The 72,089-nt window shown below is 37.8% G+C and overlaps 3 protein-coding genes across 3 annotated transcripts; 1 reads left to right on the top strand and 2 right to left on the bottom strand.

Moving 5' to 3' along the window:
* Positions 1-43,774: 43,774 nt before the first annotated feature.
* LOC129809376 (uncharacterized) lies at positions 43,775-45,148 on the top strand. The gene has a single exon (XM_055859186.1). It carries the CDS (start codon positions 43,775-43,777, stop codon positions 45,146-45,148), a length of 1,374 nt encoding a protein of 457 aa, XP_055715161.1.
* Positions 45,149-55,193: 10,045 nt separating this feature from the next.
* Positions 55,194-55,838, bottom strand: LOC129809375 (uncharacterized). Its single transcript, XM_055859184.1, has one exon. It carries the CDS (start codon positions 55,836-55,838, stop codon positions 55,194-55,196), a length of 645 nt encoding a protein of 214 aa, XP_055715159.1.
* A 641-nt stretch (positions 55,839-56,479) lies between these two features.
* On the bottom strand, positions 56,480-68,975 carry LOC129809374 (uncharacterized). Its single transcript, XM_055859183.1, has 2 exons — positions 67,423-68,975; positions 56,480-56,657 (listed from the first exon to the last, which is right to left on the bottom strand). The coding sequence occupies exons 1-2, from the start codon at positions 68,973-68,975 to the stop codon at positions 56,480-56,482; spliced, it is 1,731 nt and encodes a 576-aa protein (XP_055715158.1).
* Between the last annotated feature and the right edge of the window lie 3,114 nt (positions 68,976-72,089).

The raw sequence follows: 72,089 nt of genomic DNA, 5'->3' as shown, positions 1-72,089 counted from the left end.
ATTTCACAGTATTATAACAATATTGAATTCAAATAAAGTGTGATATAAAATCGAGTAGACCCAATGAAGTTTTACTCTACAAACTACTGCAGGATCTTTTCATTTAGCGAGTAATTCTAGCAATAAAAATTAAAATAATTTCTCAGTTATTTTTCTTAATGAAATTTCGTTACCCATTATGAGAATTTTATAACGTTATAATTTAAAAAAAAAATTGTAAGCTTACGAAAATTAATGAATTTTAAAAGCTTTTCAAAATTTTCCTTTAATTTTTAATATTTCATATAAAAATACGAATATTAAAAGTTGCATATAAATTTCAAAAGCCTAATGCATCATAACTGAATAATTCTATATTGTATCATAAAGAACAAAAAATAAAAATTACTCATACAATGAGTTGAAAATATATCTGACACAGAATTATTTTGCACTAAGGTTGCTCAGCCGGGTGACCAACGGTGTTTGTTAGTGTACGTGAAAATTGTGCACAGCCAGTCTTGGATCTGTAGGTCTCGTTGCTTTGTGCATTCCTCAATAAGCTGCTCGAGTTTCATTTCAATGTTGAATGCCTCGAAAGCAGATCCCACAATTGGATTGTCCATTGCAGAATTATGATTATAAGCATTTTTCACCAAGCAGAGAAGACTTCTTAGAGGTGTTTGTGGTGTGTAAATGGGAATTGTTATCGGCTTTCTCGCTCTCTGATTATTTATTATGGTGATGGTTTTTGGCTTTACAGCTTTAGGTTTTTCCCTATCACCAGATGATTCTGCCACATAAAATGATATTTCAGCAAGTCCAACAATCCATTCACCGGGCAAGAATATTTTTGTTGGCAATTTGGTGTAAAAATTTGCCAGTGTGTTATGAGGAAAAGGGACAGATAATCCTAACCGGCTTATGTAGGTGAGATTCTTAACGTGAGCTAACTCGGAGTGCATGCAAATTCGATTTAGAGCTGAAGTTGGGAGACGCCATTCAGTTATCTTGAATAAAATTCGTGAAATTATACAAATTTTGTATTTAAACCAAAATATCAAGGATTTGGATGAACTGACAGAAAAGTCTTATATGGGTGAAATGTAGACCAGAATGTTCTCTATAATTTTTCCATAGAACTTGATCTCATCGATTACTCAGAAGCCAAGATAATCGAGGTTTTTTGTTTCTTAACTCGTTTTTTCATCCATCAGAGTGCCCCAAGTAGTCATTTGTTGAACTTCAACTATATCAAAGAATTGTTGTATTCTGTGGGACTTTCCATTTAAAACCCTATTTTAAGTGTCTTGGTGGAGTAGAGGCAGTCAAATTGTCATCTGAGTGATTTCAAAGCGTTATTATGGGAAAAATCAATTTTTTCACACTTAAACGGCAAAATCGGAGTGATAGCGTAGTCTGACCGGAAAATGATGTATGGACGAAATGTAGAGACAAATGTGCTCTACAATTATGTTGAAGTAATCATCAAAATCGGTTCAGCGACAGTCGAGATAATTGAGGTTATGTGATATTGAAATTCGTTTTTTGACTGTGGCGCCCCTGGTGTTGGTCCCACGAAGTTCAAATGTTCTAGAAAGTTGTAGTATTTGGTGAGATCTTTCGTTTAAGCCCTCATTCATCAAAATCGGTCACATAGAACCGGAGATATGATTTTTTAAATTTTGTGAATTTTGACCCCTCATATCTCCGGTTCTGTTTTAACCACAGCGCACATACGCACCATTTTGGAAACGTCCTAGACTGGACTACAACATACTAAAATTTCATTAACTTGCACAATGCCGTTTTTGAGAAAAGTGACTTTGAATTTCGATGAATTTTGACGCTATCACAGCGCCACCTGTAGTGACTTTTTGAACTTCCATCTGAAAGTGCTCATCGAGACGAAACCAAAATGGTGAAATTTATGTCGATATGTTAATTAGAACCGGAGATAGAGGCCGGTCAATGTTCGAACTTTGACCCCTTATAGCTCGGGTCAGGGGTTATGGATCGACTTAAGGTTTTTTTTGTTTGATAGGTATAACCAGCGGCTACAACATACTAAAATTTCAGCCCGATTGCATAATGGAATTTTTGAGTTATTTATCTTTTAAGATTTAAAAATTTTCTTTTTAATAATAGCGCCCCTAGCGGTGGTTTTATGAACTTGCGATGTTATAAGGGGAAGTGGCATTTCACGAGAGCTTTCCAAAAAGCCCTCATTTTTTAAATTCTGACAATTAGAACCGGAGTTATGGTAATTTTAAGAAAAATTTTTTGGACCCTTATAGCTCGGGTCAGGGGGGTCGGGGGACCTTAAGTTTGGTATTGATGGAAAGCTCTAAAGCCCAGCTATAACATACTAAAATTTGAGCCCGCTCGATGCCATAGGGCCGGAGCTATTGAGAAAACAAAAAAAGGGGGGTCTTCAAAATGGCGGATGGAGGGGTGGGGGGTGGGGGGTCAATGCACCATGTTGCAATTTTCATACGATATTTAACCTTTGCCGAAAACCGCAAGTCGATATCTTTTTTAGTTTAGGAGCTATTAAGCTCCAAAGAGCGGCCGGACGGCCGGCCGGCCGGCCGGGAACGTAACTTAGCCCCCCATATATTCGTGATCAGGAAGTGGCGAAACACATTTTGGCCAAGTTTGAGCGCGATCGGAGGACATGAAATTTTGTTAGGATTATAGTAGGTGAGATTGTTAAGAATCTCACCTAATATCTCTGACTGAGAGGAATTGCTCAACAGAGTCAAGTAAAAATCATTTTTCATGTCGCTCGATGCCATATTGATTTAAAATATCGACCTGATTTATCCAATGAGATGTATCATCTCCTTTGAATTTTACATAAAACTGAAGATTTTTCCCCAATCCTCGCGTTTTTATAATCTTTTCAATGGGAGGATGGCCATCTTTAATCTGCACCTTTTGCAATTGTTGTTTATAAAATCTTCCAGAAATCGGAGTATTTTTGTAGTCACGTAAAATGTATATGGGGAAGGGTTTTTTATCAATAATTTTATCTACGTGAAATTTTTCGACTGTCCAATGTTGCTGAAAAACTCTGTCAAATGATGGTTTAGATTTTGCAACTCTCACCAAATCATCTACTTGAAGATTATTCGCATTCTTTGAATACTTTGATAAAAAATCCAAATGTTGATCTCTATATCTTTTATTTAAATTTGCAACATCATCATCTGTTACATTGTTAGGTGTCATTCCTATAGTTCTATGATGAGAATTATTATAGACAAAAATCAATTGATTCAGAACATCGATATATCTCTCTGTCTTTTTATGAGTAAAATATCTAAACATTTTCTGTTTAAACGTTCTGTTGAATCTTTCCACGACGGCACATTTAATTGATGGGTTATAAGAAAAATTTTGCTGAATATTTTTGCTTTTTAGGTAACTTTTGAAAATTGAGTTTTTAAATTCTTTCCCATGGTCAGACTGTACTTTTCAGGAATTTTCCCACTCTTTTTAATAATATCGGCAAAAGCTTTAGTAACCTCTTCTGCAGATTTATTCTTAAGTGGGCGCACAAATGCAAATTTATGCAAATATTTTTCAAATTTTCAAACAGTTTCTGTGTTCTGGCATACAAGTTTTTACTGTTTAAATTCAAATATTCCTCATCTAAGGTACTGGAGTCCATGATAATTTCTTTTGCACAGGAAAATTGATTTCAGATTGACCAGAGCCTTGTGGCATCTTCCTTATATAGCTTCGAGTTTGTTTCGGCGAACGTGGTGTAATTTTTCTGGCCCTCTTTGGTTTAGCAGGTGTTTCCTCAGGCTCCCCGGCTAACACAAGGTAAGCTGTTACTAGCACAATGCTATAATTAAAGGCATTGTCGATGCTCTTAAATAATAACTTAAGCCGAGTTCATAAATTAAGTTGTTAATAAGTACTTATTAAGTACTTAATTAAGGATTTTTTTGAACGAAAGTAGTGACATCTGGTGGCAAAAAGTGGAAACTGGGATAGAGAATGCGATAGGTACATGTTAACCATTTGTTAGAAAGAGATAAGAAAAATGACATTTCAGAAAACATAACCACAAAATGTTAGTAAGCACGTGAAGTGTCTCAAAAGTTTTCTTTCTTTTAGTCGTAAATTTATAAATAGTGAATTTCAGTGAAATTAAATAACTTAACATCCTTCTTTGCATTTTCATGTGGTAAGTACATATAACTCAAAGTTCTCCCCGTAGTCCCTATACTTTGTAATCCTGAAATGTTACTAAGTTCACAAGTATCCCAAAATCTATTAAATTTTTCCTTTTATGCTTTCAACTTGCGATACGGTAGCTTAAATTTCCAGTAACTGGCCCATTTTTTATTAAATCCTCTCTTCAGTGCGTGATCCGGGAGTGTAAATTACCCACAAAATTACCAAATGTTGACGAATCCTCTCTCCAGTCCCACTCGCGTAATCCGAGAGCCGGAAGTGCATAACTTCACGGAGTCCCATAAATTCACGTTTCGGGAGTCTACTTTTTAAAAAGTCTTGAATATTATTAATTTTTTATTTGATCGTTCCTTTGATTCTTTGTTCCAGATGCACCTTAAACATTTCTCAGGAGAAATTTGAGGACAACAAGAGTTCCATCCAGCAATAGTTGCAACTGGGGAAAGAGTGTTATGCCGGACAACATAACAAAGCTTCGGTAGCAACATGTTCATCTTGCCAATTAGGCCAACTAAGCAAAAGTGTAATTTTGACTTTTATTTCAGAAATAAACAATATGAAGAATTAAAAATACATGTTTTATATGCATTAGGGTAACTCCTTGAAAAGCGCTTAGTTGAAAGTACTTAATTAAGTACTTAGTTAAAATACTTTTCGTGTCCTTAATACAAACTACTTAATTAAGGACCTCAACAAAGGCCTTAATTAAGTACATAGGCTTAAGGCTGAGTCATGCCATATTAGTTTCACTACTCGTCACAAAGCGCTGACGTTTGTCTCATTTTCATATATTTTTTAAGTAGTTGATTGTTCTACAACTCTCTAAAATTAAGTTATTGAATTAAGAACTTATTAAGTACTTAATAAGTAATTAATGTGTTAGCCGGGTCATCTTTATTTGTAGGTACACTGTATACATTTCCCTCATTATCCTCAATTGTTATACATGCTGGAATGCTAGATCTTTGAGATGGATCTCGCTCATATTTCGACAATTTTTTAAGAGCTTTTGTTGAGCGCTTCTGGGGAGTCCATCAAAATGTTCATCATCAACAAGATTAGTGGTTTCGAAAGTATCCTCCTCTCCTAAATTGATCAGGGAATCTTCCTTTTGAGAAAGTTCATTTTCTTGAACAATATCTTGAATTTCATCATCAATGAACATATCATCATTTTCAAACGCAGTTGTAGTAGATTTATCCAACGTTGGTGGTCCATTGTATCTTGTTTGGGTACCCACTGAATATGTTGGTAAAATTTTTCTCTGCTTTTCACGATGCAAATTGATAGATCGAGGAAAATTTTGCTTTTTGCGTTTCAATTCTGATTGCTTTGCAAGAGAATGTCTGTATCTGTACCATTTCTCAACATTGTTCATTTTTTTGTTAGAGAGAATTTTATATATCTCTCGATCCAGAGATGTCAAATTTTTCTCAAAATTTATGAAAGGCTTTAATTCATCAAACAACTCGGGTGTGACTACTACATATCGTTGTAGAGAATTTTTTTTCCTATCCATTAAGATCCCAAAAATTTTCCAATCGCTCCTGATAATAAAGTATATGTTGTATAGACAATATGATATATAGACAAGTTTGGACAGAAACAGGAAAACGAAGATTTAAGGAAAACGTTAAATCGAGAATGCAGGAGATCACAGCGAGTGAAGATATAGTAAATCTGGAGGAAACATTAGGAAAATGTGTCATTACACGGGAAGATAAACGAAGATCAATGTTTCAATGTATATGGTGGGACAAGGAATGTTGGGAAAGAAGAGTACAAGTTGCGTCTATGTTGAGAAAATGGAAAAGAGGAGAAGTTCAGGCTGACGAATATCTTAAAATAAGGAGAGAGTACAAAAGAATATGTAAAAGGAAAAAGAGGGAAGCAGAGGAGAAACTAAAACTTAAACTGAAGAAAATGAGAAATATAAATAGTGCGTGGGATCATATAAACAGATATAGAAAAACTAACAGGGTCAGAAAAGACGAAAATATTTCACCGGAAAAGTGGGAAGCTCACTTCAGAGGACTTTTGAATGTGCAAAGGGATGAGGAAACGTACGTGGATGTTGAAATAGTAAGCTCTGAAGATATAGAGAGAATATCAGAACGGGAAATTGAAAAGGCTATTGAAAAACTAAAAAACAGGAAAGCACCTGGTGAAGACGGAATAAGACCAGAAATATGGAAGAATGTAGATAAAGCGGTTAGAGACAAGATGAGAGATCACTTAAATGAAATTCTGGACAGCGGTGAAATACCCGAAAAGTGGACAAAAGCAATAATCTGGCCTATTCTCAAGAAAGCAGACAAAACTAGAGTTGAAAATTATAGAGGAATATCGCTGCTGAACACTAGTTACAAAATCTTTACCACAATCCTGGCAGAAAGACTTCAGAATGAAGTAGATAGGCTAGGAATTTTGCCGGAGACACAGTCAGGATTCAGACCAGGAAGATCAACTATGGATAATATATTTATTTTGAACTATGTCGCCCAGCGAACATTAGCACTGAACAAAAAGTTGTACGTGGTTTTTGTTGATATCAAGGCGGCCTTTGACAATATAATCAGGGAAAAATTATGGGAAAAAATGAATAAATGTGGTATTAACTCGCAGCTGATAAATGCTATAAGAAAACTTTATAAAAGAACATATATGAATATAGAGGGAAGAGTATTTGCAACGAATAGAGGGGTTCGTCAAGGATGTCCATTAAGCCCTCTTCTATTCGCAATTTATATAGGAGAGGTAGAGGAAATTTTTAAAAAAGGAATTTTTGGAGGAATTCAGATTGGAGGTATAATAATTTTTACCATGGCATATGCTGGTGATCTTATATTAATGGCAAATACAGCAAGAGAGTTGAAGCAGATGTTAAAATTGTTTGAGACTTACTTGAAAGATATAGGGTTGAAGTTAAGCGTAGAGAAAACTAAAACCATGGTTTTTAGCAGAGGAGGAAGGATTAGCAAAGAGCGATGGACATGGGAAAAGCAAGAACTCGAAGAAGTTAAAGCATATAAGTATCTAGGATACATTATCAAGAATAATGGTAAAAACAACGATCACTTAAAAGAGCAAGCAAAAAAAGCACGACAGAAACTAGGCCAAATCTGGAATATAGGAGAGAAACATTTCAAAGACAACTTTTGTATAAGGAAGGAGATGTTTAATACTTTGATAAGAAGCGGTATGCTCTACGGTTGTGAAATCTGGGGATATGAAAGCTGCGGAGAACTCGAAGTGATTCAGAGAAAATACTTCAAGTGGGTGTTAGGGCTTAAACAGAGTACAAAAAGTGCAATCTTAGAAACTGAGACCAAAATAGAGAGAATATCCACGGTAGCAGCCAGCAGAGCAATAAAGTTCGAGGAGAATATCAGATTGAGCCCGAATCAGGTATTGAAAGCGTGTGCGAACGAGATGAGGAGGAGAATTCAATCGGAATCAACATGGATGAAAAGCAGAAGAAAGTTCTTCGAAAGAGTTGGTTATTCTGAGAGGATAATTAACACGAGGCTGGAGGAAGGTATGTCGCTGTGGTGCGAGTTACATAAAAAAGATCAAGAATGGGTCGATCAAAAAAGATGTAACGCACTGTCAGATGAATACAAAATCCTATGGACGCCTTGGATGCCGAGGTATTTGAAAAGAGGAATGGCAACAAAAATACTTGCAAAATACAGATGTGAAAATGGGGAAAGGGCATTAGAGAGATGGAGGAGTGAGAGGGAGAAAAAATGCGTATTTTGTAACATAGGCCTTGACGATCTAAGACACATCTTAGTAGGGTGCTGTAGAGATATAAAAGGTAGGGAAGATAGGAGTGAAATTTTGTGTGAGGATGGAAGAGGAATAGATTATCTGAAAAGATTAGAGATTGCCAGAAATACCAATGTTGACAATAATGTATAAACAATGTATTTACAAAGGTCCAAAATGGACGCAAATAAAGAATTATTATTAATAAAGTTGAAATTAGGATTGGTAAAAATCCTGATCCTCTCTGCACTAGTAGTTTCCTCCTGGAGCACTGTGATGTTTTTGAGCATGCAATTTTGCGGATCTCATTTTTATACTTTTTCAGAGGTCCAATACGCTTAGGCTGAATTTAAAGATTTCCATTTAAAGTATTTTGCACGATTTCTTGCAAAGCTTTGATAGTTGATTGGGAACAATTTTGGATAATAGATTTCCTCAATGCTGGAGATGCATCTTTAAGCACATACAAAATATGCCTGTTTTCCTTCAATCTCTTGAAACAATTCCTGTGATTTACCTTCTTCTTCTTCTGTTTCATTTTTGGATAGATATTCGGGATTAGCAAAACACTCGCAAAAAGATTTATTGAAAATATTGGATCGATATCTAAAAATATCTGGTGTCTCCTGGTTTAGATCAATCATAAGATAGCCAAAAGGTTGTTCAGTGCACTCCTTATATACGTTCAACAAATGTCCAGGATTTTCTGGATGTAGTTGACGAGCGAGAGGAAAAAATTGTGATTTATCACGCACATTTTTGAAGATCACAAGATATTTTGCATTAAGAGAAATGGTTCGCGAGAATCTCGATTGATAGAAAATGTTTTGACAAATAAAAATTATTGAAATGTTTCGATGATGTGATTCTTTGATAAACATGTCACAAATTCTTTGCTCATATCTTTTATCAGTCATCATATCATCAATAATCACCAATTTAGCATTTTTATCATTGGCACCTATTTTATCGGGAATGCCTTGACAAATTTTAAGATTTTGAATTTTCGGTAAATTGCCAACACTCCCTTGTTCAGAGAAACACCAATAAATGTTCTCAAAGTCCGTATCAGTGTACTCTCTCAAGTTTCTCAAGAGATCGAGAGCAAAAGTTGTTTTCCCACACCCCGATGGGCCAGCCAGAATTATCGAGAAAGGCAAACGAAATTTAAACATTTTCTTTTCAAGAGTATAATCAAATGATGAAAGTTCGGATAGAGGCTGAAGTATTTATACTTTTTCCCATCATGATCTTTGAAGAAAATTGAAAGTGAAAACGGAAAATGCGACCAAAAAGGGAAAACAACCCCATAGAAGATTCCCAAGAAAAGAAGTTGAGTACATTTTACAAAATCTTTTATTTGTCAAACCACAAAAAGATTAAATCAATTACTCTTCTTTCTTACATCCAAATTAACGAAATTTCCTCCTGCATCTTTGCCAAGGTAGGCCAGCTCCCACATATCGTCTGGTGCAACTTTTATCAGTTCGTCTCCGTTCATCCGCTTTGTCCATGATTTCGGGAGCCAAATACTGATATTTTCCTCCAACTCTGCAATGTAGGTTTTCCCGAACTTCGTATTCACCATCCTTATTCCATGGATATGGTAATATCTTCTTTCTGTCAAACCGCTTGGAGTAACTGCCTTTTGCATTTTAACCTCCTTCCTGGCTTGATCGAACATTTTCTGAAGATCCTGTAACAAAAATAAAGCGCAATATAAGTTTTGATCATCTTTTAAAAAAAAATCAATTAATAAAATCTTACCATTTTGGTTGAGATTGATTCTGTAGATGTTAGTAAACGTAAATGTTGACACTCTGACTTCTGAATGTAGAATAATTAAAATTTTAAAAGTTCGATTGCATTATATACTGCCAAGAAGTACACCGGTTAAAAAATTATCCCACTGGAAAATGAAATATGATTTTTCATCATAAGAAAATGCAAAATTGTGAAATGAATTCCTGGAAAAACATCACTCCAGATAAAAAAAATGAAATTTGAGATTTTTCCTCTTTGTCTGCACTAGGACATGTTTCGAACATGTCTGGATGACGCTATCAAAATGCATTTTCGCGATCGCAACTTTTCTTGGAAAAAATCCATTCCCAGTTGAAATATGATTCTTTGCACACGTGCAATAAAAAATCTCATAGAAAATGCAAAATTGTGAAATAATTTCCTGGAAAAGCATCATTTTGCGAAGAATGAAATTGGACACTTTTCCCTGCACGGACTAAGTTTATCGCGAAGACACTGCTGAATTTTTCGCGATCGCGACTTTTTCTTGGAAAAAGTGAATTTCATTCCCAGTTGAAATATGATCCTTTGCACACGTGCAATAAAAGTCTAATATAAAATGCAAAATTGCGAAATAATTTCTTGGAAAAGCATCATTTTGCGGAGAATGAAATTGGACATTTTCCCTCTGCATGGACTAAGCGTTAAAGACACCACTGAATTTTCGCGATCGCGACTTTTTTCTTGGAATAGGAAATTCTAATCCCACGTGCAATTGAAATTAGAGATTTTTGTCTGGACAAAGTTTGTCCATTCTGTGGGAAAATGCATTTTCGCGATAGATGAATGGGAGTATAAAAACCCATCGGGGAATGCAATTCTGTCACAGTCGCTGCAATTACGCTATCTCGTGATTACACTATCTCCTGTTTTGTGAAAAAGTGAAAACAACTCTTAAGAAATGAGTGGTAAAGTGCCGATGGAGATTCTTGGACAAGAGGGGAGATTTGTGAACTTTCTTCAGAAAGTTAAATCTTTTAACAAGCGCTTCAATACCACGCAAGTTGAGCTGACTTTCCAGCTTAAATGTCCGGACTCGAACATCTGTTTGGATTGGCTGGATAGGTCTTTCAACGAGGTTATTGAGACTATTCAACAGGTGGGAGATCAGCATGATAAAGTTATCCTCGAGATATTTCTTGAGGATAACTCGATCAACAAGCCAATATTTTTGGGGATTCGCCCTCTTGTCTCTTTAACAACTGATGCCATATTTTCCGCTCTGGAAAAAGTGCATCAAAGCACAACAGCTTTTAATACAGCCGATGTCCTGGGTGTTAGAGCTTATGAGATTCATCAAATGGAAGGTAATAAATCATTTGATTATTTATAAATTATTTTTTCTTATATTCATGTAAATCATCATATACTAAAATGTCAGAAAATAATTCTGTTTGTTGTAGATTACTCCATAGGACGGGGAAAGCGCCATAATCCCGGAAGGATGAATCTGACGGAAATGAGAAGGTACAAACATAAAAGCATCATAGATATCTCTGGACCATCTAATTGTCTGCCAACATCACTTTATGTTGGTAAGTGTCTTTTAATTAACGATTAGGAAGAACGCAGAAAACAATTTCGTCGTATTAGACGTTATCCCATCGCTCTTAAGAAAGAAGTTTTACAGTTAATCAGAAAAGTAGGGGGTCCTGTTAGTGAAGAGGGTTCATACGGCCTTGATTTTGTCAATAGATTTGAGAAAAAATTTGGGGATCAATACAGGATTAATATTTACGATGATGTAGGAAATTTTGAAAGTATGGCCTACAAATTGCGGAGGACCATGGAAAATCATAATAACGTAATTAGTTTATTTTATGATAAAGCAGAACGCCATTATTTTTGTATTAAATCAGTTAAAGGCTTTTTTGGTCTCAACCATCAATGTGATATATGCGATACTTTATATAATAACAGTCACATTTGCCCCGAAACGTGTAAATATTGTACAAACAGTCCTCCATGCCCCTCTGTCAGAGATATGATTCTCTGTTCCTCATGTAACAGATCATTTAGGGGGAGTGTTTGTTTTCAACAGCATCTTGTTAACGGGGTGTGTAATCGTTTGAAAATGTGTGATCAATGCTTTATCATGCACGATCCCTCTACCCCTCACGATTGTAATTCACGAACTTGTGATATTTGTTTTAAAGTTTGTCCACTTCCTCATTATTGCTATATGCAAGAGTATAAGAAAAAAGTTTGAAAGGAATATACTCTGATTTTTTACGATTTTGAGTCAGAGTTTGTAGACATTGGGAATGGATTTTCAAAACATGTTCCGAATCTTTGTATGTCATACACAGTATGTCACCTATGTAGCAATTCTTTATATTCTAATTGCCCTAATTGCTCCCCGGTGGAACATGTTTTTGAGAGCGACAGCAACAGGTCAGCGGTAGCAAAATTTGTAGATTATGTACTGACCTTTAGGCCTATGCCCACTGTTGCTATCGCTCACAATGCCAAAGGCTACGATGGGCAGTTCATACTTGAAGAACTATGTCAGAGGGAAGAGAAGATCGAGCCCATATTACAAGGTTGCAAAATACTGTTTGCAAAAGTTAAAGGAGTTACATTTCTCGATTCACTTTCTTTTATCCCCTTCCCTCTATCACAATTCTCAAAAAGTTTTGGACTGCCCGAATGTGATAAGGGATATTATCCCTATAAATTCAACACCACGGAAAATCGCTCTTATATTGGATCTTATCCTCCAATTGAAATGTATCCAATTGATTCCATGACCTCTCAGCAATATGTCGAGTTCCTAGAATGGTATGAGCAAGTCAAAGAACTCCCCTTTGACAATCGTAAAGAGCTCATTCATTATTGCCGCCAGGATGTTAAAATCCTGACAATGGGATGCCTCAACTTTATGCATTCCTTCATAGAAACTACATCCTTAAATCCCTTCTTGCAGGCTATCACCCTAGCTGACGCTGTGATGAAAGCCTACAGGAAAAAATACCTTACCCCCAATACCCTTGCTATTACTCCCAAAAACAATTATAATTCCAATTTCCTTCAAATGCAGAGCAAAATTTCTTTGAAATGGCTCGTGTATATGAAGGAAACTTCCAATCCTAACATAAAGTATGAGGTCAAACTGCGCGGCTCTCGATATGTTGCTGATGGGTATGATGAGGCCTCCAACACTGTGTATAGTTTTGAGGGCTGTTTCTTCCATGGACATACATGCTTTCTAAATAGAGGGCATGCATTCTCAAAGAAGCCCAATGATAACATGCAGAGTCGTTATGAGAGCACTCTAAAACGGTTGGATCACATTCGTCAATTGGGGTATAATCTTGTTTCAATATGGGAGTGTAAATTCCGTCGGATGTTGGATGCTGACCCTGTGCTTGCGAAGAGATTGAACAATCACCCTGAAGTCGTAGACTCAGGGTTTGATTTGCGATCAGCGGTTTACGGGGGCCGCACTGAAGTTTTCCGCACATACTACAAATGTCGCCCCGGAGATAAAATTTATTACTATGACTTCACGTCACTCTACCCGTGGGCGAACAAATATTCGAAGTATTTTGTCGGGCACCCAAAAATTATCAAAGACATCCCAAGTCAGGAGGAAGTATTGAAGCATGACGGTGTGGTGAAATGCACTATTCTCCCACCAAAAGGCCTTTATATCCCCTGTCTTCCTTTCAGGTGCAATAACCGGCTCTTCTTTCCTCTGTGTCGAAAATGTGCGGAAGATCTTAGTACTGATCGATGTCTACATTCAGATGATGAGAGATCCCTCACAGGAATATGGTCCATTGATGAACTCCGTCTCGCTGTTGATCATGGCTACGTGATCAGGGAGTGTAAATTCCGTCGGATGTTGGATGCTGACCCTGTGCTTGCGAAGAGATTGAACAATCACCCTGAAGTCGTAGACTCAGGGTTTGATTTGCGATCAGCGGTTTACGGGGGCCGCACTGAAGTTTTCCGCACATACTACAAATGTCGCCCCGGAGATAAAATTTATTACTATGACTTCACGTCACTCTACCCGTGGGCGAACAAATATTCGAAGTATTTTGTCGGGCACCCAAAAATTATCAAAGACATCCCAACCAAATGCTTTGAGGTCTGGTCATACAGAACTTCACAATACAAACGCGAGACAGGCGAACGTGGGCTTTTTGCTGATTACGTCGATAATTTTCTCAAAATTAAGCAGGAGGCTAGTGGATGGCCCTCGGGAGTTGAGTCCGATTCCGATAAAGATAATTATATCCGAGAATTCTTTGAAAATGAGGGAATACAACTTGATAAAGAAAACATACGAGTTAACAAAGGTATGCGTTCACTTGCGAAAATTATGTTGAACAGTTTGTGGGGCAGATTCATAATGCGAGAAAATTTTACGAAAACTACAATCTGCAATACTTCTGAGGAGTTGAATGATCTTCTCTCATCAGAAGCTATTGAAGTTGTACATTTTTATCCCGTAAGTGATAGCCAAATTTTTGTTTCATGGAAGCACATTCATGATTCTGAGCAACCATCGAAATATATAAACATGGGTGTCGGAATCTGCACCACAACCAATGCAAGGATCAAGTTGTATTCTATCTTATCAAAGATAGGGCAAAATATCTTTTATTGTGATACGAATTCAGTCATTTACGTAGTCCCTGCAGGGGAAGAGAATCCTCTTTCCACTGGTAAATTTTTGGGAGAGTTAACTGATGCATTGGCTGATTTCGGTGAGGGAGCCTTCATCGAAGAATTTGTAAGCACAGGGCCAAAAGCTTACGGCTTGAAAATCTACTCCCCTTCTACAAACTCTTACAAATACAAAGTTGCGTGCAAGGGGATAACACTAAACAAAACTGTCGATAGAGATATAAATTTTGAATCTTTAAAATCCATGGTCCTCTGCGACGATAGAGAAATTAAAGTCACTTACCCTAACAAAATTCAACGACAGAAACATTTTAAAATTATATCTGGACCCTCTTCAAAAACAGCCCGATTTACTTTAATTAAAAGACGTTGTGTTGACAATAATGACACTTTACCATTTGGATTTTAGGTTTAGATTTAGAACCAGTCTTAGTTTTATTATTTTGTAAATAGATTAAATCGATTGTGTTATATTTTTCTGTATGGTTATGTAGAATAAGTCATAGTCTTTTAAATCTTGATTAATAAATAATTTTATATGGAACTAAATATTTTTCAATTTCCACTGTATTGCAATGTTGATTTTTCTACTTTGAGAAGTTGAAGTAGTGAAGAAAAGACAGTAAGTATTTGAAAATATTTTTCTTTATTTATGAAATCATAAAATTACATTTCTTCCTTATTTTATTTCGTAGATGTATTTATTTTATCAATATAAAAACTTATTTCGGTAAATAATCTGAAATAGTTTATTGGTGAGCGACCTTCTACAGGAGGTGTAAATGAAGTAGCTTCAAGTTTATTTACTCCTGCTATTTTACATGTTTGAATATATAATTCTCAAAATACTGTTGAATATAATTTTGAATGGAATGATTATAAATCAAAGTAACATTTATGAAATACTTTAAATTCATGAGACAATCAAATTCTTTTTCGTTTAAGAAAATTGTATTTCCATTTTGAGACAACATTATTGGCTTCATATTTTCAACTTGAATAAAATTAAATTCCAAATTTTCAAATCTTGAATTAATATATCCAGCATTCATGAGGTCTGTTTCTCCATTCTTCAGAACATCTCTGATATTTGCCTCGCTGAAACAGCATATTCCATGACTTTTGGGTAAAGTAAACAGTGTCAGATCCAAGCCAATAGTTTGTTGCAGAAATTTTCACGATCGGTGTAAATTCATGTATCCAGAATCCAACAGTGACAAAAGTAGTATTCAGTTCATTTAGAAAGTACGTGTATCCATTTAGAACAGTCATCTCAGTTAGTAGTTTAGGTTCCTTTTCCATAAATGGTCGTATGTCCATGGAAGCGGGCTCTGCATCCAAATTCTGCTTCAAAGATCCTTCTTCTACATATCCATCAGATTTTTTATGTGAAGATAGTTATTTTGGTGGGATCTTTTTCTCACTTTGCTTTTTAGTAGCTCTTTTATTTTTCTTTTGAACAATTTTTCCCATCTTGGATTGTGTATTACCTATTACTTCACTCTTTGAATTATCATGACAAACTGAAAAAAGTCCTTATTTGATTTTATAGATATACGTTTTTGAAGAGCTTCTGTATTTTCCGATCCATTGCATATGTATTTGTACCAAACATTCGAAGAAATTCGGACATAGATTTTCCCTTTGATCGAAAATATGCATACATACAACAATATTGTCCACACACTGATGAAAACGCAGCCAGAAGTGGTTTCTTATTGTAAATAATTAGTCTATGCCGAACATGCTGTTTAATAAATCTTGCTAAATATTTATTTCTCAAAAAACGTCCATATGAATCAAAAATTTCAATTGGATTATCATTTACAGGTAGAAAAATTGCAATCCAATGTTTACCAGGATGATGCGAAGGGGCTGTGTTGACGATTATTATTGAAGGAAATTTCACATGTTTGGGAAGTCTGTCTATAGGATAAACTCCACCAAAAATATTTCTAGTATGGTTGTTTCCAAGCAATTTGGCCCTAATTTGAAGGGTATTCATAATTAAATAATTTATTTCGCCAACAGTAACACCTATTTATACTCATTGTGAAGTTCTCGAAATAATATTTTCATAATATTGTGAAATTGCACTGATCAATTAAATTGCATCGCACACCCAAGACATTTTTCCCGTGTTGCTTCCTCCGTCTGAAGGAATCAAATTCTCGCGCTCAGCAAATTCTTTCCCATATGATAGCGAGCGCCCGAAAAGGTCTCATATTGCATTTGCATTTTTCCACACTTGGACACTGCAGAGGAAAAATTGTTATGAAGAATCTCATCTAAAATTTCATTCACTAACTGCTTAGGAAAGACCTCTGACAAATCTTCTATCATGCCACGAGTGGTATAATGGATAAGGTATTGGACTCGCAACCGAGAGGCCCCGTGATCAATTCCCATGGATGGCATATCTTTTCTCATATAAATTATATAAGCAAAAAAAAATTACATGAGAAAAAGTCCACCAAAGTAATTTCCGTTAATTTAAAATATTCAAACTGTCCATCAAAAAGCGCAATATCAAAAAGTTTTAAAGTTCTAAAAAGTTCAAGATGGCCGTCTAAAGCTTACAGTTTAAAAGTCCAATATGGCGACTGAAACGATTCACATTCAAACAACAGTATCGTATTCCATAGCCAATGAGAATGTTCTCCGCAATAGGACCGTGCTTCATAACCAATCAAAACGCTTGCCCCCCTCAACAGTATCATGCTACATAAGCAAGCCACGCCCACAAAACAGGATCGTGCTTCATATTCAGTTAAAATAATTAACCAAATCTCCGCCCACAAAACAGTATCGTGCTTCATAACCAATCAAAATTCTTCCCGCAAAAGTATTGTGTTCCATATCCACAAACAAGCCACGTCCACAAAACAGGATCGTGCTTCATATTCAGTTAAAATAATTAACCAAAATGCAGAAGCGGAGGAGGGGGGAGGAGCGCGGAGTGGGGAAACCGACCTGCACGTAGACCACCCACCAGAGTTATCGATGTGGCGTCACAAAACAGTCTCGTGCTCCATGGAAAGACACGCCCACAAAACAGTACTCTGCTTCATGCTTACTACTTATAAGCGATTTGGTTAAATTTGAGTTTTTTGGAAAGATATTGAAATTTCGAACCCGTCTGCATCGGTCTTCATAGGTAGTGAACCGGTTAATACCCGATTTTAGAATAATTTTACATCCCCTTTTTAGTAATATTCCCTAAGAAAAATGTTTTTCGATTTTTCTCAAAATTGGCCCTAGCTTTTTCAATGATTTTCGGATATGTTTTAGAGCTAGTCAGGTGAACATTTCGCCCAAACATACTTATGACCGGAAAATTCGTCATTTTGAATTATTGAAGGTCAAAGGTCAACTACTTTGGAAGGCTCATTTTTCTTTTTGCTTAAAATTTGATTTTTTAGAAAAGTATTGCAAATTAGAATCCGGTTGCATCGGTTTTCATCGGTAATGAATCGGTTAAGTACCGATTTTTTGATTTTCAAATGCTTTTGTGATTGATTTAAGAATCAATTTAATCTCTAGTAGATCAGTGATTCCAAAAGATTATGCAAAAAGCTAATTCACAGTGAGCTCTGTCTCGTGAGTTCGAGCATTCCGCAAAGCTGGGACGCTTTGCCATCTTTTTTTTTTTTCTTAGAATGGCAAACCTGTTCATGTCTTGTCAGGTTCTGCTGGTTCTTTGGACTAAACTGTTTCCTCTGCTGGAGCAGCCTCGGGTGTTTCTTGTTTACTTTCCGGAGTATCATCTTTTGCTGATTCCGCAGTTTCTTCAACGCTAATGTATTTCAATGGCTCGGTTTTTTCAGCGGTCGGTTTTTCTGCTGGATCATCAGTTTACTGATCAGTCACATTTTCAGCCATTGCTTCATCTGTCTTACCCTCCTCCACATTCTCCACGGGTGTCTGTTACTTCCGTGTAGCTGACACCGTCTCCTGCCTTGGAGAAGCAAATGGTTCCTGTCTTGGGAAAGCAACTGGTTGCTCCCTCGAAAAAGCCACCGGTTTCTCTCGCGGAGAAGATACCGGTTCTTTTGACGCTGAAGGCACCAATTCATCCGCACCAGCTGCTCCTACCCCCTTTAATTCTCGAATCTGCCTCTTGAGATCTTGAATCTCCTTGCGACTCTCTTCAGCTGTGTCCTCAGGGACGCAATCAAGTCATTCTCATAGACGGCATCATCCAAATTGTTCAGAATAAAATCGATAGCATCGTCCCTGTTGTCATTCTCATACTCTAGCATCAACTTGCACAACACCTTCGTGAGTGTCTCCATAACGCAGTTGCGCTCCAAATACTTGCGATACTCATCGCGCCTCGAGACAATCGGCTTGTATGCCTTTGCTTATGATACTTCTTGCTGTTAAAGATTCTTCTTTTTACAAAAATCCACAAAATTTAATCAAAAACTGGGAGTAACTGGTAGGAGAGTCATCGACAAAACTATCAAAATGATGCGACCATGGTGAGTATAATAAAAATAATTCAGATCATCTATTTCAGGGAAGAAATCACCACGCTACGTGCAAATACGAAGCTTCGTCCTACCCATAGTCTCATCATGGTGGAATTCAACTTACGTTAAACATTACCATACAAAGGTTTTGGATAATCAGCGGTAAGATAACAGTAAGAAACGTATTGCACAAATGCATAACATGCTTCAGATTCCAAGCGATTGGTGAGTACCATGTGATGGGAAATCTCCCGGAAGAACGAATTGTTCCGTCTGCATTATTTGCCAAAACAGGTATCGATTTTACGGGACGCTTCATAATCAAAGCAGCAAAGGGAAGGGGAATTAGCGCGCACAAACCGTATATTGCAATTTTTGTTTTTTAAGGCTGCGAAAGCTATTCACTTAGAATTAGCATTTAAGTGATTTAAGCGCAGATGCATTTATTGCAGCCTTCCAGAGATTCATTGCCCGTCGTGGCAAGCCTATTGAAATGTTCAGTGATCAAGGGCGAAATTTCGTTTGTGCTAATAAAATTTTATTAACTGATCTTGCGAAAGTAATCAAGACTGAGTCTGAAAATGCACAGAATTACTTTATTGAACAAGGCATTAATTAGAAATTTAACCCACCTTATGCCCCACAATTTTGGGGAATTTGGGAATGGGGGTTAAATCGGTGACGTGGCACTTGAAGAGGGTGTTAGAGAATACTACATTAACGTTTGAAGAGTTTACAACGGTATTAACTGGTATTAACTCTTTTAGAATCTTGCTTGAATTCGCGAGCAATAGCACCTCTCTCATCTGATCCTCACGACCTCCAACCGCTCGTCCTCGCACATTTCCTCGCTTCTTCCTTCTTTTTGATTATGCTGTCGAGCTTCTCCACAACTGGGTTTTGCTCTTCAAGTTCGGATGAGTACTTCCCGCAGATCTTCGCCCGGGTCTTTCTGGTTTTCCACAACTCAATTCCCAGAACTGCGACGATTATTAGACTTCAATTATCAAATTAAATTTGTGAGTGCAAAGTCAAAACAGGAGTTAGTTAAATATATCGTTGGTGAAGGAAAAAAAAGCAGCAGTTTCAATTTTTGAAGAGTTCACCCGGATTGAGGATATTTATCAATTATTTCGTGCAATTTCTATGTAAAAAGAAATCTTGGTGATATTCCCTGCGATATACCCAAGTCATCAATGTTCTATTGGTACACTTTGGTGTCATGAGTCAATGCTCTACCTATTGGTAAACTTAGTGATGTAATGTGACTCTGTATAAAAACAGTGTATCAATGAGAAGACATTCATTAAACGTTCTACCCCGAACCAGGATGTTTTATTTTGGCAATACCAGATATTTCATGGCGATCCCTCCATATTGTGAACAATAACTAATTGGTCTAGAAGTAGTGAAAAAATCAAACCTTATTTAAGGAAAAAAAATTACTGTCAGTGAAAGTTATTAAAGTGAAATTCTAAATTAAAAACTAAAAGAATTGAAAGTGAAAACCAATAATCGAAAATGTGAAAACTTGTGAGCAAAGAAGAAATAATTATTGCACAAACATCGAATGGCCCAATAGAAGCCAGTGCGTCAATGGACAAAAAGTAGATGAAATCAGATTTTCTATTGGTGATAATGATAACACTGTGAGACACGTTGTGGGTGTTTCTGATGAGAGTGCCAAAACTTGTTGAAGGGTCATTTATAGGTCTCAAATCTGAAGTCCGTTTGTCCGGGTCACGTATGGATTTTTTAAATATGCATTTTTAGTTTTTGCTGTTTTCTAAAATTCAAAAATTTATATCTCCGGTTATAATTACCCGGTGGTAGTCACATAAAGCTAAAATGATGCGTAATTTCATCCTCTATAACTCTTGTAAACATATAAAGAACCTACGATGAAAATAAAGTGTATTTTTTAAAGATTTTTTGAAAAATGCACCCAAAATTGTGCATTTTTCTGTGTATTTTCCATTTTCCAATAATTCTCTCACTTAGATAGAACATTTTATATGCCAACTACTATGCCTAGAAGTGTGTGAATTTAATATTCTTTCATATCTTTTTAGTTTGAATTTTCTATCTTAATTTGTTTATTCACAAAAACTTATTGAAAATAAAGTACATTAAAATCTCTTATTATATATAATTATTTGGTATCTTTGTTTAACCTACTGACGAGCATTCTCTTTTGCACTCTCACTTACACATTTCATATAAAAAGAAGTGAAATGTAAGAAAAGAGACGTATATAGAAAGGGACAGATAATCCTAAGCGGCTTATGTAGGTGAGATTCTTAACGTGAGCTAACTCGGAGTGCATGCAAATTCGATATAGAGCTGAAGTTGGGGTACGCCATTCAGTTATCTTGAATCAAATTCGTGTGTTAGCTCACCTATTAAATATAGTGAAAAAGGGACAGATAATCCTAACCGGCTTATGTAGGTGAGATTCTTAACGTGAGCTAACTCGGAGTGCATGCAAATTCGATTTGATGCTGAAGTAGGGAGACGCCATTCAGTTATCTTGAATCAAATTCGTGAAATTATACAAATTTTGTATTTAAACCAAAATATCAAAGATTTGGATGGAGTGACAGAAAAGTGATATATGGGTGAAATGTAGACCAGAATGTACTCTATAATTTTCCTATAGAACATGAACTCATCTATTACTCAGAAGCCAAGATAATCGAGGTTGTTTGTTTCTCGACTCGTTTTTTCGACCAGAGCGCCCCAAGTGTTCATTTGATGAACTTCAACTATATCAAAGAATTGTTGTATTTTGTGAGACTTTCCATTTAAAACCCTATTTTAAGTGTCTTGGTGGAGTAGAGGCAGTCAAATTGGCATCTGAGTGATTTCAAAGCGTTATTATGGGAAAAATCAATTTTTTCACACTTAAACGGCAAAATCGGACAGATCGCATTATCTAATCGAAAAATGATGTATGGACGAAATATAGAGACAAATGTTCTTTACAATTATGTCGAAGTAATCATCAAAATCGGTTCAGCGACAGTCGAGATAATTGAGGTTACGTGATATTGAAATTGGTTTTTCGACTGTGGCGCCCCTGGTGTTGGTCTCACGAAGTTCAAATGTTCCAGTATGTTGTAGCGTTTACAGAGGTCTTTCGTTTAAGCCCTCACTCATCAAAATCGGTCAAATAGAACTGGAGATATGATTTTTTGAATTTCGTGAAATTAGACTCCTCATATCTCCGGTTCTGTTTTAAGCACAGCGCACATTTGCACCATTTTGGAAACGTCCTGGACTGGACTACAAGATACTAAAATTTGATTAACTTGCACAATGCCGTTTTTGAGAAAAGTGACTTTGAATTTCGATGAATTTTGACGCTATCACAGGCCACCTGTGGTGAATTTTTGAACTTCCATCTGAAAGTGCTCATCGAGACGAAACCAAAAAGGTAAAACTTAGGCCGATATGTTAATTAGAACCGGAGATAGAGGCCGGTCAATATTCGAACTTTGACCCCTTATAGCTCGGGTCAGGGGTTATGGATCGACTTAAGTATTAAGTGAGATTCTTAACAATCTCACCTACTATAATCCTAACAAAATTTCATGTCGTCCGATCGACCTCAAATTTGGCCATAATGTGTTTCGCCACTTCCTGATAACGAATATATATGTGGTTATTTTACGTTCCCGGCCGGCCGGCCGGCCGGCCGCTCTTTGGAGCTTAATAGCTCCTAAACTAAAAAAGATATCGACTTGCGGTTTTCGGCAAAGGTTATATATCGGGTGAAAATTGCAACTTGGTGCATTGACCCCCCACCCCCCACCCCTCCTTCCGACATTTTGAAGACCCCCTTTTTTTGTTTTCTCAATAGCTCCGCCCCTATGGCATTCAGCGGACTCAAATTTTAGTATTGTTGCGGATTTGACCGGAGACCACGACGGCAGGGAGGAAAAACAAAGGCCGGGATTTAAACTCAACAACACTTTATTTGCTTCACTGACACAAAGTAATTCTGGGAATCTCGTGCAGCTTAAAAAGCGCACAGAGGAGGGATTCGCGCTCTAAAGTGATAGGGTGAAAGGTGCGCAAGCAGGATAGTTGCTGCCCTTCTCACTCACTCGAGCGCGGATGATCAATCCAAACTCAAACTCAACTTAACCACGAAAGCACATATACTCGACTTACTTCGCTGCGAGTATGTGTTGCTCACGTGAATTATAGGGGTAACTTCAAAATTCGATAATACACGGCACTCATCCCCTAAAGAGCGCTGTGCACCATCCCCTAGGCAGGGTATGCCTCAAAGCAGGTTCGCAACAGGGTCCCCCGCTTAATCTTGGCCGTCTCGGCCAAGCCAAATAACCTCCAAACGCCGCGGCACCTCAAACCGGATTCCAAGGATACACAGGACACTGGAGGACCCGCAGTGCAAAAGCTCACTCGTCAAAGCACAAATTCCCATCTTCAGATGGATGTTCCGCCGCTGGATGAATTTCAGCCGCCGGCGGTGCTCGATGCCGCCGCTCTCGTGTTTTAGGCACACAGCTCTTGTTTTTGTGCTTGACAGTGTGGAGCAGCACCCAACCTCTCCAAATCTGCCCTCCAGGATCCCAAGGCATTCCAGAAAGGATGAACATCCTCAAGGTTCGTCCTGATGGCATCCAAGGATCATCAAAATCGGGTATCCCAACAGCCTTCCTGACGAAGTGCTGTGCAAACACAATAGCCGGTATGTTTTTCACATTTCCAGAGGCAGTGTTTGCTTTCTCGGTGTCCGTCTTTTCTGCTTCCAGGTTCTTCCTGATGGACTCAGAATAGCCAACAGATTTCTCTTCAGGGTTCTCGGAGGCAGAACCAGTTCTCCAATGCCCATGGATAACTCTGGTAATTGAGGTGCTTGGTGGCCGAGGGGCGAACGTCTTCACTTCCGTGGATGTTAAAGGCCCTAGTGACTCGGCAAGACCTTCCAAGGGATTGGAATCCTCCTCAATTGCTTCAACAGACTCACAAGTTGATGAAGACCCAGATCTGGCATGAAATTCAGGGCTGGAATCACATGCAAAGCCACGAGCAAAAGATGTACATTGGACGCCATCTAATGCAACTGAAGTGGCTTTCCGGAGATTTGAGACGGGAATAGAAAGTCCCTCAATGATGCTGGGCTGAAGCTCGTCGGATTGCACAGTGCATAGGACGTCCGGAGGTATTACAACTTGTTTCAGTTGATCAGCACAAACAGGGCTTTTCTCCTGTGTCCATGGACACCAGGAAGGTAAGCATGATTCGAAATATCCCACTGTAGTGCTCTTATTATCCGGAATTTTCTCACTCATCCACAGATCACGGCCTACAGGGCTATTGGAAAGCACTCCTGTTGATTGCAGCCCCATTTTGCAGGGCGCAACTGACGGTGAATGGATTGATGTAGATGTGTAGAAAGTTCTTGCCTCAGATGTTGATCCATTGGGCTTTGGATAAATGGTCGATTGCAGAGAATTTTCCTTCCCTGCAGATGACTCCAGAGCATGTGGGAGAGAATAGCGCACAATTTGCAGCCTCAGTAGTGCCATCTCCTTTTCCCTTGCGGCAAGACGACCTCGAATATTTTGCAGGTCTTCTTGGAACGTATCCGAAACGAGATTACTCAAGTGTTTGCACAGACGTTTGTCTTGCTCGTCCAGGAGACGAGCTATTTGCTCCACGGTAGCCATCGTCCTCCTAGAGTGGCCAGAATCCCACTTCTGACACCAATGTTGCGGATTTGACCGGAGACCACGACGGCAGGGAGGAAAAACAAAGGCCGGGAGTTAAACTCAACAACACTTTATTTGCTTCACTGACACAAAGTAATTCTGGGAATCTCGTGCAGCTTAAAAAGCGCACAGAGGAGGGATTCGCGCTCTAAAGTGATAGGGTGAAAGGTGCGCAAGCAGGATAGTTGCTGCCTTCTCACTCACTCGAGCGCGGATGATCAATCCAAACTCAAACTCAACTTAACCACGAAAGCACATATACTCGACTTGCTTCGCTGCGAGTATGTGTTGCTCACGTGAATTATAGGGGTAACTTCAAAATTCGATAATACACGGCACTCATCCCCTAAAGAGAGCTGTGCAGCATCCCCTAGGCAGGGCATGCCTCAAAGCAGGTTCGCAACAGTATGTTATAGCTGGGCCTTAGAGCTTTCCATCAATACCAAACTTAAGGTCCCCCGACCCCCCTGACCCGAGCTATAAGGGTCCAAAAAAAATTTCTTAAAATGGCCATAACTCCGGTTCTAATTATCAGAATTTAAAAAGTGAGGGCTTTTTGGAAAGCTCTCGTGAAATGCCACTTCCTCTTCTAACATCGCAAGTTCATAAAACCACCGCTAGGGGCGCTATTATTAAAAAGAAATTTTTTAAATTTTATAAGTTAAATAACTCAAAAATTCCATTGTGCATCGGGCTGAAATTTTAGTATGTTGTAGCCGTTGATTATACCTATCAAACAAAAAAAAAACCTTAAGTCGATCCATAACCCCTGACCCGAGCTATAAGGGGTCAAAGTTCGAACATTGACCGGCCTCTATCTCCGGTTCTAACTAACATATCGACCTAAATTTTACCTTTTTGGTTTCGTCTCGATGAGTACTTTCAGATGGAAGTTCAAAAAGTCACCACAGGTGGCGCTGTGATAGCGTCAAAATTCATCGAAATTCAAAGTCACTTTTCTTAAAAACGGCATTGTGCAAGTTAATGAAATTTTAGTATATTGTAGTCCAGTCCAGGACGTTTCCAAAATGGTGCGTATGTACGCTGTGGTTAAAACAGAACCGGAGATATGAGGGGTCAAAATTCACAAAATTCAAAAAATCATATCTCCAGTTCTATGTGACCGATTTTGATGAATGAGGGCTTAAACGAAAGATCTCACCAAATGTTACAACTTTCTAGAATATTTGAACTTCGTGGGACCAACACCAGGGGCGCCACAGTCGAAAAACCAATTTCAATATCACGTAACCTCAATTATCTCGACTGTCGCTGAACCGATTTTGATGATTACTTCGACATAATTGTAAAGCACATTTGTCTCTACATTTCGTCCATACATCATTTTCCGCTCAGACTACGCTATCACTCAGATTTTGCCGTTTAAGTGTGAAAAAATTGATTTTTCCCATAATAACGCTTTGAAATCACTCAGATGCCAATTTGACTGCCTCTACTCCACCAAGACACTTAAAATAGGGTTTTAAATGGAAAGTCCCACAAAATACAACAATTCTTTGATATAGTTGAAGTTCAACAAATGAACACTTGGGGCACTCTGGATGAAAAAACAAGTTAAGAAACAAAAAACCTCGCTTATCTTGGCTTCTGAGTAATCGATGAGATCATGTTCTATAGGAAAATTATAGAGTACATTCTGGTCTACATTTCACCCATATATCACTTTTGTGCCAGTTCATCCCAGTCCTTGATATTTTGGTTTAAATACAAAATTTGTATAATTTCACGAATTTGATTCAAGATAACTGAATGGCGACTCACAATTTCAGCTGTAAATCGAATTTGCATGCACTCCGAGTTAGCTCACGTTAAGAATCTCACCTACATAAGCCGGTTAGGATTATCTGTCCCTTTTTTTGTTTGATAGGTATAATCAGCGGCCACAACATACTAAAATTTGAGCCCGATTGCATAAAGGAGTTTTTGAGTTATTTAACTTAGAAAGTTGAAAAACCTTCTTTTTAAAAATAGCGCCCCTAGCGGTGGCTTTATGAACTTGTGATGTTAAAAGGGGAAGTGGAATTTCATGAGAGCTTTCCAAAAAGGCCTCACTTTTTAAATTCTGACAATTAGAACCGGAGTTATGGCCATTATAAGAATTGTTTTTTGGGCCCTTATTGCTCGTGTCAGGGGGGTCGGGGGACCTTAAGTTCGATATTGATCGAAAACCCTAAGACCTAGTTATAACATACTAAAATTTGAGCCCGATCGATGCCATAGGGACGGAGCTATTGAGAAAACAAAAAAATTGGGGTATTCAAAATGTTGGATGGAGGGGTGGGGGGTGTATGCACCAAGTTGCAATTTTCATACGATATATAACCCTAGCTGAAAACCGCAAGTCGATATCTTTTTCGTTTAGGAGCTATTAAGCTCCATATAGCAGCCGGACGGACGAACGGACGGACGGACGGACGAACGGGAACGGTTTTTAGCCATCCATATATTCGTGATCAGGAAGTGTCAAAACACATTCTGGCAAAGTTTGGGGCCGATCGGAGGACATGAGATTTTGTTAGGATTATAGTAGGTGAGATTGTTAAGAATCTCACCTAATACACTTCATTTCCATCGTAGGTTCTTGATATGTTCATAAGAGTTATAGAGGATGAAATTACGCGTCATTTTAGCTTTATGCGACTACGACCGGATAATTAGAATCTGAGATATAAATTTTTGAATTTTAGAAAACAGCAAAAACTAAAAATGCATATTTAAAAAAAAATCCATACGTGACCGGGACAAACGGATTTCATATTTAAGACCCTTAAATGAACCTCTAACAGGTTTTGGCACTCGTCAGAAACACCCACAAAGACCTAAATTTTGTAGCACAGTGTTATACAACTTGTTATCATCATATTATACATAATGTGGAAGGACTACAATAAACTTATGAAAAAGAGGATCGGCCAGCGTATAAAAAACCAAGCTGAAGGAAGCAAACCTTCTACCTTCACAATAATGGTTTAAACAAGAGAATATTATCAACACTTCTACAAGCACCTGCAGCAAAATTTTTACATCATTGCTTCAATTCTCATCACGTATGCAATGGATCATCCACCAGATCACCAAACACACAAGTTCACGTATGGAAGAATTAAAGCAGTTTAAAGTAAGTTTGTAAACAATTTTATCAAATGCTTAGAAATCAGTGAATAAGACATTTACGAAAGCTCATATCCCTATAAAAATTCTGAGCTGTCGTAAGCACTACTGGTAAGGAGGTTGTAGGCATTACTAGTATACAATACGAAGTCCATAATTAAAGGGAATTTTTCTAACAAAACCCCTTAATTTTACTCCTCGCCGTCAGGACTTCACGTAAGATATACCTATTGGATACCGGTATGGCATAAGTATGGTCCCCCTTACTTATGCCTTACCGCTAGGGCATATGTATAGAACACATGTAATGTATAGTTATATCTCAGTTAATTAAGGCATATGAGTATGCCTTACATAGGCCCTACATATTATGGCTTACATAGGTCATAATTAACCCTTACTTTGATATAAAGTAAGGCTCACGTGTAGCTCGTGATAGTCTTACGTAAGGTATTCTTGTAAGTTTTATGTATTCCATACTTGTAATGTGTAAGTCAATATTACAAAAATAAAAAGACAACTTTCGTCCTTTTTTTAGTGGTAATACCACCCACCAACCACCTCCCACCTCTCTACTATTATTGTACAGAACTCTAACTACCAATCTAACACAATTTTAGTTGGAGAAAAACTCTTCCTTACCTTGCCGCTGATGAGATTCGAACCTGCTATATTCCATATACGAGTCCACTGCCTTAACTACTGAGCCAATTCCCATATGAGATCTACTTCGCAAAGTTTCCTCATAAGGTGCGTCTCATGAGTGAAATGTATGGCATACGTAAGCAGTTTTTAATGATTTTACGATTTCCAAATTCCATTTCTTGATACCCTTTCTATTTCTTTACATATGTCATACAAAGCAATAAGCTTATGAAAACCATTTTACACTACTTTAACAGATCTGCCAAGGGATCAATCGTTAAAGCAGTAAACTTGCATGAATATAGTTATGGTTGCACGTTCTGCAGGTTCGACAGAGTCTTTAAAAGAAATCTAAGTAACAACTTTTTTCCTAAGAAAAGCTATAGTATTGTTTTTACTTTAATGCCCAACGCACAATAACTTTTGTTTTGTAAACATGTTTTTGACATTTCAATGAGTGTTAATGAGATCTAGATCTAGTTATCTCGCTCATTCTCATAGGAAATTTTGAAAACATGTTTACAAACAAAAGTTATTGTGCGCTGGTCATAACAGTTCAAAAATTGATTAAAAATACATTCATACAATGGAAATACATTTCAAGTATCATACTATTTTCGGTAGATTACTGACGGCAATTCATATACGAAGGTCAAGGAGATGAACTCCCTCCGGATGCGTCAGGGGGTGCAATCCTTTCAGGACAGGAAAACACAAAATTCTTTGCCAAAGCTTTCGACGCTTCAACGCGTCTTCCTCAGTGGTCTCAGTGGTCAGACAAATCACAGATTTGACCACTGAGGAAGACGCGTTGAAGCGTCGAAAGCTTTGGCAAAGAATTTTGCGTTTTCCTGTCCTGAAAGGATTGCACCCCCTGACGCATCCGGAGGGAGTTCATCTCCTTGACCTTCGTATATCATACTATTGTTCTAAAATATGGTGACGTCTGTGTATAGAACATGTAAAATGGCTTAGGTTTATACCTTACGTAGTCAATACAAGAAACACTATACTATGGCATACAGATGAAGTTGTTTCAGATAGTCCTTACATATTACCTTCCTGTATGCAATACTTATTCTCTACATAGTACACCTTCCAAAAAGATATGTCATAACTCCTTACCAGTATTGTATTAGTATAGAAAATACAAAGCGACTTCCTATTATACCTTATATAGTCAATACAGGTAAAACAAAACTATGACATACAAATGAAGTTGTTTCAGGAAGTCGATACAAATTGCCTTCATTTACGCATTTCTTATTCCACGCATACTACATAATATATTTCTTACAAAAAGATATCTAGTGTTTAGTCTATCCAAAGATACTTTATCCGTTTTATCGATTCTATATTAAGAGTTTTTTTGTAAGATTTTTAATAATTATGAGCCTTTTGAGTATGTAAATTTTCTCTAGAGGTGAACAAAAAATTATTGAATTCTCGATAATTTGTATAACATTTTGCCCGAAATGCCCAATTGAGAGAGAGTCTTCATTTCAAATTTAACTTTTGCAAAATTGGTCATTTCTCAGCCATCGAAATGGATTTACAATGTAATTGTCTTTAAATTTGATATACATATTTTATGTGAATTTGTTACTTAGGCCTTTTTCCAGTTTTTAGTTCATACGAATATTATATTGAACATTAACTGGTATGTAAACATTGTTTATAGCAAATGTATTTTTTATTTATTGCATTCAAAAGCAATACAAGTACAGCATAATTGCACATTACCAGAAATGTGGTAGTACAATATGAGGACCTTATTGCAAAAACCCTGTATCTTTTTTGGTGACTTCAAAAAACCTCTAGAGAAATCTTACGAGCAAAAAACGGCCACAGTTTTTTAACGAGCTAAAAACCATTTATCAATAATTTCTCGCAGTATAATTGAATTAGAATATGAAAGAAAAAGCTATTTCATGATCTACGAACATAAGACGTCCTTCTCATCATTATTTTAGACATCCCCAAATCTTCTTTATCCACAAGATGACCATCCCTGGAAAAGCTCTGGACATGGTATTACCCTGCTTTTCCTCATTTTTCCTCCAGATATGATCAGTTTTGAGCCCATCCATATGATGACTATCCCCAGCACTGTTCCGGATATGGAATTCCCTAGCTTTTTCGCCATCTCTCTTCCTGAAATGGTCAGATCTCAATCCATCCACATGGTGATCATCCCCAGCGTTGTTCTGGACAGGAAATTCCCTAGCTTTTTCGCTATCTCTCTCCCAGAAATGGTCAGATCTGAGTCCATCCACATGGGGACCATCTCCAGCACTGTTCCGGATATGGAATTCCCTAGCTTTTTCGCCATCTCTCTTCCTGAAATGGTCAGATCTGAGTCCATCCACATAGTGACCATCTCCAGCATTGTTCCGGATATGGAATTCCCTAGCTTTTTCGCCATCTCTCTTCCAGAAATGGTCAGATCTGAGTCCATCCACATGGGGACCATCTCCAGCACTGTTCCGGATATGGAATTCCCTAGCTTTTTCGCCATCTCTCATCCAGAAATGGTCAGATCTGAGTCCATCCACATGGGGACCATCTCCAGCACTGTTCCGGACAGGGAATTCCCTAGCATTTTCGCAATTTTTCGCGATTTTCCTCCAGGAAATCCCAGATCTTCTGGGATTTTCTTGCATATTACGCCCAAAACACTTCAGATACCTTTTGCGGTCAGAGGATTTCTGGAGCTTCCTCCAGGAAATCCCAGTCTTCTGGGATTTTCTTGTATATTATGCCCAAAACACTTCAGATACCTTTTGTGGTCAGAGGATTTCTGGAGCTTCCTCCAGAAAACCCCAGATCTTCTGGGATTTTCTTGAATATTATGTCTAAACCACTTCAGATACCTTTTGTGGTCAGAGGATTTCTGGAGCTTCCTCCAGGAAATCCCAGATCTTCTGGGATTTTCTTGCATATTATGTTCAAAACACTTCAGGTAGTCAGAGGATTCCAGGACCCTCCTCCTGGAAATTATAGATCTTAGCACAGTTCAAGTTAAAAGAAGGTTCTAAATGGATTTAAAGTTATAGGCCTCCTTCACTCATATTTTTCTCATAGTTAGATAATCGACTTTAAAGATTTTCAAACACTTTTATGCATTTCTCGTCCAATTTTCCTCCTTTTCAAGTGAAATTCTGCACATCTCAAGCATGAAGGAGGCTCTAAACAAATGTAAAGTGTGAGGCCCCTATCTCTCATAGTATCCGAGATAATCGACTTTAAAGATTTTCAGACACTTTTATGCATTTCTCGTTCAATTTTCCTTATTTACGAGTTAAATTCTGCACATCTCAAGCCTGAAGGAGGCACTAAACAAATGTAAAGTTTGAGGCCCCTATCTCTCATAGTTTCCGAGATAATCGACTTTAAAGATTTTCAAACACTTTTATGCATTTCTCGTCCAATTTTCCTTATTTCCGAGTTAAATTCTGCACATCTCAAGCATGAAGGAGGCTCTAAACAAATGTAAAGTGTGAGGCCCCTATCTCTCATAGTTTCCGAGATAATCGACTTTAAAGATTTTCAAACACTTTTATGCATTTCTCGTCCAATTTTCCTTATTTCCGAGTTAAATTCTGCACATCTCAAGCCTGAAGGAGGCTCTAAACAAATGTAAAGTTTGAGGCCCCTATCTCTTATAGCTTCCGAGATAATCGACTTTAAAGATTTTCAAACACTTTTATGCATTTCTCGTCCAATTTTCCTCATTTCAAAGTGAAATTTTGCACATCTCAAGCCTGAAGGAGGCTCTAAACAAATGTAAAGTTTGAGGCCCCTATCTCTCATAGCTTCCGAGATAATCGACTTTAAAGATTTTCAAACACTTTTATGCATTTCTCGCCCAATTTTCCTTATTTCCGAGTTAAATTCTGCACATCTCAAGCCTGAAGGAGGCACTAAACAAATGTAATGTTTGAGGCCCCTATCTCTCATAGCTTCCGAGATAATCGACTTTAAAGATTTTCAAACACTTTTATACATTTCTCGTCCAATTTTCCTCATTTCAAAGTGAAATTTTGCACATCTCAAGCCTGAAGGAGGCACTAAACAAATGTAAAGTTTAAGGCCCCTATCTCTCATAGTTTCCGAGATAATCGACTCTAAAGAATATCAAGCACTTTTACGCATTTCTCGTCCAATTTTCAAAATCTGTTTAGAGCCTCCTTCAGGCTTGAGATGTCCAAAATTTCACTTGAAAATGAAGAAAATTGGACGAGACGTGCATAAGTGTGTCTGAAAATCTTTAAAGTCGATTATCTCGGAAACTATGGGAGATAGGGGCCTCAAACTTTACATTTGTTTAGAGCCTCCTTCAGGCTTGAGATGTGCAAAATTTCACTCGGAAATAAGGAAAATTGGACGAGAAATGCACAAAAGTGTTTGAAAATCTTTAAAGTCGATTATCTCGGAAAGTATGAGAGATAGGGGCCTCAAACTTTACACTTGTTTAGAGCCTCCTTCAGGCTTGAGATGTGCAGAATTTAACTCGGAAATAAGGAAAATTGGACGAGAAATGCATAAAAGTGTTTGAAAATCTTTAAAGTCGATTATCTCGGAAACTATGAGAGATAGGGGCCTCAAACTTTACATTTGTTTAGAGCCTCCTTCAGGCTTGAGATGTGCAGAATTTAACTCGGAAATAGGAAAATTGGACGAGAAATGCATAAAAGTGTTTGAAAATCTTTAAAGTCGATTATTTCGGAAACTATGAGAGATAGGGGCCTCAAACTTTACATTTGTTTAGAGCCTCCTTCAGGCTTGAGATGTGCAGAATTTAACTCGGAAATAAGGAAAATTGGACGAGAAATGCATAAAAGTGTTTGAAAATCTTTAAAGTCGATTATCTAGGAAACTATGAGAGATAGGGGCCTCAAACTTTACATTTGTTTAGTGCCTTCTTCAGGCTTGAGATGTGCCGAATTTAACTCGGAAATGAGGAAAAATGGACGAGAAATGCACGAAAGTGTTTGAAAATCTTTAAAGTCGATTATCTAACTATGAGAAAAACTATGAGTGAAGGAGGCCTATAACTTTAAATCCATTTAGAACCTTCTTTTAACTTGAACTGTGCTAAGATCTATAATTTCCAGGAGGAAGCTTCAGAAATCCTCTGACCACAAAAGGTATCCGAAGTGTTTTGGACATAATATGCAAGAAAATTCCAGAAGAACTGGGATTTCCTGGAGGAATGTCCAGAAATCCTCTGACCACAAAAGGTATCTGAAGTGTTTTGGGCATAATATACAAGAAAATCCCAGAAGATCTGGGATTTCTGGAGGAAGCTCCAGAAATCTTCTGACCACAAAAGGTATCTGAAGTGTTTTGGGCATAATATACAAGGAAATCCCAGAAGATCTGGGATTTCTGTAGGAAGCTCCAGAAATCCTCTGACCACAAAAGGTATCTGAAGTGTTTTGGGCATAATATACAAGAAAATCCCAGAAGATCTGGGATTTCCTGGAGGGAGCTCCGGAAATCCTCTGACCACGAAAGGTATCTGAAGGGTTTTGGACATAATATGCAAGAAAATCACAGAAGATCTGGTATTTGCTGGAGGAAGCTCCAGAAATCCTCTGACCACAAAAGGTATCTGAAGTGTTTTGGGCATAATATACAAGAAAATCCCAGAAGATCTGGGATTTCTGGAGGAAGCTCCAGAAATCTTCTGACCACAAAAGGTATCTGAAGTGTTTTGGGCATAATATACAAGGAAATCCCAGAAGAACTGGGATTTCCTGGAGGAATGTCCAGAAATCCTCTGACCACAAAAGGTATCTGAAGTGTTTTGGACATAATATGCAAGAAAATCCCAGAAGATCTGGGATTTCTGGAGGAAGCTCCAGATATCCTCTGACCACAAAAGGTATCTTAAGTGTTTTGGACACAATATGCAAGAAAATCCCAGAAAATCTGGGATTTCTGGAGGAAGTTCCAGAAATCCTCTGACCACAAAAGGTATCTGAAGTGTTTTGGGCATAATATGCAAGAAAATCTTAGAAGATGTGGGATTTGCTGGAGGAAAATCGCAAAAAATTGCGAAAAAGCTAGGGAATTCCATATCCGGAACAGTGCTGGAGATGGACACCATGTGGATGGACTCAGATCTGACCATTTCTAGAAGAGAGATGGCGAAAAAGCTCGGGAATACCATATCCGGAACAGTGCTGGAGATGGTCCCCATGTGGATGGACTCAGATCTGACCATTTCAGGAAGAGAGATGGCGAAAAAGCTAGGGAATTCTATATCCGGAACAGTGCTGGAGATGGTCCCCATGTGGATGGACTCAGATCTGACCATTTCAGGAAGAGAGATGGCGAAAAAGCTAGGGAATTCCATATCCGGAACAGTGCTGGAGATGGTCCCCATGTGGATGGACTCAGATCTGACCATTTCTGGAAGAGAGATGGCGAAAAAGCTATGGAATTCCATATCCGGAACAGTGCTGGAGATGGTCCCCATGTGGATGGACTCAGATCTGACCATTTGTGGAAAAGAGATGGCGAAAAAGCTAGGGAATTCTATATCCGGAACAGTGCTGGAGATGGTCCCCATGTGGATGGACTCAGATCTGACCATTTCTGGAAGAGAGATGGCGAAAAAGCTAGGGAATTCCATATCCGGAACAGTGCTGGAGATGGTCCCCATGTGGATGGACTCAGATCTGACCATTTCTGGAAGAGAGATGGCGAAAAAGCTAGGGAATTCTATATCCGGAACAGTGCTGGAGATGGTCCCCATGTGGATGGACTCAGATCTGACCATTTCTGGGAGAGAGATGGCGAAAAAGCTAGGGAATTCTATATCCGGAACAGTGCTGGAGATGGTCCCCATGTAGATGGACTCAGATCTGACCATTTCAGGAAGAGAGATGGCGAAAAAGCTAGGGAATTCTATATCCGGAACAGTGCTGGAGATGCTTCCCATGTGGATGGACTCAGATCTGACCATTTCTGGGAGAGAGATGGCGAAAAAGCTAGGGAATTCCATATCCGGAACAATGCTGGGGATAGTCATCATATGGATGGGCTCAAAACTGATCATATCTGGAGGAAAAATGAGGAAAAGTAGGATAATACCATGTCCAGAGCCTTTCCAGGGATGGTCATCTTGTGGATAAAGAAGATTTGGGGATGGTCGTGGATGGACTCAGATCTAACCATTTCAGGAAGAGAGATGGCGAAAAAGCTAGGGAATTCCATATCCGGAACAGTGCTGGAGATGGTCCCCATGTGGATGGACTCAGATCTGATCATTTCTGGAAGAGAGATGGCGAAAAAGCTATGGAATTCCATATCCGGAACAGTGCTGGAGATGGTCCCCATGTGGATGGACTCAAATCTGACCATTTCTGGAAGAGAGATGGCGAAAAAGCTAGGGAATTCCATATCCGGAACAATGCTGGAGATGGTCCCCATGTGGATGGACTCAGATCTGACCATTTCAGGAAGAGAGATGGCGAAAAAGCTAGGGAATTCCATATCCGGAACAGTGCTGGAGATGGTCCCCATGTGGATGGACTCAGATCTGACCATTTCTGGAAGAGAGATGGCGAAAAAGCTAGGGAATTCCATATCCGGAACAGTGCTGGAGATGGTCCCCATGTGGATGGACTCAGATCTGACCATTTCAGGAAGAGAGATGGCGAAAAAGCTAGGGAATTCCATATCCGGAACAGTGCTGGAGATGGTCCCCATGTGGATGGACTCAGATCTGACCATTTCTGGAAGAGAGATGGCGAAAAAGCTAGGGAATTCTATATCCGGAACAGTGCTGGAGATGGTCCCCATGTGGATGGACTCAGATCTGACCATTTCAGGAAGAGAGATGGCGAAAAAGCTAGGGAATTCCATATCCGGAACAGTGCTGGAGATGGTCCCCATGTGGATGGACTCAGATCTGACCATTTCAGGAAGAGAGATGGCGAAAAAGCTAGGGAATTCCATATCCGGAACAGTGCTGGAGATGGTCCCCATGTGGATGGACTCAGATCTGACCATTTCTGGAAGAGAGATGGCGAAAAAGCTAGGGAATTCTATATCCGGAACAGTGCTGGAGATGGTCCCCATGTGGATGGACTCAGATCTGACCATTTCAGGAAGAGAGATGGCGAAAAAGCTAGGGAATTCCATATCCGGAACAGTGCTGGAGATGGTCCCCATGTGGATGGACTCAGATCTGACCATTTCTGGAAGAAAAATGGCGAAAAAGCTAGGGAATTCCATATCCGGAACAGTGCTGGAGATGGTCACCATGTGGATGGACTCAGATCTGACCATTTCAGGAAGAGAGATGGCGAAAAAGCTAGGGAATTCCATATCCGGAACAGTGCTGGAGATGGTCCCCATGTGGATGGACTCAGATCTGACCATTTTTGGAAGAGAGATGGCGAAAAAGCTAGGGAATTCTATATCCGGAACAGTGCTGGTGATGGTCCCCATGTGGATGGACTCAAATCTGACCATTTCTGGAAGAGAGATGGCGAAAAAGCTAGGGAATTTCATATCCGGAACAATGCTGGAGATGGTCCCCATGTGGATGGACTCAGATCTGACCATTTCAGGAAGAGAGATGGCGAAAAAGCTAGGGAATTCCATATCCGGAACAGTGCTGGAGATGGTTCCCATGTGGATGGACTCAGATCTGACCATTTTTGGAAGAGAGATGGCGAAAAAGCTAGGGAATTCTATATCCGGAACAGTACTGGAGATGGTCCCCATGTGGATGGACTCAGATCTAACCATTTCAGGAAGAGAGATGGCGAAAAAGCTAGGGAATTCCATATCCGGAACAGTGCTGGAGATGGTACCCATGTGGATGGACTCAGATCTGACCATTTCTGGAAGAGAGATGGCGAAAAAGCTAGGGAATTCCATATCCGGAACAGTGCTGGAGATGGTCACCATGTGGATGGACTCAGATCTGACCATTTCAGGAAGAGAGATGGCGAAAAAGCTAGGGAATTCCATATCCGGAACAATGCTAGAGATGGTCCCCATGTGGATGGACTCAGATCTGACCATTTCTGGAAGAGAGATGGCGAAAAAGCTAGGGAATTCCATATCCGGAACAGTGCTGGAGATGGTCACCATGTGGATGGACTCAGATCTGACCATTTCAGGAAGAGAGATGGCGAAAAAGCTAGGGAATTCCATATCCGGAACAGTGCTGGAGATGGTCCCCATGTGGATGGACTCAGATCTGACCATTTCTGGAAGAGAGATGGCGAAAAAGCTAGGGAATTCCATATCCGGAACAGTGCTGGAGATGGTCACCATGTGGATGGACTCAGATTTGACCATTTCAGGAAGAGAGATGGCGAAAAAGCTAGGGAATTCCATATCCGGAACAGTGCTGGAGATGGTCCCCATGTGGATGGACTCAGATCTGACCATTTCTGGAAGAGAGATGGCGAAAAAGCTAGGGAATTCCATATTCGGAACAGTACTTGAGATGGTCCCCATGTGGATGGACTCAGATCTGACCATTTCTGGAAGAGAGATGGCGAAAAAGCTAGGGAATTCCATATCCGGAACAGTGCTGGAGATGGTCACCATGTGGATGGACTCAGATTTGACCATTTCAGGAAGAGAGATGGCGAAAAAGCTAGGGAATTCCATATCCGGAACAGTGCTGGAGATGGTCCCCATGTGGATGGACTCAGATCTGACCATTTCTGGAAGAGAGATGGCGAAAAAGCTAGGGAATTCCATATTCGGAACAGTACTTGAGATGGTCCCCATGTGGATGGACTCAGATCTGACCATTTTTGGAAGAGAGATGGCGAAAAAGCTAGGGAATTCTATATCCGGAACAGTGCTGGAGATGGTCACCATGTGGATGGACTCAGATCTGACCATTTCTGTGAGAGAGATGGCGAAAAAGCTAGGGAATTCTATATCCGGAACAGTGCTGGAGATGGTCATCATATGGACGGGCTCAAAACTGATCATATCTGGAGGAAAAATGAGGAAAAGTAGGATAATACCATGCCCAGAGCTTTTCCAGGGATGGTCATCTTGTGGATAAAGAAAATTTGGGGATGGTCACCATGTGGATGGACTCAGATCTGACCATTTCAGGAAGAGAGATGGCGAAAAAGCTAGGGAATTCCATATCCGGAACAGTGCTGGAGATGGTCCCCATGTGGATGGACTCAGATCTGATCATTTCTGGAAGAGAGATGGCGAAAAAGCTAGGGAATTCCATATCCGGAACAATGCTGGAGATGGTCCCCATGTGGATGGACTCAGATCTGACCATTTCTGGAAGAGAGATGGCGAAAAAGCTAGGGAATTCCATATCCGGAACAGTGCTGGAGATGGTCACCATGTGGATGGACTCAGATCTGACCATTTCAGGAAGAGAGATGGCGAAAAAGCTAGGGAATTCCATATCCGGAACAGTGCTGGAGATGGTCCCCATGTGGATGGACTCAGATCTGACCATTTCTGGGAGAGAGATGGCGAAAAAGCTAGGGAATTCTATATCCGGAACAGTGCTGGGGATAGTCATCATATGGATGGGCTCAAAACTGATCATATCTGGAGGAAAAATGAGGAAAAGTAGGATAATACCATGTCCAGAGCTTTTCCAGGGATGGTCATCTTGTGGATAAAGAAGATTTGGAGATGGTCACCATGTGGATGGACTCAGATCTAACCATTTCAGGAAGAGAGATGGCGAAAAAGCTAGGGAATTCCATATCCGGAACAGTGCTGGAGATGGTCCCCATGTGGATGGACTCAGATCTGACCATTTCTGGGAGAGAGATGGCGAAAAAGCTAGGGAATTCCATATCCGGAACAGTGCTGGAGATGGTCACCATGTGGATGGACTCAGATCTGACCATTTCAGGAAGAGAGATGGCGAAAAAGCTAGGGAATTCCATATCCGGAACAGTGCTGGAGATGGTCCCCATGTGGATGGACTCAGATCTGACCATTTCTGGAAGAGAGATGGCGAAAAAGCTAGGGAATTCCATATCCGGAACAGTGCTGGAGATGGTCACCATGTGGATGGACTCAGATTTGACCATTTCAGGAAGAGAGATGGCGAAAAAGCTAGGGAATTCCATATCCGGAACAGTGCTGGAGATGGTCCCCATGTGGATGGACTCAGATCTGACCATTTCTGGAAGAGAGATGGCGAAAAAGCTAGGGAATTCCATATTCGGAACAGTACTTGAGATGGTCCCCATGTGGATGGACTCAGATCTGACCATTTTTGGAAGAGAGATGGCGAAAAAGCTAGGGAATTCTATATCCGGAACAGTGCTGGAGATGGTCACCATGTGGATGGACTCAGATCTGACCATTTCTGGGAGAGAGATGGCGAAAAAGCTAGGGAATTCTATATCCGGAACAGTGCTGGAGATGGTCATCATATGGATGGGCTCAAAACTGATCATATCTGGAGGAAAAATGAGGAAAAGTAGGATAATACCATGCCCAGAGCTTTTCCAGGGATGGTCATCTTGTGGATAAAGAAAATTTGGGGATGGTCACCATGTGGATGGACTCACATCTGACCATTTCAGGAAGAGAGATGGCGAAAAAGCTAGGGAATTCCATATCCGGAACAGTGCTGGAGATGATCACCATGTGGATGGACTCTGATCTGACCATTTCTGGAAGAGAGATGGCGAAAAGGCTGGGGAATTCCATATCCGGAACAGTGCTGGAGATGGTCCCCATTTGGATGGACTCAGATCTGACCATTTCAGGAAGAGAGATGGCGAAAAAGCTAGGGAATTCCATATCCGGAACAGTGCTGGAGATGGTCCCCATGTGGATGGACTCAGATCTGACCATTTCTGGAAGAGAGATGGCGAAAAAGCTAGGGAATTCCATATCCGGAACAGTGCTGGAGATGGTCACCATGTGGATGGACTCAGATCTGACCATTTCTGGAAGAGAGATGGCGAAAAAGCTAGGGAATTCCATATCCGGAACAATGCTGGAGATGGTCCCCATGTGGATGGACTCAGATCTGACCATTTCTAGAAGAGAGATGGCGAAAAAGCTAGGGAATTCCATATCCGGAACAATGCTGGAGATAGTCCCCATGTGGATGGACTCAGATCTGGCCATTTCTGGAAGAGAGATGGCGAAAAAGCTAGGGAATTCCATATCCGGAACAGTGCTGGAGATGATCACCATGTGGATGGACTCAGATCTGGCCATTTCTGGAAGAGAGATGGCGAAAAAGCTAGGGAACTCCATATCCGGAACAATGCTGGAGATGATCACCATGTGGATGGGCTCAAAACTGATCATATCTGGAGGAAAAATGAGGAAAAGTAGGATAATACCATGTCCAGAGCTTTTCCAGGGATGGTCATCTTGTGGATAAAGAAGATTTGGGGATGTCTAAAATGATGATGAGAAGGACGTCTTATGTTCGTAGATCATGAAATTGCTTTTTCTTGCAAATTCTAATTCAATTATACTGCGAGAAATGATTGATAAATGGTTTTTAGCTCGTTAAAAAACTGTGGCTGTTTTTTGCTCGTAAGATTTTTTGACAGTTTTTTTGCTCTGACAAAAAAGATACAGGGTTTTTGCAATAAGGTCCTCAATTCTAAAATATCCTAAACCTTTAAGAATACCTATACTTGATTAAAAATAGGTGAAGATGGTGTAAATAATTGAGGATGATTGTCATGGAATTCACATTGAAGAAATTTCTATGGCCACACCCCATGAAAAAATGGATCGTCGGACAGTCCACGGCCATGTCTGAGGACAATTCCTTCAGATATATTCAACATGATAAAAATCACATTTAAATATAGTTTCAATTCAGTAATACAAATCTACAGTAGTTTAAATATTTCAGTAGTATGAAATAATTGTATTTTCACTACTGAACTTGTAAAACTCCTTTAGTGAAAACAATTATTTTATGTTGTGATATATGTTAAGATATTGCTGGGGCAAAAAATAATGTTTATGATATTTAGAAAATTATTTCAACATAAAAGAAAAATTGATCACTTCATTTACACAACTAAATAAAATTATGTTTCAAATATATTTTTCCTGGAAGCCAATTTTTTAATATTTTATTGTTTTGTATCAATCAACTGTGTCTACGCATTGAAGCTGATATCTTCAAAAATTTCAAAAATGTTTGAAAGAAAAATTCCTATTTTTGACAGGCCTGATAGAAAAAATGTTGTTTCATTGCTGAAAAAAAGCAAGAAAAGTGTTTTTGAAAGTTTCTGGTATAGTATTTAGCGAATTTTTGCGGAAAATTTTCCAAAAAAAGAACGAAGGGAGAGTGTTTTTTTGAGATGTCATTTTTATTTAATAAATTTCGATCTAGTTTTAAAGGAATATTTTCAATGATTTTTCTCTAGAAATATCCGGAAGTTAACGTATCGGTGTTTTCTTGAAGTCTTCTTCAGTACATTTGCTCCGTGCTTCATGGTTTATAACATGGATGGAAAAGAGGAGGTTGACGGACCCTCTGGCATCTCTATTATTTACTTTCCGGAATGCGCGAACATAATCTCAAAACTTTGTCTTTATTTTATCTAAAAATTTTGTGTGATATTCACAGTTTGCTGTGAGGAAAGTTGATTTTTTCGTGATAATCTCATAACGCTTTCAATAGACAAATCTCAGTAACTACCCAGAGAAGTAAATTCGTAACTAGGAGCCTCGTCGCAAGTATAGCAAAAGGAGCTGTCAATGTTCCTGTTCCTGATCACAAGTCCTTCTTCTAAACCAGATCCCTATCCACAAGTTTTCCCCCAATCTTACTGAAATTCTGAAAATTCACTTTTCACAAATTCACAAATTCACTTTTCCGGGTAACTTCTGAGATTCTATTGTTGAAAGTGTTTTCGAGATTATTGCAAAAAAAAAGTTTACCCACAGCATACTTTGATTTAGACAATATGTAGAAGAAAATAATAATAGAGTTTTGAGGCTACGTTTGCGCATTTTGGAAAGTCATAGATGCCAATGAGTTTGTAAATTTTCTCCGTTTCTTCCATGTTGTCATCGTTGTCATCCATGGAGTCTGGAGCTACTGCACTAAAGACATCTGAGGAATACAATTTGTAATGATTTCCGGTAATTCTTAAAGGAAAATCAGAGGAAATGTTCTTTAGAAGCTGGGTTGGATTCCACTAGGACCGACATCTCTAGAAAAATACTCTTTTTATGCATTTTTAGGAAATTATCCTCAAAAATTCACTAAAAATACTAAAGTAAGCGACAAAATCATAATCGCACCTTTTTTTTCGTATTTTGAACAAATTATAGAAATTTTATTGTACTTTTTACCTTAATACTTCCATTTCATTATCTGAGAAAAGAAAATTGTAATGGTTAGTCGGTTGAGTTTGATTGAGATTTTAAGTTGAAAGAAGTATTAGAAAATCGCCTTTTTCAAAGTGACAAAACCATAACCGCACGCCCTCTATTTTTAAAAATCTTAAATCTATTAATCTTATTAATCTATTAATCTTTACCTTATTGGTTATATATCGACGGCTCCATTCCATACTATGCTAAGTCGACTTAGCATAGTACTACTCCGAAAGATATGTTGTTCCTGGGACCGAGATCTACAACTGGTAAAAATTTGGTGGTCATCCGACGTCCGCGTAACGAGATATTCCATTTTTTTGAAAAAAAAAATACACAGGCAGCATAGGAAATCGCCAACTTCAAATGACTCTCCTGAAATGTTGTCATTCTGAGATAGCATAGTATGGAATGGAACCGTCGATATATTAGAAAATATTATTCCAATACAATGTTAGGAATTATCCTTCAACATCTTTGCGGACTGTTCATAGGCCCTCTGTTTTTATGGAATGTGATAAACAGCCACACAGTTTTCCTAGACGAAAATTTCTTCCTAAATTCACTAGATCAATTATCTACATAATCCTAAGCACTATTTTCAAAAAAAAGGACACGCATGTTGAGAAAATTTTGAAATTGATTTTGTAAATATATGACTGTAGTATACTGGACATGCTGGTTATAGGGTGAAATGTAGGGTTAGGTGGGAATTAGTACACTTTAGGACAGAAAGGGGAATTTAGAGGGGAGACAGAAGAATAAGGGAAGAAGAAGAAGATTGTTGTATGAGACGTGGAAGGTGAAGAAAAAAAAGTGGTGAATATTCGTACGTGGTGGTTGTGAAAAATTGCGCTCCGAGGAAATATTGGCGAAAATTCCAGATAAATCAGCTAAGTGAACTCTAAAATTATTTCAATTTGTTAAAATATATTGACGGAACAATTTAAAGATAAAATAATTAAAGAATTAATACACATAAAAGCGTAAAAGACAATTTGCTATTTCTACACGCGGCCTAAAGCTAAAATGGTGGCCATTAAAAAAGTTGCGATTGGGGAAATTCCCCTAAAAAATGTGGCTCATTTCCCTGAATGGGGACAAACTCAAGATATCAGGGAGAAGATGAAGAATGCAGATAATTGGGAAACTGCTATTCTAGACAGCGCAAAAAGATTTGTAGTGGGAAAAAGAGTGGATGGGCAATCGCTATCGCAGTATAAACCATGGGCAATAGAAAAAGCTGTGGTGGGGGAAGTGAACATCAAAAACTTTTTTGATGGAAGCCTTTTGATTGAAACCTCAAATTTGATGCAGGCTAAATCACTAGTAGAAATCAAGGAGATAGATGGATTGGCTGTTGAATTCAACATGCACGCTAAGCTCAATCAATCAAAAGCCGTATTTCGCGACTGGGATATGACACATTGGGATTTGGAAGAGATGAAACGTGAGCTTGCTTCTCAAAAGGTGATTGATATCGTGAATTTGAAGGTGAAAAACACGGACGTGAATAATAGAATGAAGAACCAAGCTGATGATACAAAACAACCTGAGTGGATATCCTCACCAGTTTTTATATTTACTTTTGATCTTCCGGAACGTCCTCAATTTATCAAGATCGGTTACAGAGTGATCCGTACAAACGTATACGTGCCAAAGCCGGTTAGATGTTTTTCCTGCCAACGTTTTGGCCATGTTTCAGCAAGATGCGTGGGAGATGCTGTTTGTGGTCGTTGTGCAGAGAAAAACCATGATCCAAATCCTTGCAAAGAACAGATTAAGTGTGCTAATTGTGGTGATGCTCACATTGCCTCTTCAAAGTCATGTCCGATTTTCAAGAAAGAGCAGAAGATACAAGAGATAAAAGTAACTGAGAGGATCACCTATAAAGCAGCAAAAGTCAGGTACGAGTCATTGTGTTCCGGAGAATTTGGCAAATCGTACGCTGAAGTGTCCAGGAATAACAGGGGCTGCACTACGTGCAATTGTGAATGTGTAGGGAAAACACGCTTGGGAGTTCCACCAGAGTCTCGCTATGAAGAATACCAAGATGCTGGTGTGATTAAAGACACACAAGAGGAGAGTTCTCACTCTCTTAGTCCTTCATTCATGAAGAATCCTGATGAGAGCAATCCAGAACGTGTGGAGGAAGACAAACAGCAGACTGATCACATGGAAATATCTGATGCTTCAACAAGCAGTACAAACACGAGGCCGACAATAATTCGAGAGAATTCAGCCAAAACTCGTACACAGAGAAAGATCCAGAAGCAAATGAACAAGAAGATGTTGAGGTCAAAAAATTCTGTTACGGCAACTACAGGAGTGATTTCCCTGAACAAGACTACTATGGGAACAAAACCAAAAGGAGCAAAGATTGACATTGATCAAAATTATTAACGCGTGGACATCGAGTATGTTAAGAAGCTGATTGGAGTTCCTCCGATTCGAGGATTCAATCCAGATGAATACGAATTTGCTCTTCCAAAATGAAGATTCTTCAACTGAATTGCAGAAGTTTGTGGCATAACAAAGACTTGATCGAACATTTTGCTAATTCAAATGAAATTGACATTCTTTTATTATCCGAAACCTGGCTGAAAAGTGAAAACAAAGTGAAACTAAAAAACTTTAATCTAGTGAATAATTGCAGAAGCGATGGACGTGGAGGTGTAACAATAGGTATTCACAAGAATTATTCTTATAAATATGAAATCAAAACTGAATTTAACCCTATAGAGGCTATATTTGTTAATGTTGAATACGAAAATAAAAAATACAACTTTGTTTCAATTTATATACCACCAACAGTTAGCACAAATGATACAGAAAACAGAATTTTGAAATTGATTGACAAACTGAATTTTACTGATAATTTAATTATAGGAGGAGACATAAATGCTCATAACACACTGTGGGAATTAAATAGTAAAAATGATGTGAGAGGCAATATAATTTCTAATATAATTAACAATTCAAATTTTACTTGCTTAAACTCAGGTGATTATACTTATCAAAGTTCAAGTAAAAATTTAGTATCAGCAATTGATATTACTTTAGTATCAAGAAATTTGACTGGTTTATTTAGTTGGTCAGTTTTACAAGAACCACTAGGATCTGATCACCTCCCTATTATTATAAGCGATAATAACAAAAGAATTCCAAACATTAAAGAAATAATTAATTACGGGAAATTAAAGAATGATATTGAAAATATAGATATTAGTAATATTAAGAATTTAATAGAATATGAAGAAATTCTAGAAAATTTAATTACGAAAAACACTATTATAATAAATGAAAAAAATAAATATATACCAAAATATTGGTGGACTGAAAAAATCAAAAGGCTGTGGTTAATTAAAGATGCAAAACAAAAAATTCATCACAAACTAAAATCACTTGAATCCGATAAGGAGAGGAAAAAGGCAGAAAATAAATTAAAAATTGAAATAAAAAAAAGAAAAAAAGAAAGCAAGAATTGAATTCCTCAATTCTATCAATCATGATTTATCAAGTAAAGAAATCTGGAACAACATAAATAAACTTAACCATAATAAACATAAAGAAAGGAGTAATCTTTTTAATGATAATAATAATACTAATATTAAAGAATTTCTAGATCTAAATTTTTTAAATGAAAATATCAAACAATATGATCAAGAAATCCCAAAAAACAAAACTAACATTTGTACTGAAAGCGAGCTGCATAATTTATTCAAAAATTTAAAAAATTCAGCACCAGGTCTAAATAAAATATCAAATAAAATTTTAAAGCTTATACCTATATCACATTATAAATATATCTCTGTCATGATAAATAACTTATGGGAAAACAATATTGTACCAGAAGAATGGAAAATTATAAAAGTAGTACCGATTTTAAAACCATTAAAAGACAAATCTTTGGTATCAAGTTACAGACCAATAGCACTATTAGATGTAGTTGGGAAAATATTTAATACTTTTATTAAAAACAAACTAGAAAAAGAAATAGAAGCTCAAAAGATCTTGCCAGAAAATTCATTTGGATTTAGAAAAGGAAGGAGCACTATTGATTACTTATGTAGCATTACAGGAAAACTATATGAAAACAAGGAAAACAAAAAGACTTCAATAGTTATATTTACTGATATTTCCAAAGCGTTCGATAAAGTGAACATAGATAAATTAATTAAAATTATGAAGGATAAAAAGATAAGTAATGAATTAATTATATGGATTGATCAGTTACTTAGAAATAGACGGGTTATTATGGAAAATAGGAATTCAAGAGAAGAAATTATTTGTAATTCAGGAGTTCCTCAAGGCTGCAAGTTGAGCCCAATATTATTTAACTTGTATACTACTGCAGTTCATGAATTTAGTAACGAAGAATGTGTAACATATCAGTATGCCGACGATATCACTATGGTAATCTCTGGTAACACAACTAAAGTTGCATTGGAAAAGGCTGAATCCTACATTACAATTCTAGAAGAAACACTAAATTCCTTAAACTTAAATCTAAATCTTGAAAAATGCAAATTTTTAATATTTAACAAAAGGGAATTCTCCACAAATAATCAATTGAAAATTAATAATACAAACATTCAAGAAGTAGCATCACATAAAATAGTTGGTATTACTATTAACAATAAATTAAAATTTGATATTCACAAAAAAATTGTAAAAGAAAACATTCAGCAATATATTAACATCTTGAAATATTTCTGTACAAAAAAAGGTGGTGTACATCCCGATATTATGCTACGAGTTTATAATGCTATTATTAAATCTAGACTTTTATATGGAGCACCAATACTTTACAAACATAATGCTTCTATAACTACATATAACACTTTGCAAACTATTAAAAATGAAAGTTTAAGATATATACTAGGATACACCAAAAGTACACCAATAACAACAATACTATCAGAAGCTGCTGAAATGCCGATAAAATATGACATTGAAAAACTTAGTTGTAAATTTTTAATGAAAAAGTTTGCTCAAAACAAAGACCAAAATAACTTGTGTGATACGATTCTAAAAATTCCAGATTTGAGAGAACTAATTAACACTCACAAAAACATTGCTAAAACAACACCATCTTATAATAATAATATTGATAATCAAGTAAATTTATTGATTTATGAAAATATCCCAAGTTTAAATAATTTGAAAAAAAGCCAAATTAACAAGAATGTCTTAAAAATGTGTGCATTAGATTGTATGAAGCAATATGAAGAATTCTACAAAATTTTTACTGATGGATCAATTATTCGCGATATGAGAGGAATTGGACTGTACATCGACAAGACAGAGGAATCGATCTGCAGGAAAGTGATAGAGAAGACATCCATTGCAACGATAGAAACTGTAGCAATTTTATATGCTATTATCTTGGCAACAAAGATGCAAGAAAAGAAAATCGTAATTTTCTCTGACTCCAAAAGTGCTTTGACCTCCATCAAAAATCCAGACACAAACAAATATTATGAGAGCATAATTCACCAATTAGCAACAAAAAATAGAGACACACAAATTGTTCTGCAGTGGATCCCAAGTCACGTCGGTATCGACGGAAATGAAAAAGCTGATGAGGCAGCGAAAAATGGAACTACTTCAGAAAACCAATTCAGCATTAAAATACCAATCAAAGACAACTACAAAATTAGTCAAAACAGGATATTCAAAAAATGGAACAAAGAATTTAGAGAAATCACAGCCACAAAAGGAAAATCGTACGCGGAAGTAGTAGCACATACACCTAGGAAAATTACATGGTTTAAATACAAAAGAATGAGTGTGACAAGTATCAAAACATTTAACAGAATTAGAGCCAACCACGGATACACAAAGAAGCTTTTTAAATTAATGAAAGTAACCGATGATGACAAGTGTGACTTTTGTGGCGAAACTGAGGATATTCAACATATACTCATTAAATGCCCAAAATACTGCAATATTAAAAAAGAATTCCCAAAAATAAATAGAGCCAAAACAGTGACAGAAATAGCAACTAATATTGAAACAGAAAACGTTAAAAAAGTGTGTGAGTTTTTAAGAAAAAATAAAATTGAAATCTAAATTAAAAAAAAAAAAGTGAAGTGATATAAAAATAAATTTCGTGGAATCTAAAATCCAATCTAAATAATAATAAATTAATTAACGGAAAAATTCAAATCTAAAAAGTGTGTGGTGAATGGTGAATACAATGTGACGGGCTGTGTGGATGTCAAGAGACGTCCGGCCCCTACAAAAACTTTAAAGAAGAGAAGAAGAAGAAGAAGTGGAAGGTGAAGAAAGAATAAAGAATTAAGTGATAAGAAAAGGACTTTACAATGACAATTTGACAATTCTCGATAACTTCTGTTATATTCCTCTACTACAACAATAGTGAAAATTCCATTGGAAATATTGTGTCATTTTTTTTGCTTATTCTGCTTATTATTGTAAAACTTCCAGAAAAATTAAATGGCAAATTTGAATCTGATGAACGCCACAGAATCTTTGCTTTACATGGAATGTCAGTCCGATATTCTTTAGAAAAATTGTGGAAAGTTCCAGGAAATTTCGAGCGGTATGTCATTTAAGAAATTTCTGTGCATTTCTGAGGAAATTGAACAATCTGGAAAATTCCACAACTTGTTCAAACGTTTCCACGGGTTTTTCGCAAAGTACTATTCGTTAGAAAATATAATTGAAGGTATAGGTACGTGATGCTGCATAATAGACTTAAACTACGAATATTTTTTGCTTGCAAGTTTTGTGCTAAGATTCTCAGTGTTTTGGTGATAATAATAATATTAAGAATAATGAGACGCATCATTTTTGTGTAGATAATTTTAAAATTATTACATTAAATAGATTGAAAATCTAAAATTTATGAGAATTTTTATTACATTAAGTGTGTATTTTCAAAAAAAAAAAAATGTAATGCTTTTTGTTTATCTAAACAAAGTGATAAGTTTGTAAACGCAAGTTTAATAAAAACAACTAAATCCTTGAAATATCTATCATTTCTGTAATATTTGGAAATAAAATCATTTGGTATATTTGACAGCTGGATTTCTTCACTAGTTTAGTCAGGTGCAAAAAATCACTAAATAACTCTGAAAATCTCCATGATTTTATATACACGGGAATTCCTGTGAAAATATTCAATGGATAAATCTGTAGAATATTACAAAGAAAATAGAGGATTAATTCCTTGGAATTATCCGCTACTGATTCTCATTCCGTTTTATTTGTTATGGGGTTGTCATAATAATAGTGCGTACAGCGCCATCGGGTGGTAAACTTCAGTTATAATGATAATGCGTACAGCGCCATCGGGTGATAAACTTCAGCGAGAGCCAAAACTCATGGAGTCATATCGTGTCACGGACGTCATAAAAATGTTATATTTTGTGAAATGGAATTCTAAAATTGCAATTTTTTACTCAATTGTATCACAGTATTCACGGGTGCTTCTGCTTTCAATTATGCTTCAAGAGTTAAAATTTCATATTCCAAGAAGCAAATAAGCATAAAATAGCTTAAATTTGTTTCTAATCAATGTTTTTTCACGCTATTTATCCAATTTTAGTTCTTGAAGCAAAATTGAAGAAGAAGAAGAATAGTGTAATTCAACAATACCAAACTTACACTTTCATGACATATTTTTGTTCGAATGGAGAATGTTGGAAGAATTATGTCACGAAAGAGGAATTTTGTACTCAGAAAAGCAATAATTCAGTACAGTGCTCACAGACTGTTTTTTCTTTCAATTATATTTTATCAATCGAAAGTGCATCTTCCAAGAAGCAAGATAATAAAAAATAGTTTGGATTTGGTGCTAATCAACGCTATTTTCCACTCTTTTTTCTCTAGATATGCATTTTTAGTTGCTGAAGGAAAACTTAAGAAGATGAAGAATCATGTAACTTAGCAATGCAAAGATCATGTTTTCCTAACATATTTTTTTTAAATAGGAAAAAACATAACTTTTCTGAAATAATGCTTTCGAAACCATTACACTTTTGTTTTTCGCGAAAATTTTTAAACAAGCTTTTTCGAAATCTTTATGTTATCACAACATGGAACAATTTGAAAGTAATTTTTGGTGAAAAAATTAAGAAGCTGTAATGTTATTAATCCAATATGGCTTTTACCTTATTCATTAACATATAAGTAACATATGATTTATGTTGGGGAAGTGATTCACGCTGGAAGTAACTTTAGTAACATAAAAATTGCACTTGAATAACATTAAGTTCCAATAATCGTAAGAAAATGTTTGTTGGGTATCCTAGCGCTAATGATTATTAGCTATGGAACCTACAGACTCAAAGAGTTCTTCGCAAGGAAATAAGTGCAGAAATCAACCGTAGAAGCAGAATCGACTCCGGTCCACTGAGAGTATAAACAGAAAAATATGTGAAAGGACAAAAAGAAAAATTATTACAAAATGACAATTTAGTGGAAAAAAAAACTCTAAAATCTAAAAAGCAAAAAAAAGTGAAATAGTGATGCAGTGTTCTAAAACCCCCCCTCCTACGACAATTTCTAATGCTTTTCTTTCGATCTTTCATGCCTGTTACATCTACCTTGGGAAACGTGAGCAACGTGATCGACGTGACAAGATTGCGAGGAGAGCAACAGTAAGCAGCGTGAGCAACGATAATCATGTTTTCTTCCACATGGAAAACTTCAAATTCTACATCTATGCTACAAGCCACAGACATGATATCAAAGTTCAACTAGTAGCTGAGGTCGACACTAGAATATGCAGAGATGCTGTGCGTGCTGTGTACAACTGGAGTATCCAGGGAAATCTTGAGCGGATTAACCATCAGCAAGTATAAAGATGATCTACTGGAAATTAAATTTTAAATAAGGTCAGAAATTCAAATTTTATTTTATTCGTGGAGGATCTAAAAGAATTGTCAAACTCTATTGGTAAAATTTTAACTCCATTAAAGAAAAGTCCAAACAGAGAATATACAGCAGAAACCATCAGTGAAAAATTAAGAGAAATTGATGGAATTTTGAATAAAGTTAGACAAATTGTTTTAGAATTAAATTCAAGCACACATACTGAAGAAGAAACTCAATTAGCTAAACTTCTTATAAAAGACATCAAAGAAAATGCAGAATTAGCACGAGAAATTTTAAAGAAATCACAGGTTCACGAAGTACCAACCAATAGATCTGATTCTTCCAGTTCAAGAGAAACTAAGAAAATGACACAAGATTTTGATTTAAAAACCGCAACAAATCTGTTGCCGGTGATGACTGATTCTGAAGAGACGATCCGCCGTCTCACTGATTATATTGAGTTGTATGACTTGATGTTAGAATCTTCAAATAAATCATTAATGATACAATTTGTCTTGAAAACTCGATTAACTCAAACAGCGAAACTGAAATTGAGACAAAATTATAGTACTGTTTCGGAATTGTTGGAAGATATGAAAAAATTTTTACTCCCCCAGAAATCTGATACAGCTCTGGTGCGTAAATTATGTTCTGCCAAACAGGGAAAAGATTCTATTGATAAATTCGGCAAGTCTATCGAGGAATTATTCGTGGATTTAACTATTGCTCAGTCTGGAAATGATTCGGGAACTTTTGATGTGTTAAAAACACATAATGAAAGAATCGCGATAAATGCATTTGCGAACGGTCTTAAAAATGAAAATTTGTCGACAATAATCAAGGCAAGAAATTACGATACCCTTAAAGAGGCTGTCCGTGGAGCATTGGACGAAGATTCGTCGCGAAGTGAACATGCGAATGTATATCACTTCAGAGGTAAAAATTCTAAGCGGGGACATTACCGTAAATCTAACGCAGGTAATAATAATTCTCGATCAAATAACTCCCATGGACACAACAGCAGAGGCAAAAATCGAGGAAATTGTCGAGGTAATTCGCGGGGTAACTCTCGAGGAAATTCCCGCGGGAATTCACAATCTCATACGGGAAATCGCGGTAATAGTCAAAGCGGATCAAGGAATGCTGGCAATGCACAATCGGTTAGAGTAGCAGAAGGGGAAATGTCCAAGCATTCAGCGAATATGATGAATTCAATGACCCCTACAATCAGCAATATTACGATGACGAAGAAGAATGTTTTCGTACTTTCTTCAATTGAACAAAAAATTATTTTCCGCTGCGATGGTATGAATTTTGTGAGATTCCGTGCGAATGGTAAACATCTATGTTTTTTACTTGATACGGGTGCATCCATCAGTGTTTTGAAAAAAGAGAGTGTATCAAGTGACATGAAAATAAATGAAGAGCGAAAAATTAGAATAAATGGAATAAGTGGGTCAACGTATTCCTTAGGTTCAACTCAAGTTTCTTGTGAGATCAATGGAGAATATGTTGACCATGAGTTTTTGGTACTAAATACTTTACTAAAAGATGCTGACGGAATTATTGGTTCCGACTTTCTCGTTAAATTTAGCGCAATTATTAATTTTGAGGACACTAGTTTGTCTTTATGGTGCAATGAGAAAAATGTTACTGTGCCAGTGGAAACACTGGCCCAGTGCATAAACACAATAATTCCGCCAAGATGCGAAGTAGGGGAGACTGGGGCACATGTAATCATTTTCGATACATGCGAATTTGAGGTGATTTTCCAAGGACACCGTGATTTTTTGGAAAATATTTCTTAGCTCATGTTTTACCCTTGGGTATAGGCAATTCGTCGAGGGTAATGCGGATGCTGGAATACAATTGAGTTTTCCATAAAAATAAAATTTGTGTCACTGTGCATTTTTCTCTTTTCACAAAATACCTGGGGTAGAAGTAACCACTTTCTGGGGAGGAAGTAAACACCTTTTTTCCCACCCTTGAAATTAACTTTGCACCACTTTCGATTATTTTAATTACTTAAGAGATATATAAAGACTGTATATTTTTCAAAAAATCACGACACTTTTTACAAAGAATAATTAAAATAGCAAAAAAACTAAAAGCATGCATATCAAAGACATTTTTCAATGGATTTTCCCCATATTTTGACATCATGTGACTTTTTATTGAACACAGCGCCACCAATTTTTTTCGTAATCTATGAATTATAGATATTTCGCATGAAGGTCAATTTCCCGCTCTTTTACCTACTCATTTTGTGAAATTGAAATTGCCTGATTACATCTACCCCAAATGCTGTTTTCTGACTGTTTCGGCTCCAAACAGCTGAAAAGCCGAAGCTAGAGGAAGAGAATAATCCGAATCCCGTCAGATTATTCCCTTGCTCTGGTGAGAACTTCCTGGGGAATTCTTCCACTGTTTGGACTGACTCTCGGCTGTTTTCACGGCCTCTAGTAACGGCTCTTTCGAGCCACCGGGCTTTAGGCAGTAATGCCCCCTTGTGTAGGCTACCCCCGGGGGTGCCTCGAGAGAGTTTAACCAAGGTTAGAAATAAATTTCCAACCTTGCAGTCCGGCAAATGAATGCCTCTAGGGAAAAATTCCTCCAGAAATATTCTCAAAGCCTGCCCTAGGTCTTAAGGCTTCTTGAAGAGAAGCCGCTGTTTCCTGGCAGTAGGGAGCCAATTGGCCGCTGGTAATCCTTAGGCAATAGGATGCCGCTGGTCTTGGGCCAAAAGGGAGATGCGATTTCTCTGGAACAAGCACTCTCGTGCTGCTAGAAGTGAAACTCAGGAATCTCTATCGCAATCTGATTTATTTAACAAAAATTAACCCTATTTATACAAATCATTTTTACCCCACTTAATTACTAAGGTGAACTTCGTGAACCCATAATGCGTCATTGCAAAATTGCACATTCTTTATTTTGCTGACGAAAAAATGCTGATCAAGAAGTGAATGAACGGGTGTCATTAACACTAAGCATAATGACCTACTTTCAATAAGAATTTGACAATTTTCAATCTCTAATATCATAGAAACTACTTGTTAGAATGGTAGCAAATTGATATCAGATACAGTTAAGGATATAGAAAATAGGATGGTAAAAGTTTAGGATCGTTTAGCATCCTAGTTTTTTCAATATTTGCCGTTAAAGTGAGGCTTGTTTTGTATACTTCGTGAAATGACTCGATTTAACCAGAACTAAAATCCGTATATTAGTTAAACTATTCGTCTCTAATTGAAATGACAGGACATTCCTAGTAGTAAAAGTATCTAAAAATAGTGTAGTAGTCCTTAAATCCTTTAAGGATAAGTCATTGACTTAAAAAAGGGGTAACGAAAACCCTTGTAAAGTCTTGGTGAAGCCAAAACTTTCCAACTTTTGTGTTGAATAATTCGTATCCTTTTTAGGATGTGAGGACTTATGATGAATATCCTGGCGATTTAACTATTCAAAAGTAGTTCGATATGAATTAAAACCCATTATTATCCCTCAAAGATTAAAAAATCCTAATTTGAAAATAATTTGTATGAACGTGCATGTTCATCTTGAACATACTGGGGCCCGCGCCCTGGAATAACGGATCCTCTTAGTTGCTCTTGGAGTTGTTTCCTATGGCTTTTAGGATTCTGTATCTTTTTGTAAGGAAGTTCTGAAGTTCTTCCAAGGATGGAACCGTCGTTGTATCAGGCAAAGTCTCCTCAAAAGCTTTAGCAGTTTCAGAATCAAATTTGTTCATGGCGATGGATACGATTAAGGGATCCCAGGAACTGATGTCGTACTGAAGATTCTTAAGTCCCGTAAGAGACACGTTGATGCGATCATGTAGCCCAATAACATCTTCAGCGGAGTAGATTTTGAATTTCTTGTACCTGACTAAAGGTTTGACGTAAGATGCGACCAAAATCCTTTTGCTTTCATATCTGGTTTTAAGGATGCTGATAGCACTGGCATAATTGGCGTTGGAGAGTGTCAGGTGATCAATCAAGGACAGTGGTCCTTTTTCAAGATATGACATCAAATACTGGAGCCTTGTTACATCTTTGAGCCTTGGATTTTCGTGAATGACTGTGTTAAAGAGCTCAAAGAAGGAATGCCAATTTTCTTCGTTGCCGGAAAACTTCTTGATCTCAATGGCAGGTAGTTTGGGAAACTGGACTAACCAATGAGACAACAGTCTGATGTTTTCTTCAGTTGATGGAATTTCTTCTTCCGTTGGATTTGAATTAGCCATTCTGATAGTAGAGTTGTAGGGAATTATTGAAGAAAGCTTTGGTGTGTGTCAACACTGGACGTGTGATTTACCCAAATGTAATCTGATCCTCACTGTGCCTTCTTCGCGCGTCGTGGATTGCCGCTTCAATCTTCCAACGTTTGCACTTTTGATTTTCAATTGTAGATGAATTGTGTGAAATTAGTGCGGAATGTGACGTGTTGGACTTTGCGACCTCTCCGTGAGATAGTGATATCCGTGAATATATTTCGTGAGTGCGTGGATGGTTCAGTGAGTCTGAGATAATTCTGTATCTCTAGTGGATTTTGAAGATACGGAAGAATGTGTGGTGTCCCACAAGGAAAATGCCTGGATTGGCAAATTTATGAAGAAACACTCAGATATAGAGTGTTCTTGCCGCTTTTTTGATTCTTGGACTTCCACCCTCTTGTCTTCTCTAAAAGTGTTGCAGCGAGGTGGTGAGTCAATACGTTGTGGCAATCAGCGAATGTGATTGCTTTCCCAATGGATCTGGGCGGATGCTGGATTCTTTCTGGAAAGGCGTAAATTTCCCAGAAATTGATGAAGTCTGGTGAGTAAATTCACCGAAGATCAGTCAACTGATAAAGTGTTTTTCTCCTCGAGGATTGTGGAGAACGTTCTTATGGTAGTGACCTTCTGAATAAGATTTGGATGGATGTCGTCTGGACTGGACCTTGAAACGACGTTGGACTTTTCTCAATCTTCATTCGATGAGAACTGTAGTCTGGAACCTTCTGATGAGGTCGTCTAACGATAAAATATCGTTGAATCACCGGAGACAGGACTCGATGATGGATCCTGCGATGTTTCCTTAAAGAAATACTGCAGGCTGAAGATTTGGCAATGGATCCGGTTTGCCGTTGAATGGGAACACCGCTCGAGAATAGAGGGCACCCAACACAGATTGGAATAAATCTGCTGATCACGTGAGACTGGACTCAGTGATGGAATGACTTAGAAAAGTCGTCTGCGAACCTCCTGAAGACAACGGATGAAGGATGAGCTGTCCCAGGACACCTTCGCCGGAATCCTTCCAAGGAGTCGTGCACTACTTCTTGGAGAATTAGCTGTCTGCTGATGAGACGAGAAACGATGAAACTGATGTCAATCGCTGGTGAAATGACGTCTTATGGAGACTGACGTCACGGTGAGTCGAATATCTTTCCAAGATACTCTCGTTGGTATGGTCAGTGTCGCTGATAGATCACTGATGAGGTTCCCTTCTAACTGCTTGTCGTATGTCCACAGGGAAGAAGCAGTCCTCTGGTTGGTGATTAACGTCCTCTGCGTAGACACCTTGGGTTGGGACCTCAACGATGCCGGATAATCTTGTAAGGATTATCCGGCTCGAAGGACCATGTTTCGGCTCCAAACAGCTGAAAAGCCGAAGCTAGAGGAAGAGAATAATCCGAATCCCGTCAGATTATTCCCTTGCTCTGGTGAGAACTTCCTGGGGAATTCTTCCACTGTTTGGACTGACTCTCGGCTGTTTTCACGGCCTCTAGTAACGGCTCTTTCGAGCCACCGGGCTTTAGGCAGTAATGCCCCCTTGTGTAGGCTACCCCCGGGGGTGCCTCGAGAGAGTTTAACCAAGGTTAGAAATAAATTTCCAACCTTGCAGTCCGGCAAATGAATGCCTCTAGGGAAAAATTCCTCCAGAAATATTCTCAAAGCCTGCCCTAGGTCTTAAGGCTTCTTGAAGAGAAGCCGCTGTTTCCTGGCAGTAGGGAGCCAATTGGCCGCTGGTAATCCTTAGGCAATAGGATGCCGCTGGTCTTGGGCCAAAAGGGAGATGCGATTTCTCTGGAACAAGCACTCTCGTGCTGCTAGAAGTGAAACTCAGGAATCTCTATCGCAATCTGATTTATTTAACAAAAATTAACCCTATTTATACAAATCATTTTTACCCCACTTAATTACTAAGGTGAACTTCGTGAACCCATAATGCGTCATTGCAAAATTGCACATTCTTTATTTTGCTGACGAAAAAATGCTGATCAAGAAGTGAATGAACGGGTGTCATTAACACTAAGCATAATGACCTACTTTCAATAAGAATTTGACAATTTTCAATCTCTAATATCATAGAAACTACTTGTTAGAATGGTAGCAAATTGATATCAGATACAGTTAAGGATATAGAAAATAGGATGGTAAAAGTTTAGGATCGTTTAGCATCCTAGTTTTTTCAATATTTGCCGTTAAAGTGAGGCTTGTTTTGTATACTTCGTGAAATGACTCGATTTAACCAGAACTAAAATCCGTATATTAGTTAAACTATTCGTCTCTAATTGAAATGACAGGACATTCCTAGTAGTAAAAGTATCTAAAAATAGTGTAGTAGTCCTTAAATCCTTTAAGGATAAGTCATTGACTTAAAAAAGGGGTAACGAAAACCCTTGTAAAGTCTTGGTGAAGCCAAAACTTTCCAACTTTTGTGTTGAATAATTCGTATCCTTTTTAGGATGTGAGGACTTATGATGAATATCCTGGCGATTTAACTATTCAAAAGTAGTTCGATATGAATTAAAACCCATTATTATCCCTCAAAGATTAAAAAATCCTAATTTGAAAATAATTTGTATGAACGTGCATGTTCATCTTGAACACTGACCAATTATTAATTCTTTTGAAATAATGAGAATCTCAATTTCTTTAGTAAATGCATTAATATAATCCTAAAAGATGTAGGAAAGAACTGGTATTGCTACATTTCGATTATTTTACACAATTTTTAATTTCCAGGTGGAAATCCAAATGATCAAAATAATCGAAATATCAACATTTTCAGGAAAATGATTTTTATTTTTAAAGTATATTAGGATTTTATTGACCAATTTATCTGTGGACATACATCCCCATGGTATCTATGAATGCTTATGGGTTTTATCCTCTGGAGTCTTAAAATTAATGAAAAAAATCACAGTGTTTACAACTACCCCAGATTACTACTGCCCCAGTTCCCCCTAATAAGATATTTTGAAACAAATAAATTGAATGATTCTGTGATTGTGCCAAAAGAAGTATGTAAAGGTGTGTTTGTGGCAGGAATGATTGTTAGACCGACGAATGGTTTGATTCCAGTACGATTCTTGAATGTTAGAGATGAATGTGTAACTTTGAAAAATCTTATGCCCGAAAGTCACAATGCGGAAAATTATTTTATCGGAAAATTTAACGAAAATTATAATTCTCATGAACGTGTTAAAAGCTTATTAAAGGAATTGGACCTTGGTTATTTAGAAGGAGAGGAAAAATTGTCTATTGAGAAGATCTGCGCAAAATACGCTGATGTCTTTCATCTTGAAAAGGACACTTTAACCATTACTAATGTATACCAACAATCCATAAATCTGAAACCCGATGCCCATCCAGTATATTTTAAACCTTACCGCTTGCCGCAAGCTCATAAGAAAGAAATACATAGGCAGGTAGAAGGGATGCTGAGAGATGGAATTATAGAAGAAACGCGAAGCGAATGGTCTGCTCCTTTACTCATTGTACCTAAGAAAAGTACGAATGGGGATAAAAAATGGCGTGTAGTAATTGACTACAGATTACTCAATAAACAGCTTCAGGACGACAAGTTTCCTTTGCCCAATATTTCGGAAATACTTGATTCCTTATCAGGTGCTATTTATTTTTCTCATCTCGATTTGTCTCAGGGATACTATCAATTAGAATTAGCTAAAAAATCGCGAGCGTGCACATCATTCGGTACAGATCGTGGTCAGTATCAGATGACGAGATTACCTATGGGCCTTAAGATAAGTCCCAGTTCATTTTCTCGCATGATGACAGTGGCCATGAGTGGTTTGAATTACGAAAAATGTTTCGTGTATCTCGATGATTTGATAGTATTCAGCAGAAATTTAGTAGAACACAATAAAAATTTAATCACAGTTTTTCAAAGATTGCGAGAGGTAAAATTAAAGTTAAACGTTAAAAAATGCGAGTTCCTTAAACGGCAAATTCTTTATTTAGGTCATGAGATTTCAGTCGATGGTATTAGACCAGATCCGGAAAAAGCTGAATCAGTAAAACAATATCCGATATCTAAGAATTCTTTGGAAGTAAAATGGTTCACCGCGTTTGTAAATTATTACCGTAAATTTATTAAAAATTTTGCAACACTCGCAGCACCACTTAATAATTTAACAAGGAAATCAGTAAAGTTCGATTGGACTCCTGAATGTCAAAATTCTTTTGAGACTTTAAAAAATGCATTACTACACCTTCCCATATTGCAATATCCTGATTTTACTGAGGAAAACACATTCAGCATTCGAACAGATGCTTCAGGTATTGCAATCGGTGCAGTCTTGAGTAATAAGGACGACAGACCAGTTGCTTTTGCAAGTAGACCACTAAATAAGGCAGAGCGTAATTACGAGACCATTGACAAAGAGCTTCCTGCTATTGTCTGGGCTTGTAAATACTTTAGGCCTTATATTTTTGGAAGAAAATTTAAGATATACACTGACCATAGACCATTAATTTTATTTTTCAGTTTGAAAAATCCATCAAGTCGACTGATGAGATTTCGATTACAATTTGAGGAATTTGATTTTTCTGTAGAATATATAAAAGGAAAAGAAAATGTAGCTGCAGACGCTTCATCGCGAATTGTAGTTACGTCTAAAGAACTGAAAGAATTAAATTCCGATGAATCAGAAAAAGAAATTAATGTAATGACAAGAGCTCAGAGAGCTAAACTGAATGAATTGTCTATGAACGATCCAGGTTCGATTATTAATAATTCTAAGGATGTGTGGCCTGATCAACCGCATATTGTAGAAGTATTGAAAAAACCTAAAACATGTATCGAACTTCGGTGTGTGTCTAAACTAGATCCAAATGCATTAAAAGGTAAAGAATTCGTATCAAATTCAAAAAAAAGAAGTTATTTATATCCCTTTTATCGGTCAATTGATGCGCGAGACGCGTTGTTGAGAGTGTTTTCAAATTTGTGTAAGGAGTATAATATTATGGAAGTAGTGTTAATTATTCAAGAAAATAATACACTAATATCAGACTTCCTAAAATATTTAAAGCGCGCTAATAGTAAAAATATCCTTAGGACCGGTCCAAGAATTCTTATCGTAAAAGGAGTACAAGAAATTAAATCAAAAGAGACCAGGGATTTGATTTTGAACGAATTTCACATCTTGCCAACTAGTGGCCATGCGGGCGTAAGAAGAATGTATAATAATATTAAGAAACATTATGTACTGAGTTGGTGGAAAGTGATACTCATCGCTGAGGTGGTTGCCCAAAGACTGAATATATTTCCAACAGTATTTACAGATATACATCACAAAGTACAATATGGAATGCTGATCGAGCATTCCACTACATCACCCCCTTTTGGAGTATGATCTTTAGAATTTGGTTTTAGAATATATAAAGGAGAATGGTCAAATCCGGTCCCGGAATCGCCACGAACGGGACCTATGTCATTGGATAGACATTAGTATAGGTAACAACTTTTGTTCTGGGATCAATGTTCTAAACCATGGAGGAACAGTTCTAGAGCATAAAAACTATTTTTTACAATGATGAAGAATGATCAAAAGTATATGGGCGCTGGTTCATCTTCATACAAAAATTAGAATAGACGCATTTTGAAAATATTGATATAAGGTTGAGAAAAATGCCGGGACCCAGGACGATAAACGCTGGGAGTCCTTGTAAAAAAGGCCTTTATCCTTCCGAAAAATCGTTGTTTTGACTACGAATTATACAAGAACTGCTAAAGTGATCTTGATGAAATTCGGTATAGGGTCACTGCATGTTTTAAACTTTTTATTTATGCATACCACCCCCTCCCTCCACCCTCCGTTCTGGTAGCCCTCATACAAAATGGGGGCACTTTACTTTATAACTCCTTTCTAAGACGATGTAGAAAGCTGATATTCAACAAGGGAACAATACTTATAGAAGACTTTTCAATCATGAATGTTAACCCGCTCCTCCACCACCCCTTCTAGTAATCCTATACAAAATGAGAGCATTTTGACCTCCTTTCTGAGAAGAAGTAGTTGGTTTGTAAAAGAATGAAAAAAAAATGAATAACTAATAACGTTAACAATAATTTTCTAGATTTTATATGCATTTATAGACATCTAGTCGAATTACAGCTTTCTGCCTCCTTTTAGAAAGGAGTTATAAGGTAAAATAGTCTTATTTTGTATGGGGGCTACCAGAAGGGGTGATGGAGGAAGAGTTTGGTCAGTATGGTTAAAAAGTCTTCTTTAAGCCTTGTTTCCATGCTGTATTTCAACTTCCTATCTTTTCTCAGAAAGGAGTTATAAGGTGAAATGCTCTCATTTTGTATGAGGGCTACCAGAAAGGGGACCACTGGAGGGAGATATTATACATGGATTAGAAGTCTTCCCTAAGCTTTGTTCCCTTACCCAATTTCAGCTTTATACCTCCTCTTAGAAAGGAGTTATAAGGTAAAGCGCCCCCATTTTGTATGGGGGCTATCAGAATGGAGAGTGGGGGGAGGGGGTGATATGCATGGATAAAAACTTTAAGTCATACAGTGACCCTATACCGAATTTCATCAAGATCACTTTAGCCGTTCTTGCGTAATTCGTTGTCAAAACAGCGATTTATCGAAAGGATAAAGGCATTTTTACAAGGACTCCCAGCGTTTATCGTCCTGGGTCCCGGCAATTTTTCAATCTTATATCAGTACCTACAAAATGCACCTATTCTCGTTTGTGGCGATTCCGGGACCAGCGCCCATATACTTTTGACCATTCTCCTTTTGAATTTTGATTTTTTTTTGAATTTTGAATTTTGAATTTAGTATTTTCTTTTTTCTTTTACATTCTGCATACAGTATTTCCCTTTTTTTTGTTTTTTTTTTGTTAATTTTGTTTTTGAAGTTATAATAGTAGATATAATTTTTCTTAATATTTAAGTAACTATAAACCTTTTTTTTTTTAAGTTAATATTTCTTATCTTGAATTTAGTAATTACTTATAAATCAACTTTTCAAATCTTAATGTGTTTATTTTTAATTATAACTATTAGTACTTGAGGCCTCAATTACTGTATTATTTAAAAAACTTTAATCTATTATTATGAACTATAATTTCTTTACCATTACTTAGATTTCTGAGTTTACTATTGACGCCTAGTCTATTTATTATTATATATGGGCCTGTATAAGGACTTTCCTGCTTAGTCCGACCTTCATTGGTAACTATAACTAGATCATTGATTTTAAAGTTAATTATAGAAATTAGTTCTTTTTGTGTTCTTTTTAATTTTTCTTTCATAAGGAATTCCTTTGCTTTTTCGTGCGATTTTTGTAAGCGAAACTTTAATTCACTAACATATGCATCGTAATTATATATTGGTGTCGAGAAGCGATCATCAATATTTAGGGATGTCAGTTTCCCAAAAATCAATTGAAAAGGGGTGTAATTAGTGTCTAAATGGGGCGTATTATTGTAGGTAAATACAAAATAAGGTATCCACACATCCCAATCATCACAATCGCTAAAAGATAGTAAATATGAGTTTAAAACTCGGTGCATTCTTTCTACACTACCTAGCGTTTGGTGATGATAGGGAGTGGATCGTGAATGGTTTATGTGCAATAGCTCGCAAATGCTGGTAAAAGTTTCGTTTACAAACTCACGTCCTAAGTCTGTTTTGAGTGTTCTAAAATGACCGAATTTTAAAATAAAGTTTTCAACTATGGCTTTCGCTACTGTGTGACTTTCTTTATTTGGTAAGGGTATTATTTCAATAAACTTGGAAAGTTCACACTGTAACGTTAGCGCATACTTTTTACCGTTTGATGTTTCATGTAACGGGCTTACTAGATCTGCTTGTATCGTCTCAAAACTAGAACTTGGAGTTTCCGTTATTTGCAAAGGTTCCTTAACGTGTCTATGAATCTTATTTGTGGCGCATTGTATACAAGCTTGTACGTAATCTCTAACCATTTTGCGCATTCCCTTCCAAACGTAAAATTTTTTTATTCTTTTCATAGTCTTGGCTATGCCAAAATGTCCTCCGGTGGGCGTATCGTGAAATTCGTTGATCAACTTAAGCATTTCGTTTTTATTGGTAATTACCTTTGGAGGTGCGTAAAGAGCGATTTTTAGTGGATCCACTTCATTTCGTTGCAACGATTCATAAAATGTTTTAAATTCTCTTACACTTATGTATGAGAACAATTTATCATCCATTGAAAATGCTACTCGAAAGTCGGCATTCTTTTGTTTCTTTATTATATTCTTTATAGAATTAAAGATATCGCCCAAATATCTTTTTATATCCTCCTGAGTGCACTCGATTTTTGAAATGTTATTACTCTTTACTTTATGTCTTTCGATCAAAATCGAAGACTTGCTCGCAAAATTTCAATCTTTAATTGAGAACTCAACACGTGTTAAATTTTTTATTTCTGACAATGATTGACATATCCAAACTAAAGGGTCTACAAAAGGAATTGTTTCTGACACTGGGGCTTTATTTGACGAAATGGGCTCTTTTTTAGCCATTGCCCTGGTTAATACATTTACGTCATGTTCTACTGGAATAAGTGATTTTAATTCTTCTGAAGAAATAATAATTCTGCTGAGGGCATCAGCACAATTTAAATTACCAGGACGATAGACTACATCAAAATCATAATCCATCAACTCAAGTCGAACATTATTTAATTTAGAAGATAGTGAACGATTTGAAAAGAGACCGACTAACGGTCTATGGTCCGTAACTAGAGTAAACCGTTTCCCGTAGACATATGGATGGAAGTACATGATAGCCCAATGCGCCGCGAGAAGTTCCTTAATAATTATAGGCTTTTTCAACTCATGTTTATGAAGGCTCTTACTCGCAAATGCGATCGGTTTGTCAGATCCAATCTCCCCTTGTGACAATACTGCACCATACGCGAATTGAGAACTGTCAGTGGTTATAATTAATTTTTGGTTATCATCCGGGTAGGCTAAAATTTCAGGAGACATTAATTTTGCTTTTAATTCTTCGAAAGCGTCATTGCATTCTTTACTCCAATTAAAAATTACGTTTTTTTTGAAAGATGATATAGTGGGGCCGAAATTTTTGCAAAGTTTTGAACAAAACGCCGATAATAATTGCAAAACGACACAAAGCGACGTACATCATCCGCATTTTGTGGTGTAGGGTAATTTTTTATTGCGTGAATTTTTTTAGGATCGGGTAGAATTCCCTTATCCGTTACAAGATGGCCTAAATAGGTAACCTCTTTATTCAAGAATGAACACTTCGCCGGATTGAGTTTAAGATTATACTTTCTAAGTCTTTGAAAAATTTTAATCAAATTTTCGTTATGAAGCTTGACATTACAGCCAAACACAATAACATCATCAACATATAAGAAAGCACAATCTGGCGAGAGTCCTGATAAAGCTATTGATAACATTCTCTGGAAACTGTTAGCGGATACTTTAAGTCCGAAAGGAAGTCTTTTAAAATGATAGTGATTTGATCTTGAAGTGAATGCAGTTAAAGGGCGTGACTCTTCATCGAGTTCAATTTGGTGAAATGAAGTTTTAAGATCTAAAGTAGAAAAATATTTTGCCCGTCCAAGATCATCTAAAATTTCGTTTATTCGGGGTAGCGGAAATTTATCCCCCATTATTCTTTTGTTTAATTTTCTAAAATCTACGACGAGACGCCACTTTTTCGAAGAATCTATGGATTTCTTAGGTACCAAAAGCAATGGAGAATTATAACTACTGACAGATGCTTCAATACAGTCCTGTTTTAAAAGTTCATCTACTTGTAAATTAATTTCAGGAAGTTGTGTCTTTGGTACACGATAATTTCGGATAAATACCGGAGATATGTCAGTTAATGAGATTTTTTGTTTGTAAAAATTATTTACTGTTAAATTATCATTTTCTAAACAAAAAATTTCGTGGTATTTTATACAGATATCTATAATACTTTCCAATGCAAAATCCGGTATTGTGCTCAAATTTAACTCTTTTAAAAGTTGTTTAATGCATTCATCTTAGTATTTTTCAAGGAATTAACCGAGGCATTCTTTATATTAAAAACATGGTATGCCGAAAGAGGTTCTAGTTCTGGTGTAAAATCTTTAATTACTACTTCCTCTTCATTTGTGTTAATTAATTTTATATAAGCAGTACCTCGAACGATACTGTTAGCAACAAAGACACCTTCCTGGATCTCATTCATTCATTCATTTTCAACCGCTTATCCCTATTGGGGTCGCGGGCCCATGACATCCAAATTAGCAGCCCACGCTTGTCGATCCTCCGCCACTTCAGGAAGATGTTCGGGTTCGATCCCGAGGCGTTCCAAGGCAAGATTCTGAATTTGATTCAGCCACCTTGTCCTAGGTCTGCCTCGAGGCCGAGGTCTCCTCACAATGGCTTGCATAGCTTTTCTAGGGAATCTTTCTTCATTCATGCGTTGAACATGTCCATACCATCGAAGTTGTGATCTCTCAACCCGAAGAAGCAGCTCCTCGACTCTTAGTTCCTCACGAACGGCCACATTCCTCACTCGATCTCTACGAGTGATTCCCTTAACCGCTTGAAGGTACCTCATCTCGGCAGCTTGTACTCGCGATCTTACCCTTTCGGTCATTACCCAAATCTCATGACCATAGGTGAGAATAGGAATGAACACAGCTTTAAAGACCGATAATTTAGCCGATCGACTAAGCTCGACCTTCCTCAGCACGCTTCTGCCAAGCTCCCTCATAACTGCAGAAGCCTGACCGATTCGCGACGAGAGTTCTGCCTCCATCCTATCATCACTCGTGAATAACACCCCGAGATACTTGAACTTCTCCACCTGTGTCAATGAGTCTCCACTAACATGTAGAGTGCATTCCACAGATTGTCGGGAAATCACCATTACTTCCGACTTACCCACGTTCACCTTCATACCTGTTTCGGCACAAACATTTACAAATCGGTCAAGTGTGCGCTGAAGCTCTTCTTCGGAAGATCCAAAAAGAACCAAATCATCTGCATAGAGGAAATGGCTCACCCTGAAATCCCCAATACGAATCGCATTCCGCTCCCGACTGCGTTCCATAATCTTGTCCATGTATATTATGAACAACAATGGTGATAGAACACACCCTTGACGCAGTCCAACACCCACTTGAAAACCTTCCGATTTGGATCCGTTTACACGAACACAGCTACTACAGTCTCTGTACAATGACTGAATGGCTCCTACCAATTCTTCATCCAGTCCGTACTCGTGCAGTACATCCCAAAGTTGTTCTCTCGGTACTCGGTCATATGCTTTTTCCAAATCTATGAAACAAGCATACTCCCAAGCCTTTTCGACAATCATCCTCAGGGTGAAAAGCTGATCCGTGGTGCTTCTACCAGGTCTGAAACCGCATTGTTCCTCACCCAGTCTGGGTTCGACTATTTCTCGGCATCTTCTCTCAAGGATTTTGGCATACACTTTGCCGGGCAAACTCAGAAGGGAAATTCCCCTATAATTGGAGCAATCTTTCTTGTTTCCCTTCTTGAATATGGGTACAATGACCCCAACTTGCCAGTCCTTTGGTGCTCTCCCACTTTGCCAAGCCACCTTAATGACACGCGTGAGCCAATTAACACCCACTATACCCATGAGTTTTAGCATTTCGGGACGTATTTCGTCAATTCCTGCAGCTTTTCCATCTTTCAATTTACTAATCGCATACAGGACTTCACTCTCTGAAGGACTACTTTCCTCCCTGCCTTTACTCGTGGGTACGTCATCATCAGTGCCTTGCTGAGGATTGAGCAATTCTGAGAAGTACTCTTTCCAGCGATTTAAAACCTCTTCCTCTTTTGTCAGAAGATTCCCTTCCTTGGATGTTACTCCTTGGATGGAATTGCTCTTCTTCCCTCGGAGTCTTCGGACTGTTTGCCAGAAAGTTTTGTTTGCCGTCCTATAGTCAAGCTCCAGCTTTTCACCGAACTTTTTCCACGCCTCCTCTCTAGCGGCTTTAACTGCGAGCTTTGCAGCCTTTCGCGCCTCAACATAACGATCACGAGAATCAGAATCCTTACGTTGTATGTACAACTTGTAAGCCTTCTTTTTCTCTCCAACGGCTTCTTTTACTCCCGGTGTTCCCCACCAAGATGACCGTTTCACGTTGTTCGTCACATTAATGCGCTTAACGCCACAAGCTTCTGTAGCCGAGGCCAAAATGGCTGTTTGGAAGCAGGCCCATTCAGCCTCTATGTCAGAAGGAGACTGTGGAATTTGTTCAAACCTTTCTTGTATGCCCTTCACAAATTTTTCCTCAACGTCTTTCTTCTTGAGACTCTCCCACCTAATGCATTTAAGCACTTTGCTCTTACCCTTAGGTAGAGCGGGAGGATCTTCGTTGAGGTTAATTTTTGCAAAGAGCAGGTGGTGATCAGTTGACAGTTCAGCACTGTTAAAAACTCGAACGTCTTGGACAATTCTTCTATCAACACCGGGAACCAGGACAAAGTCAATTATTGACTTAAGTCCTCGTTTTGTGTCTTCCCAGGTGTATTTATGAATCTCCTTATGCTGGAAAAAGGTATTCATGATCGAATAACCTTTGATTGCGCAGAAATCCAGCAACATTTTACCGTTCGGGTTCTCACTCTTATCCCCGTTCTTCCCAATCACACCCCTCCATGTGTCAGAGTCAACACCAACATGGGCATTGAAATCCCCAAACAACACAACTGAATCCGCTTCAGAAGATGCCTTATTCAGGACTTCCTCCACTTCATCTAGGAAAGCTGGGTACTCTGACGATGCGTTCGGTGCGTACACCTGCAACACCGCCAGGGAAGATCTCTCAAGTTTGATCTTGATACCCATCACTCTCCCACTGTGTGTCCAGACATCACAAACCCTGTCTAAAAGCCGAGGGCTTGTGAGTATCCCCACACCCGCCTGTGCAGACATTTCCGGTGCCACTCCGGATAGGAAAAGTTGCCACCCTTCCTCAAGATCCACAGTTCCACTACCTCTTTGCTTAGTAGACGAAACACCAATTATATCTAATTGGATTCTTTTTGCTTCGCTCTTAAGCTCCTGGTGCTTCCCTGTGAGTGAAAAGATATTCCATGTAGCCATTCTGACGTGCCGTTGTCGTCGAGATAGGCTTGTCAAACATGATGTCACTCCAGAGCCTCTTCCGTTACTATGGTGCCCTCCGACCCCGGGACCAGCGGTTGAAGCAACAGCTTGTCCGTCCATTGTCTCGCGTAGGTCGTTTCCGGTGCAATCCGTCCGACATCCGAGGCTCTTTGTTGTGTTTTTTTGCTGACAGGTTACTGTGACAACAGGGTGCAAACCTGATGCACAGGCCTCCTTACCCAGGAGACACGGGTTTTGGGGTGGTCCGCGGTTTAGTATTCACTAAGGCCTTCTCGTAGACGCAAAGATGCCGATACGTGCCTATAGCTATTTCCAAACAAACTATAGCCAGTTCTAAAACCAACTACAGCCATTCCCTATCCGCCACCTGGGACGCGCCCGATGGGTACCCCAACCACACGGGCCTTCCTGGATCTCTTTGGACAAAATTACTGAATCTTCATCTATTAATGTTTCAATTTTTCTTATAATTTCGCATCGGGGTGGAATTACTATAACATTTTCGTCAATATGATTGTAAATAGGTATAGTAATTAAACAGTCATGTAAACAAATTTTTAAAATCCAATTTTCAAAATCTAATGAACAACCATATTTTATCAAAAAATCTCTACCTAAAATCACATATGGTGTAATAGGAACATATTCATCAATAATTTGGAAATCATGATTTAATTTTATTCCGGAACCAAAGTCTAACGCCAAAGAATACACACCAATTGTTCGAAATTTTTCACGTGATATTCCTTTTAGTAAACAAAATTTTGATACATTTATTTGTACATTTCTAGCTAGATGTGCTTTGCATATTGAAATATCAGCACCGCTGTCAACCAGAACAGTGACAGGGTGACCATTTAGTTTGATTTTAATAAAAGTGCCATTAGATATATTTAAGCAATAGCAATTTGATTCAATAATTTTGTCTTGGACTGTATTTTTTATTGATGTTGCGTATAATGCTCTGGTATTTCGTGAACAATTATAGACGGATTTTGCTGGTGTTCCGTTTCTAAAAAATGAACGTTACGCGGATTATTATTTTGTCCATTACGGGAAGTATTTTGTGAATAATATTGATTTCCCGATTGATTGTAGTTTCGTCCTCGATTGTTATTGTCAGAACCGTCATTGTCTTGTCTATAGCTTCCGCGTCCTGATCCAGAACCGCCTCTCGTATTACCACGAGAAGATCTTTCACGGATAGAATTTTCTCGACCTCGGGACGTGTTGTTATTAGAAAAATGTCCACGAGATTTATTAGATCCTCTACCCCTTTGATGTTTGCCACCACCACGTTTATAGGTGTAAATTTTTGCTTCTTGAGGGGTGGTCTCTGATTCTAACGCAATAGACGAGGCACAGGATAGTGTTTTAGGCCGGGCAGCTCTGACAACAGTTAGCACTGGTTCATTTAGACCAGCTGTAAAAGCAAGTAAGCCCAGTTCATCATTTATTGATCGAATAACTGATGAATTATTCGTACCGCGATTAGAAATTTGAACATCATTAAGCTCGGCTACTAAAGCTTCCATTTCTTCACTAAACTTTGCAACCGATCGATTTCCTTGCTTCAGTTTATTAATATCGGAAGTTATTTTTTGAACTGTGCGCCCAGATTTAAAATTATTAAGGAGTAGATCCCTAAATTATGCTACGGTCTTTGGCTCGTCATTACCTACAAGCTTGTTTTTTGCCTTCTGAGAAATGCGAGTACGAAAAACAAATTTTAAAAATTTCTCTATTTTAGCATCGTCTCTCAAATCTTCACTCATAAGCTCTACAAGTTCAACAAAATTATGGAGATTTTCTTGAGTCCCGTCGAACTCAGGTACAACTTTCAAAATTGAAACTACGTTAAATTCACCCATTTTTGTATCAGAAATATTATCCTGTTTTTTTGAATCAACAACATCTAATTGTTCAGGCTCACAATAATTGTCATCATCACTAGATTCATTGGAACCCGTGAGTGGTTTAACTTTCAAATTTGATAAAAGTAATTTAACTCTTTTCATAGCATCAATAAATGCTAACTTTTGGTAATTTAATTTAACTTTTTCAGTTTCCGTGCAATCAATCAAACTTGATAAATACACCCAGCGAAATTTAATTAAGAAGTTTGCATTAATTGGCTGGTGTGGGTCATCTATACATCCGATCAGCCTAAAATTTTTTTGTACAATATAGGTCTGTATAACAACTTTTTTTATGGTAGTGAGCCGCGCTCACTACCATCCGTGCGTGCACGAGAGCCGTTATATTCAAATTTGATCAAAACTGGCGCGAAATTTAATTAGGTTCTCCACTGATTTTTTTGTGTGTGATTACAACTGAGTAGTGTTTTCGTGTTTAGATGTTGGCTGCAGTATCTGTCAAGCCAATTTGACACATTTGCAGGTTACTTAGTGTGTTTTAAACATGGGAAAGGGAAAGAAGCTGTCGGAGTGGGAACAAGATTCAGGCGTTTTCTGAGATGAGAATGTCCAAAACTCAAATTTCCAAGAAATTAAATCGTTCCGTATGTTCCATAACCAATTTTTTGAAGTACAAGAGCTCCTACGGGAAAAATTACGTTCATTCGAAACGTAATACAAAGTTAACGAAAAGGGATATGTCTCGCATTTTTCGAGTAGCGTCGAGTGGTCGATTGACAGCGAGAGAAATAAAGCTTAATACGGATGTTCCTGTCACTACAAGACGTATACAACAAATTTTGAATGCATCTGGTAATTTTAAATGGGGAAAACCACCAAAGAAACCGCCGCTAAAGAAACGTCATCAGGTTGCTCGGCTATCATTTGCTAAAAGGCACATCGAAATGCGTGACGAATGGAAAAAAGTATTTTTTTTCGGACGAAAAAAAGTTCAATTTGGACGGTCCTGACGAGCTTATGAAGTGTTGGCAAGATAAGAGGCAGAAAAGTCAGACATTGATGCACAGAAACTTCGGTGGAGGCAGCGTCATGATATGGGCGGCTTTCTCTTACTACGGTAAGACACCCATATGCTGGATTTCAACGAGGATGACTGCGGAAAAGTATCGAGATCTTTTGGAAGAGGTGCTGATCCCCTTCACAGAGATTCAAC

Source organism: Phlebotomus papatasi, unplaced genomic scaffold, assembly GCF_024763615.1.
Source record: "Phlebotomus papatasi isolate M1 unplaced genomic scaffold, Ppap_2.1 HiC_scaffold_77, whole genome shotgun sequence".
Taxonomy (NCBI): Eukaryota; Metazoa; Arthropoda; class Insecta; order Diptera; family Psychodidae; genus Phlebotomus; species Phlebotomus papatasi.
The sequence above is the reverse complement of the archived record's forward strand: the minus strand, read 5'-3'. Positions and strand labels throughout refer to the sequence as shown.

Excerpts from the sequence above, each read along its gene's own strand:
- LOC129809376 (XM_055859186.1), top strand. The coding sequence starts at position 43,775 with ATGGTGGCCATTAAAAAAGTTGCGATTGGGGAAATTCCCCTAAAAAAT.
- LOC129809374 (XM_055859183.1), bottom strand. The coding sequence starts at position 68,975 with ATGGCTACATGGAATATCTTTTCACTCACAGGGAAGCACCAGGAGCTT. Across the intron at positions 56,658-67,422 it reads GGGAGAGCACCAAAGGACTG|GATCCATCATCGAGTCCTGT; the intron begins GCAAGTTGGGGT and ends GAAACATCGCAG.
- LOC129809375 (XM_055859184.1), bottom strand. The coding sequence starts at position 55,838 with ATGGCTAATTCAAATCCAACGGAAGAAGAAATTCCATCAACTGAAGAA.